The following is a 57,842-nucleotide window of genomic DNA, read 5'->3' on the forward strand; positions in this document are numbered from 1 at the left end:
TGTGAACCTATTACCTTTAATAGTATTTATATTTATTATAGTTTCGTCTTTTTCCCTTAACTATTCAGCCTGCAGTTTCCTTCATTTGAGTTCTCAATATTTTATGATTTATGTCAACAATCATGTTAACTAATAAATGAAACATAACCTTGACAAGGAACATACAACGTGTACCGGTAGCTGGTACCCAAATTTAATCACTTTAACATTTGAACTTTTCCTTAGAGGAAAAACTCCGGTGAACCTTTGAAACATTAGGTCCATTATGGATCACGTCTTTTGATCCGCTATAGAAAGTTGTTTTTTTTTTCATTTTTTATATGCGATACTTTATTTTTCATAAAATTAGACAATGATCTTGTTATCCATATTAAAATTAAGGTTATTTAGTTAATCCTTTGACTAGGTTTTTAGCGATCTCTTATCTTTGATATCCTATTGACCATCGTTTATCATTGTCGGAGGTGATTTCGACTACGGTGTTTACACAAACATCGCAACTAGCAGGAAATCCATTCCCCCACCACAAATAAAAAAGGTAAGCTAGTTTTGGTTCAAACACTACTGTAATTTAAAGAACAAAGAGTAAACTTGTAATACGAAAATTCTCAATGATCAGAACTCTTCAACATATTAAGTCTGCCATTTTCAGGAACGGTTGGTGATGAAGAAGAGCTTCTTTCCCTTAGAGTGCACCTACAAAATGAAATTTTCCAAAGTCGTGGATAAGTTCATCACCATTCCAAATCACAATTGTATTTTCTCTTCAGTGCTCTAAAATCCAAACACTGATTCTCAGATTTGTTCTTTTGATGTCTGATTCTAAGATTTGTGCCCCTTCTCTTCGAAGAGGTCAAGGTTATTGGGGACCATATAGTGAGTTTAAGGATTCACAACGTCGAAGCCATAGAAGAGAAGATCTAGAGAATAGTGACTATCAATTCTAGGAGGGAGATTCGAGGATTCAAGCAAGAGCTAATGTTTTCGACAATGAGAATGTCATGGTTTGAACATCGCCCCCTTTGTTCTCTTCTTTGATCTTTGATCTTCTTTGAACGTCATGTTGATCACAAAAAACCATTTTGACCATTAACTATGTCTAAACCTAAGGTAAACATTGGATCATTGCCCAATCTTGACAGCTCGAACTTTGCTCAATAATTTGACTCTCTATATGACTATACAACTCAGAATTGGGTGAAACCAATGGTATTTGTTAGCTAAAATCAAGGGCTACAACTTTCATGAAGACAACAAAGCCTAATTAAATCATTTTATTAGTCCTTTTTAGACTATAAGTTAACTCACGTTGTTAGGAAAATAGCACGAGCTTAAAACAACTGATTTTTACTAAGATGAACATGCTCTCATCTAGCATGGTCGTGCTTCGAGATAACCTTCATTTTGTGAAGTAAAAGAGACAAAATTAAGACTTCAAAGCACACCTAAATTCAAAATGAATAGCACATAACATGTGATCACATCATGGGGAACAAAACCCTTAAATCAGTTTCAAGAAAACATGCAAGAATCAAGAATTGCCAAATTTCTAGGTTTCTAACATTCAAAGCCAAACACTCAATTAAATCATCTAATTCGCATTAGGGCAAAAATTGACCCGTCAAACATGAAAAATTCGTATTTATCATTGTACAGACAAAATTAAAATGCATAAAACATCCCAAAATTAACCCTAATTTGATCCTTGAAGGATCTCTATACATGTTGACTTTGACCTCAATTATAATAAACTCATCATTTACCTTTAAGCGGACTCACGTGTGTAGTCCAACAACGATAGCGGTGTCTCTAGTAGTTTCCTAAGATTTCTCAAGTTTTTTCTCTGGTTGTTTTGTTAAGGTTTCCAAGTATTAAAGAGAAGGAGAAGAGATTGAGGCATCAATTTCACTTGTCTTTATGCGAGAAACATTTATCTCTCTACATATATTATTTCTGAAGGTGGTGTTCAAATTTTAAAATGATCAAATGATTAACGAGTCTAGGATCATAATTTTATTTAAATAGGTTTGGGTATATACGGAAAAAATAGAAGATTTTAGGAGAGCAAGAATGAAGAACAAACTTGGGAGGAAGAGAAAACGTAGAAATATATCGTAAATATAAAAAACTGACCTTATATGTCTCTATTATTTATTCTATTTTTTTTATTTTATTAATTTATAGAAGGTAACTATATTTTACTCTTTCATTAAATAAATAACCAATTAAAATATTCTTTTATTTTCTAAAATATCATTTTACTCTATTTATTTTCTAATACTATGAAACTCTTATTTTAATTAATAAAAACACTTTTCTCTTATTTATTTAATTTTTAAAAATTCTATTAATTTTTAAATAAAATTCTTTTTATTTATTTTATGAAAAACGAAATATTATACTAATTGTATTAATTCCAAAGGAACATTTATGTAAACTCCGTTTAAAATAAAATATTAAAAAAACTATGTCAAAGGTATCAAATGATACATCTCAACCACCGAATATTTTAAAATAAATCTAGTGATTACAAACTACTAGTCCATAATGGGCCATATGTTTTACTGGTCCATGCTAGCCACACACTCCCTTCTATAACAATATTTGTTAATTTGCTGGTTATTTCTATTTTATAGTATCTGGCATGGAAGCGCTTATATGAGTTGTTTAACTTTTAAGTAAATTTATTTAAAAAATTTTCTTACTAGAACCTATGACATGAAGTTAATTATATAAATACCGTTACTTATATAAGCAATCATCGTTTAACAATATTATATCATAAATAATATATTTTTAAACATCGTAAGACTCATAAAATTAATTTAAAAATTCACTTTAGTAATCTTAGCATTGAAGTGAATTTTTATTTAAAAGACTTAAATCTATATGAAATTATAACACCAACAAAATTATAATAAACAATTTATATTAATAAATATGCATTATAGATACTCTTTATTCTCTTATCATAGAACACTCTTTTATTAATCCATAAAGAGAGCACTGCGAAGCAACATCATAATTGCCTTTGGTTAAGTTTAAGTTGTCCATTGAGCTTAATTAATCTTCTCAATTATGCCAATTTGTTTTGGGGTTAGTTGATCCCATTTCTTTATTACATAAAGTTAGTGCAAAATCAACCTGAAGACTAATTAAGAGTTATATATGAGATTGGCCAACAAAAAAGCATGGCAGAGTTTTATCAATTTGATAAAGCTGGTTTTCAGTTCATGAACCATTTAGCTTTCCTTCAGTGAATTGCTTGCATAAGCACTTTAAAAAGTTCTAAGCAGTTCTGATAATTTTTTCTTTTCCCCTTTAGAAGGTAAATAGGTAATCATATATAGATTTAATGCTATACCCTAGCTGTTTAATTGTTTTTATTTTTTTCTAATTCTTTATTTCTTTCCTATCCACACATATATATTGCTTGTAACATAAATCTCCTTAACTATTTATCATCTTCAACCACTGAAGAAAATTGAAGTTCAACTACATGGGGCTTCCATTTGCCTAATTTTAGGTTGAATTTTGCAGTTCAATTGTCATAATCAGACACTGAAATCCATGTCCCTAATAGAAAGAAAAAGAAAGTAAAATGAGCTTTCAAAGAAATAGCTTTAGATTGTCCTTCTAAAATGACGAGAAAATGAGGCCCTACCAAGCGAGAATGTTTTGAGAGATTTATAAGGCACACACTATAATGATCATTAGGGTAGGTGCCCTACTAAGTAAAGTTGTCACTGCTACATCACCCACCTCCCACTTATATTTGGGACCCCTCTTTCCCCTCTTTCACCTTAGGATGAAGCAAATAACTTGTTTTGGGGGATTTTAGCAACTTTACTTCCTTTGTTTGGGGAGAAAATCAAACACCCTATTTTTTTTTTTATAAAAAAAAAACCCATCATTTGTTTTACCAACCATCCATTAATTATTTCATGCTCTACAACTGTAAGATTTTATGTTCTCCATTTCAAAGCCTCTCACCATCAAAGACCATTTCCCCTCCTTTATTTACCTTTTAAACTTATAAGAAAAATCATGTTTATAATTTGAGTCAACATCAATGCCCCATTTTCGTTTCTCACTTAAAATTTGATTCAACACTTTTGTTAGCTAACTTTTGAGTAACACCCTTGAGATACACAATTAAGTTTAGGGACAACACCTACCAGTGACAGTGAGATGCTATTCAACACGAGACACGTTATGCATGGGTCCCCACCTACCAAGGGGTACCGTTTCTGAATATTGTTCATGACATTTTTCATCATGAAGGAATAATAAATTAAATCTTATGGTCAAACACATCATAGGATGAATTTTACAAAGGGAAACATATATTTGACAGAACAAAACAAGAGCGGTTGTGCTCTTAATTTGTGGTAAGTATTGACTATTGATCTTCACTTTACCACTCAACTTTGTTGCAGTTAATTTTATGATTTATGAGGTCTTCTGATATATATTTACCCGCGTTCGTCTTTTTCATCATGTTTATAAACAAACTAGAACATTCTGTCTTATTTTATGATCACTTTCTGTCTTTTCAATTAAATGATGACTCAAAAGACTGTAGTGTTGATATAGGACATGAATTATTTAAGAAAAATGCTCACACACTCTATAATAGGCTTTTTTAATATTCTTTTTCATTGTTGATTAAAATTTATTAATAATTAATTTTTTTATACATCTTGCTTCCTATTTAATAGATCTCACTTACAATTTTTTAAATTTTAAAAATAAATATGTTAATCAAGAATTAAAAATATACAAATGAAATGTAGGCTAAATTATTAATTTGGCTTCTCTATTTATTTAGTTTAATTTGATTTCTCTATTAAAGTGATGCTATTTGTTACGAAAGTAAATCCACACGAATGGCACGAAACATAAAATGGACGGTTGTGATTTTATAAAATATTGATTAAAAATTTAAAAAACATGTAAAAGGAGATTTACAAAAATCAAACTTCTTACGGTTATTACGAAATCTACTTTCGTAACAAACAATATTTTTCTTGTGAGAAATGACACTACTTGTATACACAATAAAAAAAATGACACATAATCTTTACATGGAACATCTTGGTTAGAAATTTAAACTCAATACTAACAAAAAAGACATTGTATCAATTTTAAAAATTAAGGAATCATATTAAACTTTTTATCGTTAGAAAGATCAAATTAATAATTTAACCTAAAATATCTATTACTAACATTCCAACTCAATTTAATACTTATATATATAATATGACCTAAAATATCACAACATAACACAATTGCATCTTAATTAAGTTTCTGAACACAATTGCAATTGTGTTGCTTAAATTATGTGAATTTAATGCATTTGTGTTGCATTGTGAATGGCCCTCATGTGGCTATCATTTAATTGTGGATATATTGAAGATCGAGTCCAGAAAATATCTAAGAATATTAGAAATTCATTGAACAAAATTTGAAATTTCATGAAAACATAAATACTATATTTAGGTACTGTCACGTTTTCTGGAGTGCAAGACAAGAAAAGGACATTAGACCCCAAAAAAGAGAGAGAGAGAGAGATGAGAGCAAACAGCTGTGGTTATTATCTTTGCTTAAGAAAAAACCTGACATTAATTTCAAATGTCAATCGATTAATTCATTGTGAAAGAAACATCATTCTTCAATCAGAAATGCATCCTCTAATCAGGTCCAACCCAGGTGTGGCCATTTCAGGTTTTGAAGACAGACCAGTCCTTAAGTAAAAATTGAAACTTAGAATAGAGGCAAACACTGAAAAATTAAAATTCCATCATAATAATTTGGATCCAATCTGCTATCCATATAAGATCAATCTATTATCTCCAACATCATCAAAACGCGTCCTGTTTAGTCAGTGCATGATAATGAACAACTATATATTAAGCCAACAGCAATCTATCCTTTGTCATTATATGTGTCCTTGCTTTAATATCGCTTCAAAGATAAGAACGCCTTTCACTATTAGACCAAAAGTTGTAATTATAAGAATGTTAATATTGAGAATCATTAGTGACACGATTATCAAACTCAAGTCAACATTCAAATTATCAGCCAATTTTTGCTCTCAACACATTTTTAACAAATCAATCAATAATTAATATATATATATATATATATATATATATATATATATATATATATATATATATAAATCACAAGAATTACCAACCAAAAGCATTAATCGAACTATACTGTAAGATCAATATACAAAATAAAATCCCTTCAGCTTTTCTACAACATTGGTTAGATGGCAGGCTTGTTGTTAGTTACTTTTAATAAAGCTACTGGATTTACTGGAAACACATCGAGACAAAAAAAAGAGTGTTTATACTTATTGTAATATAAAATTGTATGATAAAATATATCAATTTCTATACCAATAAAATTATTAATCAGCATAAAGTATCATATTATTAATGAAAAAATAAGTATAAATGGAGAATATAGGATCCAACCTGGTAAATAAAAAAAACATAACTGAAAGAGAATATTTTAATAAAAGTAATCAATTAAGCTTTTCAATGTAGATTAATGATGGATAAAATGAGTTAATATTTTACACCTATAACTAACATGATAAACCAACGAACATATCATATTATTAATTAGTGTAAACCTATAATGTTAATAGTTTTATACTTTTTTCATTTCTGTGTGTATATATATATATACGGTTATTATATATTTTTTGTAGTAAAAACAGAAATTTTTTATTCAAGAGAATTAATCATGAATTAGCGTGGTGTTACAAGTTCAATCGATCACTGCTCTTTCTCTGTGTTTATACTGGGGTTTACATCTATTGGATGTGTTTCTGGTGTATTAAGTTAATGAGCCGTTCATAAAGTCATATTTCCCTTTAAAAGCTTACAAAGGGAAAGGAAAAATAAGAGAAAAAGAGACCAATAAGTGTTAAAATTAGAAATTCGTTAGCCCTCTGTCTGCAATGTATGTTCCCTTCAAGGCCACAGTTGGTGTGATGGACAACAGATAATTTATATGATTAACTAATTAACGTAAAAATGTATGGATCTAAAGTTTGGAAAAAGATCGCTGGTTGTTGACAAACAACTCGAACAAATTCAATTATTCTATTTTCTATATGGAATGAAAAACAATTAGTTCGTTAATATTTAACAAATCTAATAATTAAAACTTTTTCAATGATTCACATGTCAAAATCAGCAAGGAATATGAAGTTCTGCATTTTATGCTGTATTCAACGATAACATCATTACTTTCTCCTTCCTTTGCTCATGAACTTTTCTATGTAAATCAATTATGGATAGAAAATACTCAAATTCGGTCAAAAGGCTTGATATAGGTTGGAGTAATAAAAGAACTTACTGGGTTTAAAAGAACTTCTAATATGTTTTTTTCACGACAATGACTAATTCTTGCTTTTGAAGATAATTCATTATAAGAAAACGTGCTAAAGAGGGAGATGATGATAATATGAGAATTTATTATTATTATTATTATTATTATTATCATTATTATTATTATTATTATTATATCATTGAAATAAATAATTATCATCAAATTTAATTAAAATGTTTTCTCATAGGATTGTTTCTAGTTGTGTCTCTACCATTCACAAAAAAGAAGTTGTGGTCTCTACCAAAAACAATTAAGTTTTACCATCTCTTACGTTATGATATCAATATATACATGTGTAAGTGAGATAAATTAAATTAATTGATAAAAATGTTTTTTTTAGAGGATTTGATATCAGTTTTAAACACTATGAAATAATATATATTTTTAATAACATTTATTTATGAATTAAATATTACCAATGCAACCATGTATATCAAATTAATTTATGAAATTTTATATAAAAAATATATTTCTATATTATAATTTTTTATAAGCTAAAAAAATTATTTATATATATAATAAAATAAAATACACAACTTGGAGTGTAAAGCTTTCACTCTTTTCATTATCCTTATTAGACATTCCAATATATTTTTTCTTCTTTTCTTTGAATGTACATTTCACTCCATTCTTGCAATTAGCTAAAAAATATTTTTAAATAATCTCAATCTTCATTTTTTTACCTGTATATTTGATTTTCTTTTGTTTATTCCCTTTTAATTAATCCATTTTAATTTTTGTCTCTAAAATTAATTTCGATAAAAGAAATTTTCGTCAATAGTTGAAACATCCATATCTAATAATTTAAATTGATAAGTGTAAATCCAAAATATAACATATATACACTTATTTATTATAATCTTTAAGAATAATATATAATATAACTTATATATTAGGTTATGTATACTTGTCAAAACTTTTAATTATAAAAAAAAACGCCCATCTTGTGTAATGCGCAAACAAAAATATCAGTTAATTGATATTTTATTTTATCACAACACTCTTTATTAATTTATATTCATGTATGTTTTAGCTTAGTGTTATTAGATACATATTTGAAATTGTGACATATTGAGTAAATGTGCACCTGACATGTTCTAGTTATTAGGTAATTTTTATTATCTATAGAAATCAAAGTCATCTTATACCCCATTTTTAAAAATATTTTCAAATTCTTAAACTAACTTGTACATATGTGGATTGTCAATACAAATATATATATATATATATATATATATATATATATATATATATATATATATATATATATATATATATATATATATATATATATATATATATATATATATATATGCGTTGTTTTTTATTTCAATTTTCTCTTTTTTCCGGATTATCAAATACATAATATTTGAACGTGGTCTGAAAGAAGTATTCTGAAATACCTTATGAAATGATATTATGCTTCCGGAACATCTATTCCGTAACCAAAATATTATACTTCTATAATTACAAAACATGTGATTCGGAACAAATAGTCTATTATAAACATTTTGATAAACATCAATATTTTATGAACTTCATATCCCGTATATAGTATTTTAAATGTGTTAGGAAGATATATTTTGGAACACCTAACAAATATGGAACACCTATTTTGTAACTAAATATCATACATATGAAATACTCATCCCATAATACATTAAAAAATAATTACGAAACATGTGATCCCAAGGAAACAATGAAAGGTGTTGTTCTTATGCAAAACCTATTTCGTAACAGAATATCATACTACTTAAGTACCTATTTCTTAATACATTACAAAATAATTGAGAAAGAGGTGTAGGTTGATTTTGATAGGGTGCAGGAAGAAAAGACGTTGTATGCGACCTCATCTAAGGCCCAATTTTGACCTGGACTTTACCAAATTGTCTTTAGTCAAAGCAGAGTTGGGTTTGAAATCTTTAAATAGTGTTTCGGATTTGGTGTAATGGTAATATGCAATATTAATATTTAAGGCTTTTATTTGATATAAAAGTACTATTGGTTGAGTTTAATTTTATTTTATTTTATTTTATCAAGGTTTATTTATATATTTGGTTCCTAGACATCACAATGATATAATTTTAGTCCGTCAGATTTTAATTATGTCAATTGTATCTTAAGATTATCATAAATGTGGTCGTTTTCAATTACACCAATTTTAATATTTCATACATATTAAACACATGGACTAAAATTAGACAATTACTGTAATTAAGGGAATGAAGTGACACAATTGAAATAAGAAAAACTAAAATCATACAAGAGTTACTTAACAGACTGAAAATGCAATCAAAGCCGTTTATCAGCAAGAAAGTGTTCAAATTCAAAAAATTCATCAACAAATTTAATTTGTTTTGGTTGATTCCCCCGCTGCATTGATTGTACAAGTCCAATGGACTGAATATGCGATTTGCAACTAGAGAAGTCTTGTCATGGGTTAGAATGAAACGTCTTGGTTTCACCATTGGCAACGCTGAGAATATGCTCTTTTTCCCACAAATAGAACATACTAAATAATAAAAATTTTAAAAAAATAATTCACAATACAAAAGTATTTAAAATAATAAATTATTTTTAAAATCTTAAATCACATAATACTAATTGTTTTCAATAATAATTAATAATAATAAGTCTATCAAGCAACTAAATTACAACACAAAATTATAAACTCTAGAATTAGTCTTAAAATCTAAAAAAAAAACAATTAAACATAAATTAAACTAAAAGATATTTTCTATCTTTTTATTTTATTTTTTTAGTAGTCTTATATATTAATATAATTATTATTTATAAAAAAAATAACTAATATTGTGAGCTGACGAGGGAATTGTGGAATAATGTGGTTCCATTAAAAATAAGATGTTTGTATAGTAAGCACTTCAAGACAGAATCCCTACAAAGACAAATCTGAGAAGAGCATCATATCATACAGCAGGAGGAGTGTGTGTGAATGTGGGGTGTAACAAAAGGTAGAGGATACCAGCCATCTTTTTTTTATGAATGTGATTGGTTTTCTAAAGTATGGCAATTGTGCTTTAGATGGCTTGGGGTGTCCACTGTATTGAGTAATGGTATGAACAGAAAGTTTCTACAATTCTATGGTCTGGCAGGAAGTGGTGCAGTAGATGGGAAAGGGTGGATGGTGATTTGGTTTGCTTTGCTATGAGCTATATGGGTAGGAAGGAATAACATGATTTTCAGACAAACAAGTGCAGCCGCAAGATGTTTTTGAAGAAGCTGTTATTCTAGTATGGAGGTGGCTTTAAGGAAAGGAAGAGGGGGTTTTGCTATCCATTGTCAGAGTGGATGCTTAACCCTATTGTGTGTCTTGGTGGTGATACGTTGTAATTAAATAGAGGCAACCAGTGGGACGGCTTTCTGTGCACATGCATTTGTTGATATGTTGGAAACCAGTTTTATGGTATAGTAAGTCTTAGGCAGTCACATGATTATACTAATGATAATGATATGTTTGATTTTCAGTGTATACCTGTCACAGCTTGGTGGAATGTTTATCTATTGCTCATGGTATTTTTGTCATAGAAGGTTAAGGTATCTTAAGTTTGCTGTCATCATGTGTGGGACTTTATGGACATTGTTGGTTTCATGGTAGGTGGGTATGAGGTTGGGGAACAAATATTCTGTTTTGGGGAATTCAGTTGTATCGGATATAGTAGCTGTAGCTGTAGCTGTAGTGGTTTTGTAGGAGAAAAAAAAAAAGATGAAAGAGAAAAAAGAATATATTTGTTGATATAGCATTTTTCTTTTCTAACTATGTACTTAGTAATGCAGAATGATGAAGGATGTTTTGTGGAAAATGAGCAAGGTGTTATTTTATTTAAACTTTTGACAGTCTAATAAAAGATTAGCATAATCTTATCTCTCTCAAGTATAGCTTTTAACATTTGACTGTATTAACTGATTCAATCAGAAACTAGTCAGATATATAGGGTTGAATAAGTGACAATGGGTCAAATTTGAATAAGTGAAATTTCCGTTGACAGAATAAAAAGACCAGTTAATCATGTCAAGAAATTTGAGTGTTTTGTAGTTTATATAAAGGGCTGAAGGAAGAAAGAAAAGCTTCTGCAGTTGCTATGAATCAAACATTAGCCATGATCACAAGGGTGCAGGAAGAAAAGGCAACATTACATATGGAGGCCTTCCTGTACTTAAGAATGATGGATGAGCCTTCAGAGTATGAAACATGAGCTTTGCAAAAAGCTAATGCCTAATGACCTTGTTGCTTAATTAGAATGGGAAAGATGGCAAAGTTGGAAGCTGAAGTTGGGTTTTATGCAAAGAAAATTCCTAATGAATCGGTGCTGTAAAACATGGTGGCGACAAACTTTGGAATGATGGTGAAAGATATTGGATTGGACCATTACATTACATTGAAAGAACGAAAGTTTCCTTGGAAAGTCAATTACTGAAAATACTAATATATTTGATAAAATGGATGTTATACTCAAGTCTTTGGGGAAAAAATGTTCAGTCTGAATATATATTTCCCACGTTTGAAGAAGTCGTAAAAGCAACTTTACTTTTCCCTGAATATTCAATCATTCAAAGGGCAATTGGCTAATGTAGAATATGATGAAAGGGAATCCCCATAATACCATGAGAAGTTGGACAATAATATATTTTATTGCAAGAATTATTTCTTCACCTAAATTAAATTCAGATTTCATGGGTGATGATTTCTCATCCAAGGAACCTCCGGATTGCAAGAAAAACTTGGGTACAATGGACATGGAAATAATTATTTACCTTCTAATAAAAGTTTGGTTTCGGATTTTATTTGAAGGTTGCAAGTTCTTGAGGAAGACCTTGGTAAAGTTCATATTATCCCTCGTGCTGTAATTCTTTTCTAAATTAAAATTCCAATATTTGTTAAAGATGGAAAAATCTACTTGAGTTGAGAGTACAACAGTAACCTACTAGCTTTGTTAAATAGTGCATGTTTTAAACAAATTAAAAGTCAATAACTATTAAAAAAATAGTGTTTGAAGTAATGTAAATTATACTCAAAATAATTTGCAATAAACTTTTCAAGATATTTTTTTATAAATAGTATTTTAGTAAGTGTGTATTGCACAAGATACATATTTTTTCATATAATTAAAATTCATAATAAGTAAATATGTTTGAATTATAAAGTATGATATAAGATAATTTTTAACTATTGACAATTTCTGTTAAAAAAATTATTGAAATTTACTAGTAATTTATAGATAATTTAATGCAAATCTTCCTTATTTATAAATGAATGGTTAGAGAAATCCTCTATCAATTGTTTACTAGTGCTTAAAAGATGTGAACCCTTCTGTATCCTTGTACGTAAATGCTCCATACTGGTTACTTCTGTATCGAGAGTTGATTGAAATCTAACGGTTCAGATATCAGATATCTAATTCATAAACAGTGCAAATATGTTTGTCAATCCATTTTACTACTTCATTGTTCTTTCTATGATAACTTCCACTTTAGCTATCAAATTTTAATTCAAATGGGTCGAGAAAGGGGAATGAAGAAATGCAAGGGCTGAGAAATCCTCAAATCATTGATGTTATAAATTCCTTTTCAAATCAGTCATATTAACAATTTCTCAGTGAGTAGGCACGTAATGAACCCAAATTCACTTTGTTTTCAACAGAAAGATTATCAGATTCCATACAGAAACTGCATGCACGTCTAAGAGGCTGTTTACTTTGAGAGAAAATTTTCTGTTTTACATTTAATTAAAAAAAATTATTTTTACTTTATTTCCTATTTTCAAAAGTTTGTATAAAAAACAATGAAAAACATAAAGCAAAGTGAAAAAAAAAAACAAGAGTATGTTTTTATCATTAAAATGAAAATAGAAAAAAATGCTTTTAAACCAAATTGCCCTTAAAATTTTCAACTTCTCAGTACATACTTCACCGATGAAATAATAGGAATTCTAAATAAGCCAAAAAAAGGACGTGCATTCCGGAAGACAAAAAAAGGGGTGGAAGCAACAAGCTTACAAGATTTATAAAGTTTTGGGTTTGGCCCTTCCACCAACAATAACAAATTTTTGTGCTGTGATTTTTCCAATATTCTTAAAAAAACAATGATAAAATAGTTTCTCATTCTGCACCTTTTGTTTTATTACATTAGAAACTAGAATTGATAACACCATGCTACAGCCTACATACCAGCATCACTACTTCTGAAACTTCAGGCATTTTATAGTAAATTTAGTATGTTAAACTTATTTGTCATTTTGCATAACTCTTGGAAGTTAAAATGATTTCCTTGTTTTTTCATTTACCCTTAAACCGTTGATGTGTTCAACATTGCAAGTGATAAGAACACACAATAAAAGCAGTGACTTCCTATTCCATTTAAAAACAAAAGACTGATCTCAGCAGCATTCTCTGAAGTATGGCAAAATTCTGTACAGTATGTCAAATAACTCTGACACCTTTAGAACATAAAATTTGCATGTCAGACAGGAGGAATGTCAGTATTTTCAAAATCCATTTCTTTCTAAAAGTCAAAACATCTATGATAACTAGTAGCTTCAAAGATACCTGTATAAATGCTCTTTAATTTAGCTTAGTGGCTTGGAAACATTCCACTAACTCTACAATCTCCATTTTATGATCTCCACTTAAATGCTTTTCTTTTACTAAAACTGCAGTTCCATGATCTGAACTATGACGATGCAGCTTTGTTTTGCTTGTACGAGCCTTGCGGCATGGGCTGAAAGCATCAATGTGTGACAGGATGTCTTTCTTTTTCCGTCTCCTCTGCACATGCAAGAATTCATTTCCCAAGGACTCCATTGCTTTAACAGTCAATGGTCGATTTCTTGTGCTCTGTCTCCTAGGATTTATATTAGTAGGCTGCTGTTCCATAGAACCAACATCACAAGAGGATCTTTGTGGCTTTTCGACTACCCCCTGAGTATCAGTTGACAAACACGGATCATTTGCCTTTTTGCACTGCCCATCTTCCTCCACTGTCGCCACCATTTCACCATCTTCAGACTTCAACAGAACCTGGGGTGTGTTGAAGGTGACCGCCGACTGTGATTCACATTTCTCGACTTCAACACAAGAATTGCTCCTGGATTGACAAATTTCATTGAGAATGATTTCCTCGTTATTCACTTCCACACTTCTGTCAGCTAAAGAGGCAATTGAACTTCCATTCGGCCGAGAACTAACTGAATCACAAACATTTTGGTGGGAATCTGGAAAGCTCGATGACTGAGAGAATGCCACTTTTTCAGATTCCAAGCCTCCTGATGAATTCTCAACGGCGCGGCTTGTCTCTGCCTTGGCACAAGCAGTCAATCTTCTCCTTTTAATGGGAAGAACCATAGGATTACAATGATCTGATCTTGCCCTCCGACGGAATTGATGCTTTATAGTCCTCTTTAGCTGATTATCATCAGTCACACGGGTCTTCTGATTTTTCTGGCTTTCTACCCTTTTTTTTGCATTATTATCTGGCTTATCATTTGCTTCTTTTTGGTTGGTAGCATCACTGTCAGATATGCCTTTTTGGCTATTAGTATTACTAATATTCTTTTTGTCACATGTCACCATGCTTGATGAATCTTCATCAGAGGAGCTATCCTTACTTTCTCTTGAGAGAACAGTCATCTTAGAAGCATTTTCTAATTCAACTGGAAGACATGTCAGTTCTCTCACCTTCAATAATTTTCCTTCATAAAGCCTACTGGTATCAATTACTGTGAATTTTGTCAACTTTTTATCAATGTTATCAGGCATATCCTTGCAATGGTTTACTTTCCTCGTATGTTTGGCCCCTTTACTTGTAATACCAGCAGCATTTACCTCAACTTTACTCACTGACTTAAAAGGTGCAGATTTAAATTCCATTAAATCAGATGACTTCCCTCCATGCACCAAACTGGTATCAATAACCATGAATTTTATATGATCTGTAGTAGAAGCTTGGGGCTTGAGGTAACATTGACGATGATAATCAAATTGGTCATCCTTATTCAATCCCTTTTCTGGCTCTTCATCATTGCAGCTACCAACTTTAGTCTCTTCTTCAAGCACAAGAAGATTAGGTTCAGCTACTACTTTGCTCAATACATCACTAACAGAATCAAAGTAATGATCACCTTTCACAAGTTTTCTCCTCGAAAACTTCTTAACACCAGGGATAAGAAAAACCAGATGATCTTTGGAGTGGACATAGCCTTGATTCTTTGGTTGCTCAGAGTGCCAACCTCTTGCCAGTAAGCGGGGCCAAACAGCTTCCCAGAAGAGATCATTACTTTTGGCTTTGCTAAGTCGCAATCCTCCTGTTAAATATTTTATTATATCACTGGGCCCAAGAGAAGCCCAAGCTTTACAAGTTGGTACTGAAAACACCCGATTGTTCTTCCCAAGTTCCACAGCAAGGCTTGTAAGGTCTTCCTTTTCCTTTCCAATACCTACTGCTTCTACAAGAACACCAAGTCCAACAATAGACTTTATAGATAAAATGTATTCTTCTACAGAAGTTCTGCCCTCCACATATGACTGAGAAACCTGATTATATAGATAAAATCAGTGTGAGACTGAAGCATGTAAATGATACAACTATAATGATTAAAGAAAATTACCATTGGCAACAATAATTCAAATAATCATCAGTATTACATCACAATAGCATAATATTAATAATTCAAACAGCTATTCCACCTTAATTACCATTGTATGACTATACTCTAAAAAGCATGTCATATTAACGAAGTAAGACACTCTGCAAATAGTAAAGCTTTTACTTTCCAACATCAAATGGACTAGGAGAAGCAAGCTAAGTATTATTTGAAGCTCATTAACAGAATGCATTAGTTAATTCCAAAAGATATTGAATCCTTTGATGCTTATAGCTCCTGTTCTACTACATGGTAAAAACAACCATAAAAAATGGACTGACAACTATTATATATACAAAACACCACAAAAACCAGATTATCATTAAACCAAATTATTACTGCCTTATAATAAATCATGCCAATTCAAGAAAGAATTTAAAGAAGGATATATATTAAAGGGGGAAAATAAAAATTGCAACTTACAAAGGACTATATCAGAGAGGCGACTGATGAAAATAAAAGAAATTTTGAAATCCTAGAATGCAGTGATACAGGGTAAGCCAATCATCAGGCAATGGATATGAGATGACACAGTTGATACCTGCAACAAAGTATCTTTAGATTCTTCTGAGACATGGGGAATCAAGCGAGACAATAGTTCATGTTGCCTCTGTCCATTAAGAAGCTTCTGTCCTATAATACATTTTCTCCCTTTTATCTTCCTGCAGTCTGACCATCTATGATATTCTTCAGATTTGAAAAACTTTCCATAGTAAAATGACAGTATTTCCCCCATCCCTTTGTTCTCTAAGAATTTTTTTATCTTAATAAAATTCTTCCCAAAAATAAACAAACCAAGGAGAAAACTTTTTGCATCAGCTTCACTCCAAGAGTTACTCAATGTGCCAGGAACCAATACATAATTTTTGCTTTTACCCAGTTGACCTGAATTTTTGCCTCCTGTCATCACAAACCGAAAAACAATTAGTTTCAATTCTTCCTCACTTTCTGATATACTGTTCTTTTTAAAATTAGTTTCTTTTACTAGTTCAATTGTATTGACTGTACCATCAACGTCTGCAAGATTCCTTTCACGTCCACTATCCTCCACTTCATTACGTATCCATGTGACTGAGATGGGCAAACCAATTGCAAAAGAAAGCGAGCTATCAAGCATAACTTCTGAATCAGCAGGATTCATAAGAAGTTGAAGCCGTTCTGATTCTTTTATGATGCCAGGGACCTCCACCTGGTATTCTTCACCAACTCGAGGATCCAACTGCAGGGCTCCAACTACGTCACTTATATCAGGCGAACCTGGAGGACTACTAGATGAATGCTCCATGGAATCATCATTATAATTTTGTTGAATTGACTCCATCTGCCAAGAAACACAGGACAATAAACCTAATAATTATAAACTAAAACCAAAGCTTAAGAAGAACCATTATCAAGGAAATGTAGCTTAGGTAACATTATCAAGGAGCAAACTTCAAACATGGGTCACAAACTTCAACTTGGCATAAAAGTAATGTACAGAATTACTTACCGACCACTCATTTACTAGGCCACACTTTGTCAGTTGTCACACTCATCAAATTATTTGCTTAAAAAAAATTAACTACGAACTCAGAATTACAGTACAAGTAACATTTGGGATTGTCCAGTAAATCCAAAAGGACCCCAATTACTAAATCTAAATCAGTCTGTTTCGGTACCAAACAAATTAGAACACAGCCGAGCCTGAAACCACAACAATTGCCAACACAATAGAGCATCAAAATCCTCCACATGGACACCACCTACCTAAACCACTCACACAAAGGAATTTTTTTGAAATACTCAAAGACAGCATTCTTCAGTGGCCGACACAGATTCAAAGAATTACACTTTACACCATTCAATTACCAATATGCATGTATGTGGCCTCAGAGGGTAAAAAGTAAAATAAAAACCCTTTGAGGAAAACATTATATCCAAGCAAGAACAAGAAAATCAACCCCAGCCAGATCCACTTGTATGTAAGTTCATAACTTCATATCATAAACAAAGCGCTGACAGATTAATACATAACATAACATAACACAACAACACACCGACCAAGACGTGTAACAGAGGAACACAGAAAACAAGTACAATAGTGCATTCACTTACACCATAAGATTGAGTACACCCACATAATGCTAACAATTAATTTAAACATAAAGGACCCAAAAGAAAAAATATTTCGAACAATCTTCCTCCCGATCCTACATATGTTATCATACACGCATGAAACAAGATGATAGCAGAGAGAAAGATGAATACTTGTTACCCTCTGTGTCAAATGCTAAGGGGTTGAAACTTGAAAGAGAAAGCATCAAGGAACCACAAAGCGTAAGAAGAAGAAGAAACAAACAAAAGGGTATACATATCTGATATCTATATGTAAAATAAATGTAAATATATGTGTTGTGAAAGTTGAGAGAGAAAACAAAGACGTTAACGTGGAAGGAGAAGAAGGGAGGGAGAGAGAGAACCTGGTGGTGTCAAATGGGTGAAGTGAAGTGAAGAAGGAAAGTGAAATGGCATGAACACCAACGAAACGAAATATAGTACTAATGTGACTCGGCGAGTTGGTGAGTGAGACCCGAGTTGAGGAGTGAGTGTTGTTGACGACGTGGTTTAGAAGCAAGTTCCAAAATTGAAACTTGAGATCATGGTTTACTACTACACAGAATTGTCTGAAATTTATTTATGTGCATAATTAAGATTATGTTGAAAAAAATATACTCATTTAAAGATGAACTCTTAATTACTGATTGATTACACATTAAAGTTAAAAATATCTGATCTCGTGGGTTGTTTCATTAACTCATTTACTTTGACGTAAGTAAATGAGTTATTGAAAGAATGTTATATAAAATTATTTAAATTGCACTTTTAAAAAAATATAAAAAAGCTTTTGAGCAATTTTTTTACATTAAAACTATTTTAAAAATTAACTGAAAAATGAGTTGAAAATTGAAAAAAAAAGGTTGAAAGTTATTAAGTTAAATTTTTATTTGAAGGACTTATTAAGTTAACTTTTGAATTATAAATGTTTGATAAAAATAACTATTGAAGTTGAAATCAATGAATAAAAAAAATCATATAAAATAACATGTTTATATATTTAGATTTATTTTTAGATAATTATAATTTTAAATTTATTAATTAATTTTAAAATGCTAAGATTTTTTTGTTTACAAATCAAAATATAATTAATAATTAAAACAAATAAAGAAAACAAAATAATAATAAAAATAAGTAATGTAATATTAAAAATAAAAATGGTAAAAATAATATAAAATTTGAAATATATATTTAACATTCTTTTAATTATATTAATTTAATTACACTTTTAATCTCTCAAGTATTACAGTTTTACAATTTTGATTCTTTGAATTTCAATTGAGTAAAAAACTATAATCATGTGATTTTAGTACATATATATATATATATATATATATATATATATATATATATATATATTATTTTAATAAATTAAAATTAAAAATATATAAAATATAAATATATAATTATTATCATCATTATAATAATATATAATATATCTACTACATCTCATTAATAATATATTTAGAACTAAGTAATGTATATATACTAACTACTATAAGATGCATTCTAGAAAGTGTAGTTTTGAATTGAGTAAATCGAAATTCGTATTGTGTTTGTGTTCCAAATTACTCAATCCCTAGCTACATAACTTTCAGATAATTTATTATGGAATTGCCTTTAAAAAAATTCTATTCTGGAATTATATAGTTCCAAGATTGAGTAATACGAAACAAAATAATTGAGCAAAAAAAAAAAAAAACGAAACAAAATAGTGGCAGATTAGTCAATCCAATCCAAACCAATACTAACATCATTCTAGATTGTCTTAAATCTGCTCTTGGACTCAATACACAATGAAAAGATGGGCCCAAATCCTGATATGTCACGAAAAGAGTGAGACATTGCAAATGCCACGGTCTTGCAATCTACCTCGGAGATTATTTTTTGAAGACATTCCTAGTTCGGAGAAGCCTCCATCGGATTAACAAAAATGTATGCAGCCATTTTTTTCACAGGAAAATGCTTTTGGAATTGTCACATGTCTCAAAGATGATAGAGGACAGTTTATTGTGGCAAAGAGTGTTGACAAAAAATGTGTTCTTTACATTTCTCTTTTTTATTATACTTGCATAAATGCACATTCAAAAGAACAGAGAGATAAATGTCTAAGAAGGTGGTGAGAAGAGCGATAGTTTAACTCTCATGATGTATTCTATGTTTAGCTTAGCTGCAGCCAAATCTCCGTTTTCAAAGTAAGATGCAAACATTCATAACCTTACCTAAATGTGGCATTATATTATCAAGTCCCTTCGTGTTGCTCTAAAACTTTAGCTCTTGTAATGTTTTCATCATTCGGACCATAAGATTACAGTAGTTAGCAGTTACACATAAAAATGGGTTATAAACATTCTAAGGAAGATAACAAAATATTTTTTTTCTTGGAAAAGAATATTTTAAGTAAAACAGCAGATAAAACAAGGTGAACGAATACTCGAGTTCCAGCTCTATTGCGATATGTTATTGGTCCCTTAATCCCAGTCATCTATCAGAAACCAAAAACACATTTAGGCCTGAAATAACTACCATGTTTCAAATAACTTGATTAAAAAAAGAATATCTTTCACAACCATCGAGAGAAAGAAGGTCAGATAGGATAATCAGTAATTTAAAAAACTGCAATTTTCTTTATCTAATGATGTTAATAGTAAGTAGAATACTCATGCATCCCCGCCTTTCAAATTATCAGTAACATAAACAAACAAAACAAAATTTGGTTGAAATTGGCATAAACTAATAAAACGTTCACCCTAAAGGATGTCCAATTCCCTAGAGGTGGTCGACCCACAGTCATAAAAAACGTACATTTGAATTGGTACCAACTTCCAAGAACTAAAGCCAAATAGAAGTTTAGAAAACACTAAAATTAAGCAGCACCCTTTCCCTTCTTCCTCTGGAGTTTCTTCATGTAAAACTCCAGCTCCTTACCTTCAAGAATGTACCTACACAATTTTGGAAAAATAAGATAAGCAAACAACAATACGATGTTGACACAAACATAGTCTGACAAATCAGGTTTAAGCATACCCATCAGCCCTGCCACATTGTCCGGGACGAGAAGAAATACAGGCCAACAATCGCCCACCACCAAATTGCTCTTCAATGTGGGAGTCAAGATTACGATCTTTCTGGCGTTTCTCAAGTTTTCTCTGCACATGGTTACTTTTCTTAGTTTCTTCAGCAGCAGCCTCACCTTCCTGCAAGTTTAACATCAAAGGGTCAGGAAACACACATCAGATGCAGGCTATTCAATCCAAAAAAAATTACACCTGTACCATTCATCATAAATAAATTTAAGCTTATTCATAAAAAGAATAATACAAGTAGTGTCAGAAATCAAATATTACACCCAGCAAGTAACCATGATTTCAACTATGAATTTAATTTTTTTTGGAACACATGCAATCAATGTAACTACTTTTGAGAAAATGTTGTCCAGAAAGAAGATCCAGAGTATCATACAAGAACACCAATGGACTTTACTATCAATTTCAACATATCTCCCGCCCAATATTTTTCAACAGGCAAAAGCATATCTATATTCAAGAAATAAATGATATGGATATACAATAAGGGGGGAAAACTATTAATGAACACAATTCACAAAGCATCACCTCAGTAGAATCCTTCTTGGCTGCCACTTTCTTTTTTCTACCAATTTCAACACCATAGTGCTGAAGGTACCACTGCCTGAAAGGAGCAGCATCAACCTGGACAATAGCACTCTTGACCAGGGTCTGAGTTCGCACAAGCTCGTTGTTTGAGGCATTGTAAACAACATCTAGAATACGAGTCTTGCGAGTAACTGCTTCACTACCCCATGAGTAATTGCCAGTATCCAGCCTCAATGCCCTCCATTTAACATTGCCACCTCTAACACGAATCCTCCTGATTGTCTTGTTGCTTGATAACTTGGTGTTTGCTGCCTGACGCCCAAGCTCATACCTATATGAAACCAGAAAAAAAAAATCCTAGATAATCTAATTCGGAAATTGGGATAGAACATCACTACATGCTCAAACAAAATGTCAAGAAACACATAATAATCCATAGTAGGTTCAAATAATCTCCATTAAATTAAAGATCCAAACGAAGGTGCAAACGTTGAGAATATTTCCACATTTTAAATGCAAAAAACAATAATTCATAAGGCAGAGATAATGAAAATTCAGCTTGCAGTGAAATTGGGTGGCTGCTATGTCACTATTGTGCCTCACAATCAGTTTCTTTTCTATGGAGTATAGAGAATATAATCGGCAGAGTCTTCTATGCTTCTCTGGTTGTGAACAGGAGAAACAAGAATGAAAAACACCTTTCTAAATTTCTAATTTGTAAATGAAATAAATTCAAATCTTAGTCCAAATCTCAACCAGAGAGGGTTTTGGATTGGTTCAGCATGACTTTAATTCGAATTACTACTAAGGTAACCATTTGAAATCCCTATTTGCCTTATGAAATATAAAAATCGAAAATGACTAAACCTAGATCAGGCAAATACACTTGTAGATACGAACTTATTCATCGCCCTAAAATAAATAAAACTCAACAGCCACTTTACACAGCTGAATTGAAACCATTCTCATTCTTATTCAAACCACATCGTATGTGCAAGACGAAAAATAAGCAACTTCAAGAAAAAGACAAAAAAAAATGAAATTAAAAGAAAAGTGTTAGAAAAATGGGTAATACTTTCTCTTCTTTCTCCAAGCCTTTTTCTTGCCACCAGTGGCACGCCTCTTGTGCATGGAATCCCTAGAAATACCTGTTGAAAAGCAATAGCAGAGCCCATAAGAAAAGAAAATCCCACAAACACACACACACGCAACACATCAAAGATCGAAGTGATGCAATGACAAGAGAACCATACCCATCTTGATGAAGCGCCAATACTCTCTCCTCTTTCTCTCTCTCTCTCTCTCTCTCTCTCTCTCTCTCTCTCTAAGCTTCCTCTCTGGGTGCGCGCCCCTCTCTGATAAAACCCTGAGTATATATCAAACCCTAGTTTGAAATGTTGGATACAGACCCGACCTCTTTACGGGTCAACCAATTGGGCGCCCATTGGGCTTTCATGCAAGCTCACCCATATCTGGCCTGATACTACTTTATTTTTTATTTAAGTTGTGCTGTTTCTATTTAACACAAAAATAACTTGAAGCAAACATGCGTTTTTTTTTTTACACGACATGCAATTTTTTTAAGGTATCCTTTGAGTATTGGTTAAAAAAAATATTTTTTTATTAAAATGCACAAAATCATATTACATAAGACTTTTTTTTATATTCTCTTGTAATTAATAAATATTTTCTTTTTTAAATTCTTTAACTAATATTCTAACAACACTTATTACCAACTAAAATAGATATATACTGGAAAAAAAAATGAAACATGCATAAGATATAGTATTTAAATTGTAAATATTTATCTCAGTATTGTTAAACTACTGTTTTATATTTTTATTTCGAATTATCAATATGTTTCAATTTAAGAATAATTTTGTTATAATTTAAACTATTTTTTATAAATCTATTATATAATTTATAATTTTAAGAATATGCATTTATTATGGATTTTAATTATATTATTTTATAAATTTAAAAATATTTAACTACTATTAATTTCAATTATAATTATATAAAATAAATATTTACTTTATTTAATCAACATGTTAAAATAATAAATATAATATAATTATATTTTATTTAAGTATAAAGTAAAAGTTGCCACATCAATTTATTAAAGAGGAAGAAGTAATATCCAATTATTAATAGAAATTTTCACAACTCTTACTAGTGTAACAATTTCTACGTTGTCCTACATAATAATTTAAATTTTAAAATTACTTTTAATTGATTCCACGATTGAAGTAGGGGAAGCATGACCCGTGATTGATTTGGAAGACTTTGAGTTCTGAAAATAATTCTAATGTATTTTTTTAGTACGAGTTTGAATTATATTTTGAGTCATCCCAATTCATTTTAATCTTTAATATTTTGTAATATTTTGAACAACTATCTATTAGTAAAAAAAATATTTAATAGATAATATTTGATTAAACATATAATTTGTTTCCTATTGTGAATTCTCAATTTGTACCTATATATGCACACATGTTATCCTTTTAATTTTTGCATGCATTTTTTTTTTATCAGCAACCATTAGCAATTAATATGTTATGTTATACATGTTAGGGAAGATTCAAATATATGTCATCTGTATCACTTCAACTCTTATATCTCTTTTTCCAATCATCAAATCACCTTATGGCTCCTAGTCGTGTCATATATTGATCATTAATTAACTCTCTTTTCTTATGCATTCTTAAGTAATTTGATCCTCATATATATGATATATTCTTAATTTAAACTCTATATATGTAACACATTCTTAATTTAATCTCTATATATAGTATATCGTTAATTTAATCCCTAAATAATGGACAAAATTAAGAATGCATAATGAGATTAATAGTGGCAAAAACTAAACTTATTTGTGTCATACATTGATCATTTATACATATAAAGATCAATTTAATAACTTTTTATATGTAGGAACTAAATTGAGAACTCGTCACTCGTATATGAATTAAATGGAATGTTTAGCCTGATATTTTATATAACATGTCATCTGGAATATTATTAAGTTTAGTGCACTTTTTCACAATGGCATTTGATCACATCAAGCTACAATACAAAAGTGCACCCTTTGTATTAATAGTGATTATAACATTAAGTATTTATTATAATTTTTTTAGAAGAATTTATTATAAAATTAAAATAATAAATATTGCAATTAAATATTAGATACCCAACACATTTGAATAAAATGTAACAGATTTACTGTGCCTAAAATTAAGTCAATTTGGCGTTAGATACTCGAGTACCCTTTGGTCCAGTTTATTTTAACTTAATTTTTTTGTCCTTTAGGAGAAGTTAGGCCAAACAATTTTTTACAAAAATTCTTAAAAATAAAAGGAGCTTATTTTTTTACAAAGAAGGAGCTTGAAAAAAAGCTCCATTATCTAAGCTTATTTTCACTTCTCGCTAGCTTTTATTTAGGCACCCTCTTCGATTACCTGTGAATCCGTTGGATGATTGTGCATTTAGTCATTTAATGGGTGTGTGGCTCTTACTCTTTCTTCTAAATAAATATATATTAATTAAAAATAAATTAGAATAAAAAATAAAACAATATTTTTTTATTTCAAATATAATAAAAGTAAATAAAAATATGAAAATAATAATTTTAAAAATTATTTGTATTTTAATATTTTATTAATTTAAAATAATTTTATGTGAATTGAATTAATTTTATTCAAAAAATTATTTAATAAATATATATTTATTAGACTGATAGCAATTTTAAATAAATCATAAGTCTTTTTTTAAAAAATTTATCAAACAAATTTTAATTTAAAAGAAGTTTTTAGGTTGAAAAAAATTAAAACTAACAAACAACTTTTACTTTTTTTTTTTCAAAAGTTCTTATTTTTAGCTTCAACATAAGTGAAAACAAAGTCAGGTGAAACATACCCTCATATATTTAAATAGAATAATCATTCTTTTATTGTCTTGCAAACATACCCTCGATATATTTAAATAGAATAATCATTCATATATAACGAGTGTTTCCTAATTTATTATGTCAAAGATTTAATTTATTGGATCAGAAACTAGTTTTTGATTGATCCAAATATAGATTCTTTTAATTTATTTCTTAAGGAAAAGGAAATGTGTCCTATAATAAAAAAAACTTTTATTAATTATAAATGAAAAAATCCCAAGAAGGAGTGATAAATTGTGATTTTAAATTTTTCCGGACTCTTGTTGATAAGAAACACCATTATCTGATGCCGCTTAAAAAAGAAAACAACAAATAACAGATTATGTAAAACACCTTTCAAGCATAAAATCAAATTCAAACCCTATAAGTTAGAGCAGATAAAATAAACAAATCAAACATAAGTTTTTATATATATAAAAAAAAAACCTTAATATATCTCTCTTTGTTTGACGAGTTTAGATGAGAAGTCCTCCACGGCACCACATCAAATTAACAACACCCTTGATATATAGATTATTTGATCAAATCTAAAAACAATTAGATAAAAAGTACTCTATATCGATCAACACCTTCATAGAAGGATCATAGTTTCCCAAAAGAGTGAAAATATCTAAAATTGAGATGATTTATTGTTTTAATATACACGTAAGAGTCTATGAGAAGTTTCAGTCATACTTCAGCAGCAATCTTAGTTGATTGAAAACAAAGCAGAATCTTTTTTGGTGATAAACAAAGCAGAGTCTCTCTAAACTGTTAAAGTCGACCTAATTAATAGTGGAGATTAAAAGTTTGACCAGTGTAATAAATAGAATTATAAAAAGAAAAAGAAAATCTCAATAGCACTTGAGAAAAGTTATTACAAGATATAATACTCAAAATTCACATATTCTTATTCATTATAAGATAGTTTCCAAGTACAAAACGGGCATAACAGCATGTTATACCTATTCCACATAAAGAAAGGCCTCTACATATAGAGTAGTAGACTAATATTAGAAATCACGTCCACAATTTGAACACTAATATTGAACGAGACTATCTAGTACATAGCTAGATTTAAAGCACATTCAAGATTTGTGAAGTTTAAGACTTAATTAAGGTATGATGTTAAGTGCGGCAAGAGGCACATGAGCAATCTGTGCCGCATCTGCAACCAGTTCCAGCAGCCGCAGTCTTGGGACATGAGCATGGATTGCACCCACAGTGCTCTCCGCACGAGCATGTCACGTGATCACCGCCTCCAGTTGTCATGCCGGCATTTGTGCACCTGCATGCATGTGAAACACTAAAAAAACTGTGTATCTAGAGATTTGGATAGCAGAAAAGCATTAATCAAGGAACTCGTATGCTTAATTATATTATACAATTAATGACATGCAACTTTCTTTATCAAAAGATTAATAAAATATATTTTTAATTCCTATAATCTCAATAAAATTTATTAGTATCATTCCTCGTGTTTTGGATTTGATTAATTTACTCTCTAAATTTTGGAAAAATAATCATTTCTGAGTTCATTTTAACGAAAGTTCAGAAATTAAAAACATGCTTTATCCTTATTAAAATTATGAACTTAATAAAGAGACCTGCAAGTGGAACCACCAGTGCATGGAACTGTGCAGCCACACTTGTTATCACATATTACCACCGGTCTCACTGCATCTCCTCCACTTGTATCAGCCATTTTTCTCTCTCTCTCTTTCTCTATGAGTTAGTCTCAAATATGCTTCGAGAGTGTTCACTCTATGTAGCCTTTTTATAACGAAAGGAGGAGGGAATACCGAATGCCATTTCACACTCTACGTGGCAGCAGCTTCGCATGCAATTCATAAGCTGAAACCACGTACGTAGAACATGAAAGAAACTTTGGATTAGGATCAATATTATTCTAGTTGGCACCCTTTTCCAACTAAATTAAATTTTTCATATCTCCAAAGTCGTTTTTAGATTATTATTTATTTTATTTTTTCAATCAAGTATCTAATTTTTTTTTTCACTTTCATTAATTGTTTTTCGTTAAGTGTACCACCTAAAGTCATTAGGGTTTTAATTTTTTAATTTTAAAATCAATTTTATTTTTTACTAAGCACAGGTCTGCGAATTAAACAAATTATTCTACAAACCTGTGGAGAGGATGGAGATGGCAAGAAAAGAAATAAAACACTGTTGTCACCGAAAATTGCCTCTGTCGGCAATAAATATAGTGGTCGAAGGAGAAGTGGTGAGGAAATCAGGTGCGATTTAACCTATAATAACAAGTTTATTCTAACGGTTAAAAATAATTGTTCCCCATGAACCACTTACAAACTGGTCCACAGTAGCCTTAGCCTAAAATACATATTCATACCTTCAAATCCTTGTAAAACAATATTTTGATAAACCAAAAACAAAATACTACTTCTGCATTTTCGACATAAGAGCAACCTTTTATACATTTCAAACAAAATATCATGATATAATCATTAATTAATGTGCAAAAATAAAAACGACTTCTGATAATTTTTTAAAAAGCGATTATACATATACAATGAATTTTTATTTTTGGACGTTCTTTTTATCTAATCAAAACACACTTGTCCAGTTGTCCCAGCAAACCTTGATCTATTCAGTTTCATTTCTTATAGTAGCTTAAGCTCTCAAACAAATCATTTCAGTTCATGGGGATACGTATAATTAAGTCAATTATGTTAACATCCCATAATAAATACGAAATGAATATCCATCAAATTTTCCTAGTGCACAAACCATACAAGAAAGATCAAACCCCAGGAAAACAGGGACTAAACTTCTACTCGTTCCATATTGGATGACGTTTTGATTTTGTTGCCAGTCCCCACGGATTCAATACCGTTGGTACTTGGTAGCTGGTTTCTGCATGCCAAAAAGAATAGTATATTAACACAAGCCCCCCAAAATATACATTTTTAGCCCCCACAACCCCACTCTAATCACATCAACAGCAAAAAGCTTAACTGAATTGGCAATTGATCCCCCAAAAGGAAACATACCATAAAACCATGATGGAATGAACACTCACATTGCTATCAGGAACCAATCTTTGTCATCTTGTTGATCATATTTCCATAAAATTGCGCCTCCTTTCTATTATTCGCTTTCACCTTTTCCTTCAAAGTCCTGTACTCCAATTTGACATCCCTGGTTCAAGCATAGAGAACAATTACATTGCAAGGCAAAATAAAAGATAAATTGCCCAAAATCAAAGCAACTGATTCAGTAAATCTTAAATACATAAAGGTCAAAAAGAGTAATTTATTCTGAGCATATACCTGTTGTTAGGGTCAATCTCAAGAGCTTTCTTAATGTCAAGTTCAGCCAAATCCAAGTCAGTTAACTGCATATATGCTTGGGCCCTTCTATAGAGGGCTTTAACATTTGTACTCTCGAGGTCTAACACCTACCAATCCACATCAAAAGTCATTATTTTATGTACAAGGTTAGTGACCCTCAAAGGATGAAAGACAGAATAATACCTTGGTACACAATTTTTCTGCTTCCTTGTAGTCTTTTAACTTCAACTTGCAAGCAGCATTGTTAAGATTGCAGGCAACCTTCAAGGTCTTGGCCTGCTTTTTCTCCTCCTCACCGAATGAGGAATCATATTCTATGTACTTTACAGCCTACAGTAAGATTTCAGTACCATCAGCAGGTGCATCAACATGTAGAAAGTGAAATGTATAATCTATTTTAGATTACCTTTTCATATCTTTTGGAAGCTCTTGCATGCTTACCAGCTTTAAACAACACATTTCCTTCTTCTTTCTTCTTACCAGCAGCTTCAAGTTTCTCTTCAGTGTTCAAATCCCAGGACTCCTTCTCCTGAAGGGAGAAAACAGATTAAGATTACTAGAGATAAAACTGCCAAAATAATCATCCATAGTATGAAAATGGACAAGTGTGCAAACGAAAAAAAGGAAGTGCCAGGCCAACAAAGCATAAGATTCTGATTTCCAGATCACTACTCTTTCATAGTGAGCAAAAGACATCAATTTTATAGAATATATATACTCACAATGCCAAGCTACACTAGGCAGAATTGGTTTTTATTTGAGGACAGCGCATGCAATGAACCCTTGTCCAACACAAATAGAGTAGCAAGATGGTTCAGTTATGTGATTTTTAATGAATGGAAAAAAATAAATGAAGAAAAGAAATGAACTTCTGATGGTCAAACTAAACACAAAGATGGTTGTATTGGATACAAAAGCCAGATGCATAATGAAAACAAGTCAATTAGAATGTTGTGGTTGTGGGTAAAACACTAAAACGTACAGAGTTATCTTACTTTCTATCTAATCTTGATCAGTCTTTATTTATTACTATCCAAATAAGGCTGTAAGGTTACAGCTTCTTAATAATAGATTCAGAATTTTTATTTTTTTATTTATCAAAATTAAAACAAATAAAATCAAAGCAGAATGTAAATTCAACACTGTAATTGACTTACTTTCTCAAATGAAACTAGCTCAACTTCAAAATAAACAGTTGAGTTAGGAGGAACTACAGCCAACTCCTGCTGGGACTCTGATGAACCAAAAGCATACTCAGGTGCAATGGTCAACAGTGCAACCTCACCCTTCTTCATAGTCAATACAGCTCTATCAAGTCCATCAACAACTTGTTCTGTTTCAGCACATCAAACAATCACTTTACTTGACCAAAAAATATATATATTGGATGCAGTGGAATGAGGACACTAGCAGATTTCAAGTTACCCTCATCTGTTTTGAATTCAAACAGCTTCTCTTCTTCATCATGGCCCTTTTTCAAAAAGGCAGCACCATCTTGTAGCTTACCAATTAGTTTCACTAAGACACAAAATGACAAAGATATAGTAAGAAACAATGTATTAATTATGAAATACATAAAGCAATAGACAATAGTCATCATTCAAAATAATCAGAAATTACCTTTAACAATGGCCCCCTCATTTGGACGCTCATATCCTTCCCCTTCCTTCAGGATCTTCTTTATGACCTTCTTGTCATCAGTTACTTCGGAAACAGTTTTCCATGAAACTAATTCAAGAGTAATCTGCAATGTTGCATTTGGTGGAACTGCACCTTCATCACCTTGTTCTGGCTTCCCCTTCTCACCAAATCCATCTATGACCCGACAAAGAAACGAACATAACTCCAAATTAGAGAAACGAGAAAGAAAATTTCATGAAGAATGTTAGTAATAGCTAATCACCAAAACATTATGCGGCGCTTACATTGTGGCTTAACTGTCAAAAGCACTTTCTCTCCCTTCTTCATGGTTTTAACAGCTTTTGACAATGCAGGACAATAATGACCTGTCATGGATAAAACATTTACTTCAGATACTCAGCAAAAGAAAACAATAAATATCTGCTAACGAAGTTTGAAGGCACTGACCCTCTCTGACTGTGAACTCCACCCCATCAGACTTTGCTACAAGCTTTCCATTTTCTAGATGAACTTCATACTTAACTGCATTACCAACAACAAGTACAACAAGTAGTTAAGACTTGGATAATCAACACAAACGTCACAAAAACAGAATTAAATGTGACATATATATACCCAATACTTCATCAGGATCCTTAGGGTTCTCCCATTTGTCCCCCTCAGTAACTATCTTCTTAAATATACCGCCATCCTTGCATATGTCCTTTACACTAGTCCATGACAGCAGCTCAACATCAAATTGGAGAGTAGCATTAGGAGGAATAGTTGGAGGGGAACCAGATTCACCATAAGCTAGCTCGGGAGGGATGGTGAAAATAGCATTTTCACCTTTCTTCATGGTTTTAATACCTTCATCCCATCCTTTAATTACTTGCCCTGCACTTCCAACAAAGATATCACTTTTGAGTTATATTGAAAATAGCCTGAAGATTACTTCCACACCATTTTCCCTTCAACTAGTTTAGCATACAATTTATTTCAATCATTGACATGAATACCAAACACATATACTTCAGTTGAAGTTGCAATGCAAGTTGCCAATGTACTTCAACAAAACAATTTAAGAAAGCTTGAGAGGCACCACAAAGAAGGTCTACAAAATACTAATCAACACATGAAAAGCTAAACATCCATGTCTTTTTCTTGCTTAGCACTTCACAATGTCAAATTCCCTACCTCAACTTTTATCACATACTTGTTTGGCATAAATATTGGTATAATAGTGTAACACAGAAAAATATCAGTGTAACTGTAAGAATATCAATCAAAGTACCTTGAACTTCAAACAATAATCCAATGGCTGCCAACAAAACAAAATACATCCTTCTCTAACAGAACAAAAACATAAGCATATAATGCTTCATAAGTTCATAAAATTTGGAATTGCATGACTCATCGAAATCTAGATATATCAAGTAAAGCCAAATAACTAAGGGTCTATTATGTTTGAGAAAACACTTTCTACTTTCAACTTTCATTTCCCATTTTCAAAAACAATTACTGAAATACCACATAGTTTTCACTTAATTTCCTGCTTTCAAATCTTTGTACAGGAAATGAAGATGAAAGCAAAAAGAAAGTCATTTTCAGCATTTCCTGCACAGATATAACAAAAGAGGAAATGAAGTTTGGAAAAAACGTGAAAAGAAGGTAACATTTTCTTCAATTATTCGTGAAAATGGAAAATGTTTTCCCAATCCAAACAGGCCTTAATTAACCAGCAGTTAAAGCGATCATAAACATAACGGATTCGTTTCCTTTAAAATCCAAAAGCAACACAAAACAAACAAACAAGTGGCTTAAAGAAGTAAAAAAAGTTCTAACACCAAGCACACACAACACAAAAATCCCACCATCATTTTCCAACGTTCAGGGAGCGAATTAAAAAAACACGTGAAATTTAACTCACGGTAATGCTTCCAATTATTTCAGACACATCATCCACGAGGTCTTTTCTTTTCTTTTCAGTTGGAACAAACGAGAAAAGAGAGATGGCAAACCTTGTCCGAGCGTGAAGCTGAAGGGAGAATCCCTGTCGCGGCTCGAATCAAACTTAGTTCCGTCGAGCAAAGTCCCCATGTAATGAACTAGCAATTCAAAAAATCGAAAAAAAATTAATGAAAAAAAGAAGAAGAAAGGTGAAAACGACAGAGGAATTGGCGTCGTTGCGATTTCGGGACCTTGGACTTCGTCGCCGACTTCGGGGGTTTCCCAGCCTTGACCTTCTTTGAGGAGCTTCTTCTTGAGGCCGCGGGAGCCGATCTCCCGCTCCTCGCCGACCTTGTCTTCGCCGAGATCCATTTCCTCGCCGCCGGGGATGTCGAAGTCTTCTTCCATCGCTGCCTTTCTTTTTTCACTGGAAGACTGAGTGGGGTTTTAGTTTTAGTTTTAGTCTTCCTTTTTTTTTAATTCAACACACCAACACTCACATACCCTTAGTAGTTTTATGATATATTTGGTTGGATGGATGGAAAAACAAGAAAAGAAAGAAAAGTTTAAAATTTGAATGGAAAAGAAAATAGCTGGGACTTGGAAAGAAAACTTAAATTTTAGTATCTATAAAAATAACTTTTCTTTTCATTTTTTGTCAAACAAAAAGAAGAAAATGTTTTGTTAGTAGTTTTTTTTTTCTTTTTGCAACTGCCTAGGTTCTAGAGAGTTCTTTTGGAAAAGGAAAACACGCACACGTTTGTTTTTCTTTTCTTAATTATCCATTTTTGCTAAGTTCTCCCTTTTACATCTTAACTATTTATTATCTTTTTTCTTAAAGGAGTACATGCTATGAACCGTTTTGTTTTCTGGAAATGTCTTTTTTGAAATATCATATATCTATTTTAAGAATGTATTTTCAAAACTATGTATACATAATTTCAAAATTATATTTTTAGAATAATTGTATGTTATTATGGAAAGACATCTTGAGTAGTAATAAACTTAAAATTATTAAGTTCATGTTTGTTAGTATTATTTTTATCATGTTATTAATGATTTTTAAAATTATGTAAAATCTTATTTTCTTTTATGATACTATTATATTTTTCCCTAATAATGTGGTTGAAGACATATCTATGGTTGACTTATCTATTATACAATGAATATCATACTTTTTAACACAAAAAATAAGATAAGATCAAAATAAGATTTTAATTTTTTTTTTTTACAAAATTAGGTGATCATGGTCAGAATTAATAAATAGAAAAAGGGAAAAAAATATGTCTTTAACTAAGTAAAAATTAATAAATGAAAAAAAAAAACCAAACTTGTTATAAATCATTTATGTCCATTATGCCTTGAATAATGTCTGCAAGCTGTTTTCATAGATTTTATGGTCCCCAAGTAATAGGCATATTTCTCCATATGCTACGGAATTACTCTCTTTGATTATTTATAAGTATCGAATTTTTTAAAAGAAAAAACTGTTTTTATTTATCTATCATTTGTAAATTTTAAGATTACATTAGTTACTCTTTTATCAATTATATCTTATTTATATTTTAATATTTAATTATTTTACTTATGCATTTATTAGTTATTCTTTTATCAATTATATCTTATTTATATTTTAATATTTAGTTATCTTACTTATGCATTTATTGTGGAGTGAAAATAAAAAGATGAAAAGGGAAAAATCATGACTATTTCATTAAAAAAAAAAATTCTATATAACAACCTTAAAGGACACATAAAAAGGAACCAAGTGAATATAAAATACATTAAAGTTTACTGACTATAAATACCCTCTTCATCTTTATATATATGACTCTTCAACTAATTTCTATCCTAAAAAAACTTGATTAATTTATCAATCATATTAAATTTATCAATAATTTATGTTGTTATTTCAAAATTATCTTTAATATTTTAAAATTAATAATGTATCTTTTTCTACTTAATTTTTCCTCACATAATTGTTATTCATCTTCCCCAATTCCAATAAGAAAAAGAACAACTTCATCTTATTATATTCTATCTATTCCAAAATGATTAATGTTTATATTTTTTTAACACAGATTAAGGGAAACAATAAACAAGCTAATTATTGAAATATTTTTACTATAAATCCTTACTCTTCGTTACTTGTAAGTCAATTGATAGGTACGTTAATCAATAATTGAAATAAATAATCATTCATGAAAGCATGTAAGTCAAATTTGGAAGGTGTAATTAATCCAAAGACATGTTGGAATGATAATTGAAATAAATAATCTAGACATGGACTTGCAAATGCTTGTTTACGAGAATTATAACAAATTTATCTATCTACTATAAAGAGGTATAGTTTATTATGACTTTCCTCTTCTGTTAATTATATTTGTTACACTGTATTGTGATTTGATTTCGTATTGCTATATATGTGCTTTTTTAATGTACACTTAATTGGAAACACCCGTAAAGATCGCAGTTGTTGAAGAGGAAGAACAAAATGGACATTAGTGGGGGAATCCAAGAGCCGTGAGGAGGTTGATGCTTTATTTTAGGGCACTGACTTTTGTTGTTCAATCACTCGAGCAAAATTTGAAGAAATAAATATGGAGCTCTTTGAAGAGTGTATGGATCGGACTATGGAGAAATTAAGTAGATAAATGTCTTATGCTAAGTTGGACAAGAATGATGTACATGATGTTGTTCTTATTGGTGGTTCTTCGAGGATTCCCAAAGTGCAGGAGTTATTGAAGAAGTTCTTCAAGGGAAAGGGATTCGTGCATGAGTATTAACCCTAGTAAGAATAATGTTCCAAACTTGGTATTTTCGGATTTTACACCACGTATCCCTTGGTATACTCGATCCTTTACATGGAGATATCATGAGTGTAGTGATTCCAAGGAACACTTCCATTCCTGTTAGGAAGACAGAAGTTTACAATACACGAAAAGATAACCAATATGGGGCCAAGATTTAGGTTTACGAGGGTGAGAGAACATGATCCATAGATAACAATTTGCTGGGTACTTTTGTTCTTTCTGCCGCCATCCTTTGTATATGTGTTTTTCTTATAGATGCAAATGATATCTTATGTGTTTCTGGCTAGGAAAAAACCACTTGCAATAAGAACAAGATTACCATAATCAATGACAAAGAAAGACTGTCAGCTGAAGAGATTGGAAGACTGATTCAAGAAGCTGAAGATAAGAAGTTCATTAGGAAGGCCAAAGCAATGAGTTCTTTGGATGGTTAGGTTTACAAGGTGAGGAGTGCTTTGAAGAGGAAAGATATCAGCTCAAAGCTTTGCACACAAGAAATGAAGAAAAGGATCAATTCTGCAATTACTAAGGAAAAAGCCACAAAGTTGCTTGGTGGTGATAATTACCATTTACCTGCAAGATCAAGCAGAGGTGTTTGAGGTTCATCTGAAGGATTGCTAGTCACTTAATTTGAACCCATCATAGGCAAAGATTGATTAGTTAGCTTTACTGTTGAGATTTCTTTTTTTGTGATGCTGTCATCTTGTATGTGATAAATGAAAAATTTTATAGTATGATCTGACATTATCTTAAAGTAGTTGAAGTTTGATAATTTCATTGAATATGATGAATTGTTGCTATGACTTAATTGAGCACTCAAGATACTTCTGAGTGATCCTTGGACTTGTTCCATTCCTATATCATACTCTTTTTTGTAATTTTTAAGTAATATAATCATGCAAAATTGATATTAAGATATGTTCTCAATACCAAAAGCTTTGATTGATGGTAAAATTTAATATTTTGGTCAATTAACTTTTAATAGAAAAATGCTAAAAATAATTTAGTCGATTCAATTATTGAAAAAATTTATAAAAAATAACAATCTGAGAATTTTAAATAAAAAGGGATGAAAGTACTAAAGTATACAGTAATAAGTAAAAATTTCAAAGGTTTAATTTACTTAAAATTTTGTTGAATGATTAAACTATACATTAATTTTAGTAAACAAATTAAAAAAATTTAATTAAATCTTACAATTATTTAGTTTCATTTTAAAATATAAATACTCACTCTTAGAGTACCTTGTTTGTTTCAGTTATTTGGATGTCGGAAAGAAATAAAATATTATAAACATAAAAGAGGAATTATGGAAATTTTTTTAAAGAGAACCTGTTTCCTACACTTCTCTTTATAGAGTTGTTCACTTGCTCCAAGCTCTCTCTCTCTCTTTCAGAAGAGCAGTGTCGGTGTGCATCTGTCGTCGACCATAAAGGCTACCCTGCTGCAACATCAATAGCTTTTTTTACTTATTTTTGCACAACAATAACTTTTTGCTTGTTTTTCTATGCAAATGTTAATAATTACTTTAAGTGTAAGGACATTAAAAATGTTTTTTTATTAAAAAATATTATTAGTTTATTCCTTCATTTTAATTTTAAATACTATATTACTTTTTTTTTCTTGATTAAATTGATTCTTATAATTTTATGATTCTTATTTTTTTAGTTCTTATAATTTACATTTTAATTCTCTATATAATTTTGAAAGTGATTTTTTTAATTTTTATAATTTTATAATTTTTACTTAAATTATAAGGAATAAAAATGAATTAAAATATAAATGATAGAGACTAAAAAAATACTTTTAAAATAGAGAAATTAAAAAAAATTAAAATATAAATTATATAAATTAAAAAAATTACTTTCAGACTATAAAAACTAAAAAATTAATAAAAATTAAAAAAATTAAAAATTATCAGAAGAAATGAGTAATTTAATTTTTTTATATAGATATCTTAATCTTAAGTTCTTAACACTTAACAGTGATTTAGGCAAAACCTTTTTTCCGTGACAGAGGCCCTCGAAAACTATGCACCAAATATTAAACAGGATCCTCTTTTAAATTTTACACTCAAACGGCTAACTTCTCTTTCGGTACGGTGACACCTTTTACAGACTCAGTATCACCCACTTTTCCTCTCCTTCATTCAAGCTCACCTCACCCTTCAATCCTAAATACAATTAAGAGAATAAATCCAATCATTCTCACTATTCAAAGCAAAACAACACAACCTGGCCCCCACTCTTTTTATACTACTATCATAATTTTAGGACTATTATTAATTAATTAACATCACTTTCGCAGTGAGTGAAAAAGATAAAATATTCCCCCATTTGCAAATAGTCGTTGCAATTCTCTTCTTCAACTCATTAATGATCGTTTTTCTCTCTTTCTTAAACACCCCCCAAAGCTCGTTTTCCCATTCCATTCCATTCCATCACCCTCTGTGCAACACAGCTTCTATTTCACCTTCCCCAGAAAATACCCTTGGCTTTTTCCCTCACCAGCATTGTTCCTTTGCTGTTATTCTAGCTTCATTAATCACACACTCACACGCGTAGCGCCAGGTGGAGTAAAACACACTAGCCAAACGGCCATGCTTTAGAGCTCAAGAACCTTCCCAGCAACCAAAAAAAAAAAAAAACTCCTTTTGCCTCATCAAGGAAGTTACTAATTAGTAAAAAACAAAAATGGCTATGCTTCTCCTCATTCCACTGTTCCTATCATCCATTGCACTATTCACCATAGCAAGTAAGCCTCCTTCAGTTTTTCTTTTCTTTTTTATGTTGTTTACACGTTTCTTGTTTGGAAGACAATCTTGTTCACACTAAATGACATTTTTCTCTTTTACAGGCGCGACAACGTTTTCAACCCATCCCGGAATCTGCTACGGCCAGCTCGGAGACAACCTTCCACCGCCGCAAAAATCAGTCTCCCTCATCACCTCCCTCCACGCGAAGCGCGTGAAGCTCTACGACGCAAACCCGGCGATCCTCCACGCGCTACGTGACACGAGCCTGCAAGTCTCCATCATGGTCCCCAACGACCTCATCGTGAACATCTCCAGGAACCAATCCCTCTCCGACAAATGGGTCTCCGACAACGTCGTACCCTACCATCCCCGCACACTGATCCGCTACCTCCTGGTGGGCAACGAAGTCACCAGCAGCACCGCCCCCAACGGCACGTGGCCCTACCTGGTCCCCGCCATGCGCCGCATCAAGCACTCTCTGAAATCCCTCGGGATCCGCAAAGTCAAAGTCGGAACCTCCTCCGCAATAGACGTTCTGGAAGCCTCGTTCCCTCCCTCGAACGGTGCGTTTCGAAAAGACCTAAGTGCCCCCGTCATGAAACCCATGCTAAAGTTCCTCAACAGAACAAAATCCTTTTTCTTCTTAGACGTCTACCCTTTCTTCTCTTGGTCCGCTGACCCCTTGAATATAAACCTCGATTACGCTTTGTTTCAGTCCAAGAATTTAACGGTAACGGATCCGGGTACGGGTCTGGTTTACACCAACCTCTTTGATCAAATGGTGGATGCGGTTTATTTTGCCATGAATAGATTGGGTTTTCCGGGCGTTCGGATCTTCATCGCGGAAACGGGTTGGCCCAATGGTGGCGACTTGGACCAGATTGGAGCCAATATTTTCAACGCTGCCACTTACAACCGAAACTTCATAAAGAAGGTTACTAGAAAACCGTGGCTGGGGACACCGGCTCGACCGGGTTCGGCTCTTCCGTCTTTTTTATTCGCTTTGTTCAATGAGAATCAGAAACCGGGTCCGGGCACGGAGCGGCACTTCGGCTTGCTGCACCCTAACGGCTCGAGGGTTTACGACGTCGATTTGTCCGGGGAGACGCCCGAGGCGGGGTTCCGGCCGCTTCCGGTGCCGGAGAATAACGAGAAGTTTAAGGGGGAGATATGGTGCGTGGCGGCACGTCCGCATAACGCGACGGCGCTGGCGGCAGCGCTTGCGTACGCGTGCTCGCAGGGAAATGGCACGTGCGATCCGATCCAACCGAAGGGGAAGTGTTTTAAACCCGATTCGGTTTTCTGGCACGCGAGCTATGCTTTTAGCGCTTATTGGGCGCAGTTTAGGAAGGTTGGTGGTACTTGTTACTTCAATGGGCTTGCAACTCAAACCGCAAAGGATCCAAGTAAGTGATTTTTTTTTAATATTTGCTTATTTTTCTTATTCTGATTTCTGATTTTTTTTAGCCATATAAAGGTAAGATTATGCTTTAGTGTTTTTAGAATGGTGTTTAACATTTATTAACCTTCATTCGTCGATGTAAAAAATGTTTTATCCTATTGATCGGAAATGACATAATGTTTGTTATGTTATGTGTAATTTTTTAAGTAGTTATTATAAAGGTTAAAAAACTTATTATACATAACATTTTTAATTGGATGATAGTAAAACAAAATTATACTATGAATGCATTATCTAATTTAATCATTGGATTTTGGAAGTTTTGTGGTTTGGAAATTATTTAAACGAGTAATTATTAAAGTCATGTGCTTTGGTTTTTGTTAACTGCTTGAAGGAAGTGAAAATGTTCAATGATTAAATTGGATTTTGGTGGAATTTACTTCCTGTTAGTTTAATTTATTTTGAATTCTTGAAGGTTATGGATCTTGCAAGTTCCCAAGTGTGACACTTTGAAGGAGGAGAAATCAAACAAATCAAGCAAAATGGAGTTTTCGTTACGCAATCATATGATGATTATTTAATTTGACTATATCGACATTGGGAATTCTGAATTAGGGGATCCTTTTTACTGTAGGTAGGCTAGTGTTGCTTTCATTTCATGAATGCATGTTCCTTCTATAGGTAGCATCCAAACCCACTAACTAAGGAGGAACATACATTGGTGAGTTGATTTTGAATACTCCAACCACCGGATCGCCATTATTTAACACCATGTTGGTAGAATAAGTGATAAGGTGCAATGTTTTCTGTTTGTCATTTGCACAACTTATCTTCTTTTCAATTGGTAAGTAGGAAATACTAGTTCTTTGCATGATCAATTCTCTGGACCCTGGATCACCATTATTTTGATGTTATCTATATCATACTGCTAGAAGTGATAAGGTGCAAGCAATGTTTCTATTTACAATTTTTGCTCAACTTCAATCCTTTTCGATTGGCAAGTAAGATAAACCATTATATTTAATAGTTCTTTGCACGATCATTTCCACACTGGATCGCCATTATTTGACCTCATGCTGCTAGAATAAGTAATGAAGTGCAATGTTTCTTTTTGCACAACTTGGACTCTTTTTTATTTGCGTAACTATTTTATGCAATAATAATCCTTTGTATATATATATATATATATATATATATATATATATATATATATATATATATATATATATATATATATATATATATATATATATATATATACATATATATTAGTAACGGCTCCAAGATAGCCCTGGAAGGTAGGTCCATTGCCGCATTCCCAAATAGGTCCACTCCTCTGTCTAACTTATCCTTATGAGTTTTACTTTGGGATGGGATTCCTGTGTTTTTTGTTTGTTTTTATGTTGAGGTTTTTGTGAGAATTAAAAAATAGTAAAGGTCGAAATTTATATTTGAACAAAATTTAATTGGTTTACCCATGGGTGGGTCACACAAAATTTAGAAAAATTTTAGATAATTTTTTTTATCTTAGCGTTGACCCAGAATTTGCGATAGAATCCACGTAAATTTTTACTTCTATCTTTTTTATAATGAACATTATATTCCTATCTAGTAGAGTAGTACTTCAAATATTTGAACAAAAATTAATTGGTTTACACATGGGTGGGCTACGCAAAATTTAGAAAAATTTAAAATAATTATTGTTTTTTTTAATCTTAGCGTTGACCCGGCATTTACGTTAGATTCCACGTTAAATTTTATTCCTTTTTTTTTAAAAAAAAAGAAACTAGTATCTACTATCTAGTACTAGTGGTTCAAATATTTAAAATTAGATATTAAAATGTAAATTACAAAAATCTCCTCAGTTTAAGCAGGAAAAGATATTCTCAAACTACGTCATCTTTTAAGTTGAAAGTGTTAAATTCTCCTGATACGATAGTTTTTTTAAAAAAAAAACAAGCAAGATACTAACATTCTCAAACATGTGGAGTTGGAGAATAATTTATTTAGTGAAATTTTTTTTGGACAAACGATAATCATGTATATCATGAGTGATATTAATTTGAGTTGAGAGACAAACACCCATAATCTCTAATTTAAAAAAATTCATTTTTTGAAGATTCTTAATTAAAAAGCTATAAATTATAATATTCAGTTTATATATATATATATATATATAAAAACTATTTTATTTTTATATCTTTTTATTTCTTTAAGATACAATAGATTTAAGTTCATATACTCTTATTGCATTGGATGTTGTCCTTTGCCAATGACACTATTTTTTTCTTTCATTTAGTGACAACACTTATTGTATCCATGTATTACCATGATTGTAGAGAGAAAAAAATCATAAAACTACATGCTATATAAATATAATATACTACGAACTGAACATTAGATGAATTTACTCTGCAACTTTCTCTTTTTTGTAAAGATAAAGTCCTACTTTGACAATGGTCACTCACATTAGATGAATTTATGTCTTCTCTTTTCTCCCATTATTACATAATATTTTTCTCATAAATCTACTAGATTAGATTTGGTGAGGGGTTGGGTAATTTGCACAAGATTTTAGGTTGAAACCTTAATATTGTCATTTTCCAAAAAAAAAATGTGATCCCCTCACACAATTTGTGAGAATGGAATTGTTTATATATATATATATGTGGTTATAATGAGAAGTTATTATCCTCATATTCAAATTAAATTCTATTCTATTTTTAAATTCTTCCAAATTATATTATCTTTAAATATTATTGTTATAATTATGCTATTAGAATTAAATTTAAATTAAAATAATATTTTTTTATATTAATTCCATTCGTTGAAAACTATAAAAAACGATTTTAATTTATATTATTAAATGGTTGCATATAAAAAAAAATATCTATGTATTTACAAGGGTTAAAATGCTCGTTAAATTCCAATTACTCATATTTTTAATTTAACTAATCAATCTATCTTTATACACTAGAGTTGAAATATGTTTTTTTTTTCAACGACTTAACCTTGTATTTTTATTATTTTTTAAACTATTGTCAGTATTTTAAAATAATTTAAATTATGCATTTTTCATGTCGTCTCAATTTCTTATACTTATAAAATTTGCCATAAACTAATTAAACATATTTTTATAATTTTAAAATTTTAAATTTAGTTTTTAAAATATTATCCAAATTTAAAAATATTAATAGAATTGCACGAGATGCAATTTGATGTTTTGAGTTAATTTTTAATAAAATATCATTTTTAATAAGAGATTTATTTAGATGCATACAAGTTGATCTTATCTTAAGCTAAAAAGCGAATCTTATCTATTCTTGAAAACTTGAGGCACCCTAATCATCAGTTTGTTTGGCCAAAAAATAAGAGAAAAATTTAAATTTAAATTAAAACTAAAAACTAAAATAAAAAGATTATTTCGAACAAATATTTTTTTTAATCAAATAAAAAATATCAATATTAATATTTTCTCATTTCTCTATAAAATAAGTCATAAAGTTACGTTGTTGCTTCGGCCGGCTGCTTCTCCTTTCTTTTGTATTTTATTCTTGCTTTGCCTGCGCATTTCCACGTCTCATTCTTCTAGAGATTATCTTTTTGAACAGTGAACAATTGTTTTACATTAAAACCCACCTTACATGTCCACATTTCTTTTCGGTACCACTAAAATAATCAATTCCAAAAATTTACATATGATCTTCTAAAATACTAAAATTTTACATATGATAAATTAAATAATAAATAATTATTCTGATATTCTTTTTTTTTAGGATATCACAAATTTGGGTTTTTGATTACTTTAAAAAATAACATTTTAATTTTTTTTATCATAAATAAATAAATTAATAAATAGTAATATTTTATTTGAAGATCTATCTCAACATTAATCATTTTGAAATACTATCATAAATCCGTAATCCAAATAAAATCTAAAACAATTATTAATTAATTATATTTTAATAGGTTAAAACATTTATTACCTACAAATAAATTTTACTATAACAACACTTTCACATTAAGAGAGCCTGTATAAAAATTATATTAACATTGTTAAAATATAATTTATTTATTGAAAGTTGTTGATATAAGTGATTTAATAATTATGTCCTATAGAAAAGATAGAGACTTGATTTTCAGTTTGAACAATTAGAGATAACATTTATTTCAAATAGAAGTCTAAGGTACTTTCTTATTATAAGAAAAAAAACACATCATATAATCCAAATCGAAACTTACAAAATTATTTAAGTTATTATATATTAATCAATCAAAACATTTATTAGCTACAAATAATAAACATTTTATTATTAAAAAACTTACTAGAACAAAACTTTCATATTAAAAGTGATAATCACTTTAGTTTTTCATATAAGAAGTCCAGTTGAATTGGTTGATGAATGATATTTTTTTAAATGTTAAAATTTGACTTAAATTTTGTCATATAATATTAATAATGCTAAATTAAATTAAATTAATGATATGTGTAAATAGTGAAATGCGTACGGCATGGATTTATGATTTGAATGGAATGAAATGATAGATTGATTAAGTAGGAAATTCTGCTTTTATAGAGTTCTTCACTTAAGAAATACTACAACTACTGTACAGAGTTCATATCAATCTCATCATATTATATAGAGCACCAACTTATCTTCAAAACTCATTCATAACTAAAATCCTTCCATTCCTTCCTTCCACAAACCCTATCCTATTACCAGACAAACCTCATTTTCAGGCTTTTTCTGTTACTCTGCACCATACCACTTCACTCATCACAATTCACAAACCCATAGAGAAAGGAAAAGCTTTTTTTTTTTTTTTTTTATCTGGGTCACCCTACACAACCTTGCTGAATGGAAAACTGTGTCTTCCACCACCACCACCACCACCTTAGGAGCATGATCACTCTTCCACAACCATCTTCACTGAAACCGAACTTGAGAGTGTGCCCCAAAGTTATGAGGGTGAGAGCGAGCGCGGGAAGGAGGCACTGCGAGTTCAGCAGCCAGAACGCGCCCCTTGAGCCACGGTCCCTGGCGGGGAAGTTTCTGAGCGGCGTGTTGCAGAACCGCCGCCAGCTGTTCCACGTGCTTGCCAAGGAAGAGTTGAAGATGCTGAGTGATGACAGAGACTCTGCTATTGCTCGCATGCGTCTCAGTCACCACTCTGATGAAGCCTTGCTTCACAGGTACGTAATTTCTCACCAATTTCAAATACCCCTTCTTCTTCTTTCAGTTTTGTTTTCACTCTTGTTTTTCTGAGACCCCCCTTTCTTTTTATGGTCTATGAATTGTTGATGATCGTGTTTATTTATTTATTTTTTTTATTGGCAAAAGTTAGATATTCGTTTTTTAGTTTTTGTTAGTGGAAGAGATTCGATCTCTCCCTCTTCTTTTCTGTCTTGAACCACCAGGCCAACCTTATAACTCCAATCAGCCAACCTTATAACTCCAATCTGTGTTTATTTGTGATGGGTGAAGTTTGTGACTTCATGTTAATCAAAGTGCATGTGCATGTATATATTTGTAATTTTTCCTTTTTATTTCTGTCACGCTGTAATTCTATTTTTTTTACACTGATTATCTATTAAAAGTTTACAAGATATGATTTTTCAAATACCATCGTACTTGGCAATTCATCATTGAATGACAAGGGTACAGTGGATTTTTAACTAAGTTCTTGTTTTTTTTTAATGTATATATGTAGTTAGGTCATTGGGGGTGGAAATTTCAGTGGTGGTTTTTTCATATGAAACTTGTCCCTCAAACTTTCATCCCCTACCACCATATGGAGGAAATTTACTGATCTTGCATTATGTATGAACTTGCATTTCTTCCTCTTTTGGTTTTGTTGTTAGATGTAGAAGTACAACCTTAAACTAGTTGTGTTTTTGGTGTTTTATTTGGAAACGAGCATGAGGCATCTTTTATGTAAGATTGAACCTACTTATATTTACTGACCCCATATATAAGGAAAAAGAAGGTTCTGGTGTATTTTACTCTAAATTGGTAGAGGCTAGTGACAGTGAATGACTGAATGTAACAAAAGGAGGGCAAAACTTTTGAACCTTAAAAGGCTTCGCATAGTTTGTTTTGTGATCACCCTTACTATGTCTTTGTTCTTTTCCTTTTGATTGGAAGGTAAATTTATCATAGAGGAAAGAGAGAGTTAGAAAAAGTCCAACTAAAGAGTGGATAAAGTTTTCCTTAAACGGAGAAAACAAGATAAGAACTAGATAGAAAAGAATCAAGAGGGAAGCCTACAAATATCTGAGATGACAACTCCCCTTGAAATTGACATGATTGGGAAGCTGACGAAAAGTTAAAAGACTAACTTATCACATAAGAAGTTGACAAGTATATACAACTTTAATGCTGCAGGTATTTTGCTTCAACAATTTGTGCCAAATGATAGCTGCACACTCTGACAAATTTTTGGATTATTGCTTTGTTTTTAAAGCCTCTGTAGATAATCATCAAGTACTTACCTAAGGACAGTAGTTCTCATCAAGATCAAATTGTTTCATAGAAAATGACTAGCAATGTAGAAATAAGTGTCCAACAGTTCCACAGCTTGCATATGCATAACATAGATCAGGGGAAAGGGCAATGTGAGGTGTATCAACGTATTCCAGAAACAAATGGGATGGACCTATTTTGAATCTTATGTTATATATTCTGACAGTATTAGCTGTTTTTTTTTATGAAATTATCTTATGTCATTGAGGGGCAAGTAGCTTTTGGGTTCAGAGTTGAGGCAGATAATTGCAAACTGGATTTGTTGTGTCAAGTTTGGAATGGTTTGGTCTATTAAATGAATGATTTCATTTCCAGAATTGTAGAGAACAGGGATGAATACAGATAAAATTTCCCATACTAATAAAATGTTTTATAGTTGTTTACCAATTGAGATATTTGCATAATTATATTCTATAGTTTTATGGAACCAAATGCTGTATTCATGGCACACCATATATTTTAGAAGGTAATAGAATGTATTCTTGCAAATTGTAAGAATAATGAGTTCGCTCCCGCTTCCAGTCCTCCATACAAAATTTTATTACAAAGAAGTGTTGCATGAGTGGGTTTTCTACAATCATGAATCAACATTTAATTTCATCTGCTGGTTATTTTGGTTACCATTGTTTAAGAACATTTTTAAGAACTTGGAAGGAGCTTGTCAAGTGATCTGTTGATTCTGGCCATGTTGTTTATCCTCATTGTATTCTTATGTATAATATAATAATATAAGAGGATAAAATGGTTGGAAACTGTGGAGTGTGGACATCATCACATCAATCGCTATTTATAATCTATGATACATCCATCTGTGTGATTATTTGTCTGGTCATGCTAGGGATAACAACATTAATACATGTATGCTTTATATTGTTGGTTATGTATGACTCGAAATCCCTGCAGTCTGATCAGAGTATTTTATCCATTTGTTACTCTTTGGAAAACACAGGAATTGAAAGGGCCTTTTGTTCATTTCCTTGCATGTTCTTCTACTATCTAGCTCCAAGACACTTCAAACTTTCATGTGTAAATGAGTGTTGTCTCTTTTCATATTTTTAAATATTAGATTGTTCATAAAGAAAAAAGTATAAAATAAATATAAAAAAGATAATTGTAAAATATTAATTTTCTCATAAAGACCTCTTTCCAAAAAACTTTTGTGATCTTGGTTTGTTGTACTTCCAATCATTTCGCATAACCATGCTCAAAAAATTGGATTTCTGTGACAGTAGTTCCGTGCTTCTTGTTTCTTCTTCATCTAAATGTTTCTGAGCTTGCCAAGTTTATCTGAATTTGGTGAGCCTGTTTCCTGTTGTTTAGCTAACCAAACTTTAGCTGTTATTGAGTATTTGTGGCAGTTCCCTACATCTGGAGGAAAGCTGTTCGGTTTTAAAATTTTTGACCATAAGTGATGCCACACAAAACTTTGGTGTCTAAGAAATTAATGTTAATATTATTTTAAGTTGTTGATTTTACAATCATCTGATGCAGTGCAGACTGGACTTTAGAGCTTTGTGCATAAATAATCATGGAAAATGTTTCATACTATAAATACTTGTGGATATTCATTTAATAGTGTATTGACTTAAAAGTTTTCTGAATGCAGGAGGATTGCACAAGTGAAAGAGAATGAGTCTATGATTGCTATAGAAGATGTTATGTATTTGCTGATTTTATACAAGTTTTCCGAGATCAGGGTTCATTTGGTTCCAAAGCTTTCTAGTTGCATATACAATGGAAGGCTAGAAATATTGCCCTCTAAGGACTGGGATCTAGAGTCTATTCACAGCATGGAGGTTTTGGATATCATAAGGAAACACGTCAGTACCGTGACAGGTTTGAGATCAAATCCTAGTGTAAGGGAGAGTTGGGAAACGACTCCTATTCGACAATTCTGGCTTGCCCGAGTCTATGTCGCCTCCATATTATATGGCTACTTTTTGAAGTCAGTTTCATTGAGGTACAACCTAGAGCGAAGTCTGTCTTTGTCTGACCATGATCTTCATCATGGTCACAAGACCGGCCCTTCATTTCAGGACATGTATCGTTCTGGGCCAAAAGATGTGATGCTTGGCAACAAGAGTGACATACGATCTGTATGGCATGGTTTAATCGGGCAGGAAGAGGAAATCGAGGATTTAACATGTTATGTTACGGGCTTTCACCCTGGATCATTTGAGAGATGTGCCAAACTGAGATCCAAGGAAGCTGTGCATTTGGTAGAGAGTCATAGTAATGCACTTTTTGGAGATGGGAAATCTGGTTTGTCTCAGCATGATGATGTTATTGTAACTTCATTTTCTAGTCTGAGGAGGCTAGTCTTGGAAGCTGTTGCTTTTGGATCTTTCCTGTGGGAGACAGAAGATTACATTGACAATGTATATAAGCTTAAAGATCAAGTGGTTGAGTGAAGGAACATGTTGGTAAATGAATTTCCACACTGTTGGGCTAATTCTCATTGTATATAAAGTTAGTTAGATTTAGGCTAATTTTATTTTGTATAGGATGCATTACCTCTAAATAATGTAGGTTGGTTAGCTAAGAAAGAATGGAGATAGAGATTTTACATAGTGACAAAGAATGTCCTTATGAAAAAATATTTTACTTGTTCATTTGCACATAATTCCAATTATGTTTGAACTTGTTCAGTTAAATATGAATACTATTTCTTTAACTATATATTCAGTCTGGCAGTATATGATAGAGGGCTGACCCATGCATCTCAATTGAGTCTTATGTTATTTGATATTTCCCCAAAAAGGCCCAGTTATGTTATATTGAAATAGCTATTGTTGCTATGAATGATTATGAATGAAATATGAATTTTATCTTTTATCATCCTCTTAGCTTTAATGGTAGTTTTAGAGTAGTATAGCTTTTAGCACTCTAACGGTGTATGTTGCCATGGATACAAATGTGCTATAAATTTGCAGCCTTGTTACCAACGGGGAGTTAGTGCTTGCAGTCATGATCCATTTCTTCAACATTCCGTGTTGATTAAACTAATCAGTGTTTCAATAAAATCATTAAAAGAAAACCATTTTTAATGTTTCTAATAAAATGAGGGATTTGTTTACATTAGATTAAAGTATAGTTTCTTATTTCATTTGACAACTTTATATTACAGTAGGAAGTTTCTTGTGTGTTGAGTGAATATTTTTAAATTTAAATATTTTTTGATAAAAAATAAATTAAAGAGTAATAATTATATTATTAATAATAAATGTTTTATCATATTAAATAAGAACAATAAATTGATAAAACTTTCAAAGATAAGCAAAAAATTATTCAAATCAAAACACGTTATTTTTTTATTGATTTGACATAAAAAGTAAGTAGTGCAAATTTAAGAAGAAAAGATAAAAAATAATTAATTCAAAAGTCCAACGAAATGAGATTTAAGATAAAAAGTAAATTATGATATATAATTTTTTTTAAAATAATTAAAATTAAGATTTATAGGAAAAAATCTCAATATTTTTTTAAACAATTTTTTTGAGTTTTTTTACTTGTTATTTAGTTATAAGTGATCATTTATCATAAAAAAAATTAAAATTTATCATACTATCTTGTTGCCCATAGGTTACCAAGGGTGGCATTGACAAGATGTTATGCTACTAACCATGTTTGAGGATTTGATTATGTTCGGTCTTGTATTTATCATTTATTTGTCAATGAAATGATATGATCCTCTTGTTTTTTTTTTTTAAAAAAAATTATCTTAAAAACTACCTTCCTTTTATCTCTATTGTATATTTGATTTCTTAACATATTTTAATTTACTCTCTTTTATATATTTTTAAATTAAATTTTAATATACATTTTTAAAAATTATTAACAATAACCTTATATTATAATTTTACTTATTTTTTGTAAATTTAAAATATAACTAACGTATTAAAAAATATTTTATCGTTAAGTTTTTTTAATTATTATGTAAATAATATAATTTATTTATTGAAAAATATATACTTATTGTACTTTTAATGATATAAGCTAAAATACTAATTCTAATCAAATTCAAATACTTAATAAATACAGAAAAAACAATTGAGTGGCATACTCAGGACTCATGAGGAAATAAACTAATTCCATAAAACCCTCACATTAAAATATATTGTTACATGTAGTTAAAATTAATAGTTATAATAACATAGGCTAGATGATCTTATTTTATCTCGTACTATATATAATACATTTGACTGGGAACTGGAATTGCAGTGCAATACTGTACATTTGCAATCCTAACCTAAAACCCTTTTCTTTTCGGCCACCACAAACTTCACTCTCTCTCTTCACATCCACAGAATATGAGAGTGTGTTCCTTGTCGACCAAGATCTTCCAACCCTATTCCTTTTTCTGGAAAAAGGCCACCCTCCTTTCCTACTTTCTTTCACAAAAAAAGGACTAATATATTATTTTCAACTTGTCTTTTTTATTATACAATAAAAGCGTATGAACATTTAATTTTTCTTATTATGAAAAGAAAATTACAGAAATAAATTATTGTTTGAATGATTAAAATGAAAAAATATGTTTTTTAAATAATCACATAAATACTAATAACTATTTTTAATCTTGTCTATTTATATATAATTATATGGTTTAAATTTATAGTTTTTATAATAAAATGATTTTTTTTATTAGATACATTTTTCATACTTTATTATCAGTTAAATTTTATTAAAAAAACTATATTTTTAGAGATCTCTCTTTTTTTAGATTTCAATACTTTTAATGAATCTATCTTTTTTTAAGTGAGAGTAATAATTTTTAATAAATTTTAACCAATAAAATTTAAAGACTAAATTAATTATGAGTCTTGCTGAATAGTGCCTTAAAAATGATTAAGAAACTAAAATAAAAAAATATTAAAATTATAAATAACATAATTTTACTTTATACTCTTGTTTCCTTAATGTTTAAGAACACTAATTAGTATTTATTATTAATTATTTACTCTAAAATATATCAAAGAAAACGCTTAATTATCTATAATAATTTCATTAATTATATTTCCCTATGAAAAGCAATAAGTAATTGACATCAATAACAATATACAGTAGTTAAATAAATTATAGTATAACTCTTCTCTCATTCTTCGTTGGCCTTCTCCCTCAACTAAACTCAAGCCTTGGCCACCACGTTAACCTACTCCCGAGGAATACCATCTCATCTCGCCTTTGACTCACCGTCTCTCTTATATTGTTCTTTTTTACTTCACTTCTCTGCACATTTCCCACTTACACAAAATAAACCAAACTTTGTTTGATTCATCAACGTCCATTTTAACTGCTACAACAAAAATGTTTTATGTTTTCCTTCATGCGTTATCCGCCTCTATCCACCTTCCCTTCCTCGCGGCGTCGTCTCTGTCATGGCTTTGGAACAAAGTCACTCTCACACCAACAACCAGGGAAGAACACTCTAAGGAGGAGAAACACAATAGCAATAACAATAACACCATTTTCAAAACAACCGTGTTTTGTTCTCTCGCTCTTTCTGTCTTCAGTTTCGTCCTCTGTTTGTTCAATTACTTCTACTGGTACACGAGTGGCTGGTCAGAGCAAAATGTGTCGACCCTTTTGGATTTGGCGCTTAAAACACTTGCTTGGGGCGTTGTTTCTGTTTCCCTGCTCAAAGGGTTCTCTTTCGTCCTCTTCTTCAGTGAAGAAGAAAAAAGATTCAGGTTCTCATTCTTCTTCCGAGCTTGGTGCACCTTCTACCTCGTTTTTTCTTGCTATTCCTTCGTTGTTGACATTGTTGTTCTCTCCAAGAGACCAATTCAGTACTTGGTTTCCGATGCTGTATCCACTTGTGCCGGGTTGTTCTTCTGTTTCGTGGCGTATTTTGTGAAAAACAAGGGTCATGTCAACGGTATTGAGGAACCTCTTTTGAATGGTGATGCAAATGTTGGTAATGAAAAAGAGGCCACGGGTGGGGACACTGTTACCCCTTTTTCACATGCTGGAGTTTTCAGCATTCTCACTTTCTCTTGGGTGGGTCCTCTTGTGGCTGTTGGCAACAAGAAAACCTTGGACCTTGATGATGTTCCTCAACTGGATACCAGAGATAGTGTAGTTGGTGCTTTTCCAGGTTTCAGGGATAAACTTGAAGCTGATTCTGATGCAAATGCAATTAATAGTATCACCACACTTAAGCTTGTGAAGAATTTGGTAATGTCAGCTTGGAAGGACATTCTCTTCACAGCTTTTCTTGCATTGTTAAACACCTTGGCTTCTTTTATTGGTCCTTATCTTATTGATGCTTTTGTTCAGTACCTTGATGGACGGCGTCAGTATGAAAACCAGGGCTATGTGCTGGTTTTTGTGTTTTTCTTTGCGAAAATTGTAGAGTGCCTCTCCCAAAGGCATTGGTTCTTTAGGTTGCAGCAAATTGGAATTCGAATGCGAGCGCTGCTTGTCACCATGATCTATAACAAGGCTCTCACCCTTTCTTGTCAGTCAAAGCAGGGCCACACTTCCGGGGAAATAATCAATTTCATGACTGTTGATGCTGAAAGAGTTGGCAACTTCAGTTGGTACATGCATGATTTGTGGATGGTGGCACTGCAAGTTGTGTTGGCCTTGCTGATTTTGTATAAGAACCTTGGCCTTGCTTCAATTGCTGCTCTTGTTGCAACCTTTGTTGTTATGTTGGCAAATGTTCCCTTGGGATCATTGCAGGAGAAGTTTCAAAATAAGTTGATGGAGTCAAAAGATACAAGAATGAAGGCCACATCCGAGATTTTGAGGAACATGAGGATCCTCAAACTACAAGGATGGGAAATGAAGTTTCTATCGAAAATAACCGAGCTCAGGAAAACTGAGCAAGGCTGGTTAACGAAATATGTTTATACCACAGCCATGACCACGTTTGTGTTCTGGGGTGCCCCCACATTTATATCTGTGGTTACCTTTGGTGCTTGTATGCTGATAGGGGTCCCCCTTGAATCTGGAAAGATCTTGTCTGCACTTGCAACGTTTCGGATTCTTCAAGAGCCCATTTATAATCTTCCTGATACAATTTCAATGATAGCACAGACTAAAGTTTCTCTTGATAGGATTTCATCATTCCTTCGTCTTGATGACTTGCGGTCTGATGTTGTAGAGAAGCTTCCTCGGGGCAGTTCTGATACAGCAATTGAAGTAATTGATGGAAACTTTTCTTGGGATTTATCTTCCCCTAACCCAACATTGCAAAATATAAATCTCAGTTTTTCATGGGATGAGGGTTGCTGTTTGTGGAACTGTTGGATCGGGCAAGTCTACTTTGCTTTCTTGTGTATTGGGAGAAGTACCTAAGATATCAGGCATTCTTAAGGTTTGCGGAACAAAGGCCTATGTTGCTCAGTCTCCATGGGTACAAAGTGGTAAGATAGAGGATAACATATTGTTTGGTGAACACATGGATAGGGAAAGGTATGAGAAGGTACTTGAAGCCTGCTCCCTAAAGAAGGATCTGGAGATTTTTTCATTTGGGGATCAGACAGTTATAGGAGAACGTGGAATAAATTTGAGTGGTGGACAAAAACAAAGAATACAAATTGCACGAGCTCTTTACCAAGATGCTGATATATATCTATTTGATGATCCTTTTAGTGCTGTGGATGCTCACACAGGTTCTCACCTCTTTAAGGTAATTTGGTTTCATTATTTTATTTATTATGTGCAATATAACCCGAGCTACTCTATTTTGTTTGCACACTACTAAATATAAATAATGCTTGATTTAACTCTTTTGAAATGTTATTCTTCCAACAGCATGGCACTAGTATTATTATTTTACCAAGTGAATCTATCTGTTTCATGTATGACAGGAATGCCTGCTGGGCCTTTTAAGTTCAAAGACAGTGGTTTATGTCACTCATCAAGTGGAGTTCTTACCTGCTGCTGACCTTATATTGGTGAGTACTTATTGTAATTTATTGTCATTATGTAAAAATAGGTTTGTTTTTATAATTCTGTCATGCTATCCTTATTGTTAGGTCATGAAAGATGGTAAAATTTCTCAATGTGGGAAGTATGCCGATCTTCTTAATAGTGGGACTGATTTTATGGAGCTTGTTGGTGCACACAAAGAAGCTTTGTCTACACTGGATTCATTGGATGGACTGGCAACATCTAATGAAATAAGTACCTTGGAACAAGATTTAAATGTCTCTAGTACGCATGGTTTTAAGGAAAAAGAGGCAAGCAAAGATGAACCAAAAGGCCAGCTTGTTCAAGAAGAAGAAAGAGAGAAAGGTAAAGTTGGGTTTTGGGTCTATTGGAACTATATCACAACAGCATATGGAGGAGCTCTGGTACCTTTCATATTGTTGGCTCAGATTCTTTTTGAAGCTCTTCAAATTGGAAGCAATTATTGGATGGCTTGGGCGACACCCATCTCAACAGATGTGGAGCCACCTGTTGGAGGATCGACTCTTATAGTAATCTATGTTGGTCTGGCCGTTGGAAGTTCTTTCTGTGTCCTTGTCAGATCAATGCTTCTTGTCACACTTGGTTACAAGACAGCTACCGTGCTATTCAATAAGATGCACTTATGCATTTTCCGTGCTCCAATGTCATTTTTCGATTCCACTCCAAGTGGGCGAGTCCTGAACAGAGTATGTATACCACATTATTTTGTTAGCTGTTTTCAACAAGTATAAAGTATAGAATACTTGGTCACTTGTCTTTCTTTCTTTCTGTTGTTCTCTTGCAGGCTTCAACTGACCAAAGTACAGTGGATACTGACATTCCTTATCAAATTGGCTCATTTGCCTTCTCTATGATCCAGCTTCTGGGAATTATAGCAGTGATGTCTCAGGTTGCATGGCAAGTTTTCATTGTCTTTATACCTGTGATAGCAGTCAGCATCTGGTATCAGGTATTAATTGGACCATGTAGCCTTTGATAATAACATATTTCTTGCATTACTAAAATCCTTGTCTGGCAATGTCTTTACCTGCACAGATTATGTACCACATTTATTTTGTAAAATTGACTCCATTATACAATATTATATGAAGATAGCTGACATCTTATAAACTTGTAATTCTGCAGCAATATTATATACCTTCAGCTCGAGAACTATCACGTTTAGTTGGAGTCTGCAAAGCCCCAATCATTCAACACTTTGCTGAAACAATTTCTGGTACTTCAACCATTAGATGCTTTGATCATCAGTCAAGATTTCAGGAAACAAATATGAAACTGACTGATGGGTATTCTCGGCCAAAGTTCAATATTGTTGGTGCCATGGAATGGCTGTGCTTCCGCTTAGATATGTTGTCTTCTATCACATTTGCCTTTTCCTTAATATTCTTAATTTCTATTCCACCGGGAATCATAGATCCAGGTATGCAGTTCCCATCTAGTATCTGTTACAAATCAAAACTTAATCTTCTAATGTAATATGGAATTGATTATGTTTCCCTTTTATATAATTTTCTTGCTTTGAAGGAATTGCTGGTTTAGCAGTTACATATGGACTTAATTTGAACATGATACAAGCTTGGGTGATATGGAATCTCTGCAATTTGGAGAACAAAATTATATCAGTAGAAAGAATACTTCAATATACTAGTATTCCTAACGAGCCTCCCCTTGTTGTAGAAGACAATCGGCCAGATCCTTCTTGGCCCTCGTATGGTGAGGTTGACATACAAGATTTGCAGGTAGATTGAGTTATTATGTTTTTAAAGTTTTTTACTTTTACTTTTGATTTATGAAATTCATGCTAAGGTTTTCTTTTCCTAAATGGTTATAAGCTACCATTGAAACAGAAATATTCTGCCAACATATTTCATAGCATAATTTTTACACGATGTTTGTGCTATGTTTGTAATGATGTGTTCCACATCTTCCACTGGTGTTGCGTGGTCTTACATGCAAATTTCATGGAGGAATGAAAACTGGCATTGTTGGGAGAACAGGAAGTGGTAAATCCACTCTCATTCAAACACTTTTCCGAATTGTTGAGCCTACTTCCGGACAAATTATGATTGACAACTTCAACATCTCTTCAATTGGGCTTCATGATTTGAGGTCTAGACTAAGCATTATTCCTCAGGATCCAACAATGTTTGAAGGGACAGTGAGAAATAATCTGGACCCCCTGGAAGAGTACACTGATGAACAAATTTGGGAGGTGGGTTGGTTTTATTTGTGAACAGATGTAGACACTAGGTTCTGTCCCAAAGCTTATACTTTCAACTGTTCTTCAAATTTGTATTGTGTTCACTCATTTACATTCTTTTAAATAGGCACTGGATAAGTGTCAACTTGGAGATGAAGTTAGAAAGAAAGACGGAAAGCTTGACTCCACAGGTTTGTCCTTGAACCTTATTGAAAATATAAATATATAGTAAATCTAATTTTGAACTTATTGCTAATGTGGAAGTTGATGTTGTAGTTAGTGAGAATGGTGAGAATTGGAGTATGGGTCAGAGGCAGTTGGTGTGCCTTGGTAGGGTGCTGCTTAAGAAAAGCAAGATTTTGGTCCTTGATGAAGCCACCGCATCAGTTGACACAGCTACGGATAATTTGATTCAGCAAACTCTTAGGCAACATTTTTCTGCCTCTACAGTCATTACCATTGCACATCGAATAACTTCGGTTATTGACAGTGATATGGTTCTGCTTCTTAATCAAGGTCAGCAAAGGCTGTCATTCTTCATAGAACTTTGTTATTCTTTGTACCTTGATGTTTTGTTGTCTGATTTGGTTAGACATTGCTGCAGGACTTATTGAGGAGTATGACACCCCAACAACTTTGCTAGAGAATAAGTCTTCTTTTGCTCAACTTGTTGCAGAGTATACCATGAGGTCCAAATCCAGTTTTGAGAAATCTGTTGATCACTGATAGAAACATACATAAACAAAAGTTTTTTGACAATGACGATTTTGTGATTTTTTTTATAGAATAATGTAAGTTGTAAATAAGGCTTTTAATCTGCTGTGAATAATCTCTTTACAAGACAAGGCTGAAAGAAGAAATTATTATGAGGGGAGATTTATGCAAAGTGAAATAGAAAATCAAATTGATTTATATCCATTCCTGGTATATTTGCATCACTTATACAATGTTTGAAGTCGATGTAATAAACATTTCTTTGCCATACAATGTTTGTGGTCGTGCTTTCTGCCTTTGACAAAGTGATAAGCTTAACATATGCTGATAAAGGAATCGAATGGAATTTTAAAAAAACAAATCATAAAATACTTGAATAGAAGAAATATACTCAATTTAAAGCTTGTTTCTTTTCATTTCATCCCGGTTTTGGGGTTCCGGGGTGAAATTTAGAGGAAATTTGATGTTTACACTTTTACATAGAGTAGAGAGTACCAGAATTGTGTAATCAATTTTGTGAAAAAAATTCTTCCACTTAAAATTATGACAATTTGGTACATATATATGACAAAAATCATTACATTCATAATTTTCTTCCAAAAACATTTCTGCCCAACATATGTATGACATCTCAATTATTTCTTATAGAAATTTCTCTCCCATTCATTTCTTTTTTTAAACTTTCAAATAAAATACATGATTTCTCTTAGTAATTCATTTCCTTCACTTCATCATCTGTCATCTAAACACGTTCTTATAAAATTGTTCAGCTTGACCCGTGTAAGAGAGGGGGGTTATTTAATAATAAGGTTTAGACAATTCAACAATAAAAAACACGTTTCATAGTTTCCTCGCATGCATCACTCCATTAATTTAATTGCATTCTCTCTTTCTCTCTCTCATTTGTAAG

General features: G+C 31.6%; 6 protein-coding genes and 2 pseudogenes across 9 annotated transcripts; 4 read left to right on the forward strand and 4 right to left on the reverse strand.

The window, feature by feature from the left end:
- Positions 1-13,764: 13,764 nt before the first annotated feature.
- On the reverse strand, positions 13,765-18,695 carry LOC114423693. The gene is made up of 4 exons (XM_028390540.1): positions 18,529-18,695; positions 17,078-17,390; positions 16,611-16,969; positions 13,765-15,959 (listed from the first exon to the last, which is right to left on the reverse strand). The coding sequence occupies exons 2-4, from the start codon at positions 17,388-17,390 to the stop codon at positions 13,992-13,994; spliced, it is 2,640 nt and encodes an 879-aa protein (XP_028246341.1). The 5' UTR covers positions 18,529-18,695; the 3' UTR covers positions 13,765-13,991.
- Positions 18,696-20,774: 2,079 nt separating this feature from the next.
- Positions 20,775-23,160, reverse strand: LOC114423695 (40S ribosomal protein S8). Its single transcript, XM_028390544.1, has 5 exons — positions 23,031-23,160; positions 22,853-22,925; positions 21,778-22,108; positions 21,191-21,360; positions 20,775-21,105 (listed from the first exon to the last, which is right to left on the reverse strand). The coding sequence occupies exons 1-5, from the start codon at positions 23,032-23,034 to the stop codon at positions 21,030-21,032; spliced, it is 654 nt and encodes a 217-aa protein (XP_028246345.1). The 5' UTR covers positions 23,035-23,160; the 3' UTR covers positions 20,775-21,029.
- A 3,429-nt stretch (positions 23,161-26,589) lies between these two features.
- On the reverse strand, positions 26,590-27,463 carry LOC114423697 (EC protein I/II-like). Of its 2 annotated transcripts, none has more exons than XM_028390545.1 (2): positions 27,310-27,463; positions 26,590-27,008 (listed from the first exon to the last, which is right to left on the reverse strand). In XM_028390545.1, the coding sequence occupies exons 1-2, from the start codon at positions 27,405-27,407 to the stop codon at positions 26,831-26,833; spliced, it is 276 nt and encodes a 91-aa protein (XP_028246346.1). In that variant the 5' UTR covers positions 27,408-27,463; the 3' UTR covers positions 26,590-26,830. The 2 variants fall into 2 exon arrangements, with proteins under 2 accessions (XP_028246346.1, XP_028246347.1); XM_028390546.1 differs by having other exon boundaries at positions 26,590-26,990; positions 27,310-27,459.
- A 774-nt stretch (positions 27,464-28,237) lies between these two features.
- LOC114423694 (peptidyl-prolyl cis-trans isomerase FKBP62-like) lies at positions 28,238-33,358 on the reverse strand. Of its 3 annotated transcripts, XM_028390542.1 has the most exons (14): positions 33,354-33,358; positions 32,853-33,036; positions 32,673-32,759; positions 31,288-31,548; positions 31,120-31,194; positions 30,957-31,037; positions 30,652-30,846; positions 30,457-30,549; positions 30,189-30,364; positions 29,438-29,560; positions 29,215-29,361; positions 29,011-29,138; positions 28,761-28,879; positions 28,238-28,594 (listed from the first exon to the last, which is right to left on the reverse strand). In XM_028390542.1, exons 2-13 carry the CDS (start codon positions 33,007-33,009, stop codon positions 28,768-28,770), a joined length of 1,635 nt encoding a protein of 544 aa, XP_028246343.1. In that variant the 5' UTR covers positions 33,010-33,036; positions 33,354-33,358; the 3' UTR covers positions 28,238-28,594; positions 28,761-28,767. The 3 variants fall into 3 exon arrangements, with proteins under 3 accessions (XP_028246343.1, XP_028246344.1, XP_028246342.1); XM_028390543.1 differs by lacking the exon at positions 33,354-33,358 and having other exon boundaries at positions 28,732-28,879; positions 32,853-33,117; XM_028390541.1 differs by lacking the exon at positions 33,354-33,358 and having other exon boundaries at positions 32,853-33,115.
- A 1,526-nt stretch (positions 33,359-34,884) lies between these two features.
- On the forward strand, positions 34,885-36,013 carry LOC114424244 (annotated as a pseudogene).
- A 1,748-nt stretch (positions 36,014-37,761) lies between these two features.
- On the forward strand, positions 37,762-40,559 carry LOC114423698 (probable glucan endo-1,3-beta-glucosidase A6). Its single transcript, XM_028390547.1, has 3 exons — positions 37,762-38,168; positions 38,271-39,575; positions 40,047-40,559. The coding sequence occupies exons 1-3, from the start codon at positions 38,108-38,110 to the stop codon at positions 40,082-40,084; spliced, it is 1,404 nt and encodes a 467-aa protein (XP_028246348.1). The 5' UTR covers positions 37,762-38,107; the 3' UTR covers positions 40,085-40,559.
- A 3,598-nt stretch (positions 40,560-44,157) lies between these two features.
- LOC114423699 (UV-B-induced protein At3g17800, chloroplastic-like) lies at positions 44,158-48,774 on the forward strand. Its single transcript, XM_028390549.1, has 2 exons — positions 44,158-44,765; positions 47,702-48,774. Exons 1-2 carry the CDS (start codon positions 44,431-44,433, stop codon positions 48,504-48,506), a joined length of 1,140 nt encoding a protein of 379 aa, XP_028246350.1. The 5' UTR covers positions 44,158-44,430; the 3' UTR covers positions 48,507-48,774.
- Positions 48,775-51,212: 2,438 nt separating this feature from the next.
- LOC114424373 lies at positions 51,213-57,130 on the forward strand (annotated as a pseudogene).
- Positions 57,131-57,842: the final 712 nt, after the last annotated feature.

This window comes from Glycine soja, chromosome 8 (assembly GCF_004193775.1).
Source record: "Glycine soja cultivar W05 chromosome 8, ASM419377v2, whole genome shotgun sequence".
In the NCBI taxonomy this organism is placed as follows: Eukaryota; Viridiplantae; Streptophyta; class Magnoliopsida; order Fabales; family Fabaceae; genus Glycine; species Glycine soja.

Coding starts and splice junctions, on each gene's coding strand:
- LOC114423695 (XM_028390544.1), bottom strand. Junction 22,109..22,852: donor GCTTGGAGAAAGAAGAGAAA/GTATTACCCATT, acceptor GGTTTCATATAG/GTATGAGCTTGGGCGTCAGG. Junction 21,361..21,777: donor CCAAGAAGGATTCTACTGAG/GTGATGCTTTGT, acceptor TTAAACTTGCAG/GAAGGTGAGGCTGCTGCTGA.
- LOC114423694 (XM_028390542.1), bottom strand. CDS start 33,009: ATGGAAGAAGACTTCGACATCCCCGGCGGCGAGGAAATGGATCTCGGC. Junction 31,038..31,119: donor GGAGTTCACAGTCAGAGAGG/GTCAGTGCCTTC, acceptor TATCCATGACAG/GTCATTATTGTCCTGCATTG. Junction 29,139..29,214: donor CAGAAAAATTGTGTACCAAG/GTATTATTCTGT, acceptor GTGGATTGGTAG/GTGTTAGACCTCGAGAGTAC.
- LOC114423699 (XM_028390549.1), top strand. CDS start 44,431: ATGGAAAACTGTGTCTTCCACCACCACCACCACCACCTTAGGAGCATG. Junction 44,766..47,701: donor GATGAAGCCTTGCTTCACAG/GTACGTAATTTC, acceptor TTCTGAATGCAG/GAGGATTGCACAAGTGAAAG.
- LOC114423698 (XM_028390547.1), top strand. CDS start 38,108: ATGGCTATGCTTCTCCTCATTCCACTGTTCCTATCATCCATTGCACTA. Junction 38,169..38,270: donor TGCACTATTCACCATAGCAA/GTAAGCCTCCTT, acceptor TCTCTTTTACAG/GCGCGACAACGTTTTCAACC. Junction 39,576..40,046: donor TCAAACCGCAAAGGATCCAA/GTAAGTGATTTT, acceptor GAATTCTTGAAG/GTTATGGATCTTGCAAGTTC.
- LOC114423697 (XM_028390545.1), bottom strand. CDS start 27,407: ATGGCTGATACAAGTGGAGGAGATGCAGTGAGACCGGTGGTAATATGT. Junction 27,009..27,309: donor ACTGGTGGTTCCACTTGCAG/GTCTCTTTATTA, acceptor CAGTTTTTTTAG/TGTTTCACATGCATGCAGGT.
- LOC114423693 (XM_028390540.1), bottom strand. CDS start 17,390: ATGGAGTCAATTCAACAAAATTATAATGATGATTCCATGGAGCATTCA. Junction 16,970..17,077: donor GAATCTTGCAGACGTTGATG/GTACAGTCAATA, acceptor TTGTGATGACAG/GAGGCAAAAATTCAGGTCAA. Junction 15,960..16,610: donor CTAAAGATACTTTGTTGCAG/GTATCAACTGTG, acceptor CTATATAATCAG/GTTTCTCAGTCATATGTGGA.